This window comes from Oncorhynchus nerka, linkage group LG27 (assembly GCF_034236695.1).
Source record: "Oncorhynchus nerka isolate Pitt River linkage group LG27, Oner_Uvic_2.0, whole genome shotgun sequence".
Classification (NCBI taxonomy): domain Eukaryota; kingdom Metazoa; phylum Chordata; class Actinopteri; order Salmoniformes; family Salmonidae; genus Oncorhynchus; species Oncorhynchus nerka.
In genome coordinates this window covers 97,064,101-97,135,386 of record NC_088422.1, presented here as the reverse complement: position 1 = coordinate 97,135,386, position 71,286 = coordinate 97,064,101, and the positions used below count along the sequence as shown (strand labels likewise).

Genomic DNA, 71,286 nt, shown 5'->3' with positions numbered 1-71,286 from the left:
GTATTCTATACTATTCTACTGTATCTTAGTCTATGTATTACTCATCTCAGATGTATATACTGTATTCTATACTATTCTACTGTATCTTAGTCTATGCATTACTCATCTCATATGTATATACTGTATTCTATACTTTTCTACTGTATCTTCTACTGTATCTTAGTCTATGCATTACTCATCTCAGATGTATATACTGTATTCCATACTATTCTACTGTATCTTAGTCTATGTATTACTCATCTCAGATGTATATACTGTATTCTATACTATTCTACTGTATCTTAGTCTATGCATTACTCATCTCAGATGTATATACTTTCTCTGTATATATCGATGATGTTGCTCTTGCTGCTGGCGATTCCCTGATCCACCTCTACGCAGACGACACCATTCTATATACAGTGCCATGCGAAAGTATTCGGCCCCCTTGAACTTTGCGACCTTTTGCCACATTTCAGGCTTCAAACATAAAGATATAAAACTGTATTTTTTTGTGAAGAATCAACAACAAGTGGGACACAATCATGAAGTGGAACGACATTTATTGGATATTTCAAACATTTTTAACAAATCAAAAACTGAAAAATGGGGCGTGCAAAATTATTCAGCCCCTTTACTTTCAGTGCAGCAAACTCTCTCCAGAAGTTCAGTGAGGATCTCTGAATGATCCAATGTTGACCTAAATGACTAATGATGATAAATACAATCCACCTGTGTGTAATTAAGTCTCCGTATAAATGCACCTGCACTGTGATAGTCTCAGAGGTCCGTTAAAAGCGCAGAGAGCATCATGAAGAACAAGGAACACACCAGGCAGGTCCGAGATACTGTTGTGAAGAAGTTTAAAGCCGGATTTGGATACAAAAAGATTTCCCAAGCTTTAAACATCCCAAGGAGCACTGTGCAAGTGATAATATTGAAATGGAAGGAGTATCAGACCACTGCAAATCTACCAAGACCTGGCTGTCCCTCTAAACTTTCAGCTCATACAAGGAGAAGACTGATCAGAGATGCAGCCAAGAGGCCCATGATCACTCTGGATGAACTGCAGAGATCTACAGCTGAGGTGGGAGACTCTGTCCATAGGACAACAATCAGTCGTATATTGCACAAATCTGGCCTTTATGGAAGAGTGGCAAGAATAAAGCCATTTCTTAAAGATATCCATAAAAAGTGTTGTTTAAAGTTTGCCACAAGCCACCTGGGAGACACACCAAACATGTGGAAGAAGGTGCTCTGGTCAGATGAAACCAAAATTGAACTTTTTGGCAACAATGCAAAACGTTATGTTTGGCGTAAAAGCAACACAGCTCATCACCCTGAACACACCATCCCCACTGTCAAACATGGTGGTGGCAGCATCATGGTTTGGGCCTGCTTTTCTTCAGCAGGGACAGGGAAGATGGTTCAAATTGATGGGAAGATGGATGGAGCCAAATACAGGACCATTCTGGAAGAACCTGATGGAGTCTGCAAAAGACCTGAGACTGGGACGGAGATTTGTCTTCCAACAAGACAATGATCCAAAACATAAAGCAAAATCTACAATGGAATGGTTCAAAAATAAACATATCCAGGTGTTAGAATGGCCAAGTCAAAGTCCAGACCTGAATCCAATCGAGAATATGTGGAAAGAACTGAAAACTGCTGTTCACAAATGCTCTCCATCCAACCTCACTGAGCTCGAGCTGTTTTGCAAGGAGGAATGGGAAAAAAATTCAGTCTCTCGATGTGCAAAACTGATAGAGACATACCCCAAGCGACTTACAGCTGTAATCGCAGCAAAAGGTGGCGCTACAAAGTATTAACTTAAGGGGGCTGAATAATTTTGCACGCCCAATTTTTCAGTTTTTGATTTGTTAAAAAAGTTTGAAATATCCAATAAATGTCGTTCCACTTCATGATTGTGTCCCACTTGTTGTTGATTCTTCACAAAAAAATAAATTTTATATCTTTATGTTTGAAGCCTGAAATGTGGCAAAAGGTCGCAAAGTTCAAGGGGGCCGAATACTTTCGCAAGGCACTGTACTTCCGGCCCGTCCTTGGACACTGTGCTATCTAACCTCCAAACGAGCTTCAATGCCATACAACACTCCTTCCGTGGCCTCCAACTGCTCTTAAACGCTAGTAAAACCAAATGCATGCTTTTCAACTGTTCGCTGCCTGCACCCGCACGCCTGACCAGCATCACCACCCTGGATGGTTCCGACCTTGAATATGTGGACATCTATAAGTACCTAGGTGTCTGGCTAGACTGTAAACTCTCCTTCCAGACTCATATCAAACATCTCCAATCGAAAATCAAATCAAGAGTCGGCTTTCTATTCCGCAACAAAGCCTCCTTCACTCACGCCGCCAAACTTACCCTAGTAAAACTGACTATCCTACCGATCCTCGACTTCGGCGATGTCATCTACAAAATTGCTTCCAACACTCTACTCAGCAAACTGGATGCAGTTTATCACAGTGCCATCCGTTTTGTCACTAAAGCACCTTATACCACCCACCACTGCGACTTGTATGCTCTAGTCGGCTGGCCCTCGCTACATATTCGTCGCCAGACCCACTGGCTCCAAGGTCATCTACAAGTCCATGCTAGGTAAAGCTCCGCCTTATCTCAGTTCACTGGTCACGATGGCAACACCCATCCGTAGCACGCGCTCCAGCAGGTGTATCTCACTGATCATCCCTAAAGCCAACACCTCATTTGGCCGCCTTTCGTTCCAGTTCTCTGCTGCCTGTGACTGGAACGAATTGCAAAAATCGCTGAAGTTGGAGACTTTTATCTCCCTCACCAACTTCAAACATCTGCTATCTGAGCAGCTAACCGATCGCTGCAGCTGTACATAGTCTATTGGTAAATAGCCCACCCATTTTTACCTACCTCATCCCCATACTGTTTTTATTTATTTACTTTTCTGCTCTTTTGCACACCAATATCTCTACCTGTACATGACCATCTGATCATTTATCACTCCAGTGTTAATCTGCAAAATTGTAATTATTCGCCTACCTCCTCATGCCTTTTGCACACAATGTATATAGACTCCCCTTTTTTTTCTACTGTGTTATTGACTTGTTAATTGTTTACTCCATGTGTAACTCTGTGTTGTCTGTTCACACTGCTATGCTTTATCTTGGCCAGGTCGCAGTTGCAAATGAGAACTTGTTCTCAACTAGCCTACCTGGTTAAATAAAGGTGAAATAAAAAAATATAAAAAAATACTGTATTCTATACTATTCTACTGTATCTTAGTCTATGTATTACTCATCTCATATGTATATACTGTATTCCATACTATTCTACTGTATCTTAGTCTATGTATTACTCTTCTCATATGTATATACTGTATTCTATACTATTCTACTGTATCTTAGTCTATGTATTACTCATCTCATATGTATATACTGTATTCTATACTATTCTACTGTATCTTAGTCTATGTATTACTCATCTCATATGTATATACTGTATTCTATACTATTCTACTGTATCTTAGTCTATGTATTACTCATCTCATATGTATATACTGTATTCTATACTATTCTACTGTATCTTAGTCTATGTATTACTCACCTCAGATGTATATACTGTATTCTATACTATTCTACTGTATCTTAGTCTATGTATTACTCATCTCATATGTATATACTGTATTCTATACTATTCTACTGTATCTTAGTCTATGTATTACTCACCTCAGATGTATATACTGTATTCCATACTATTCTACTGTATCTTAGTCTATGTATTACTCATCTCAGATGTATATACTGTATTCTATACTATTCTACTGTATCTTAGTCTATGTATTACTCACCTCAGATGTATATACTGTATTCCATACTATTCTACTGTATCTTAGTCTATGTATTACTCACCTCAGATGTATATACTGTATTCCATACTATTCTACTGTATCTTAGTCTATGTATTACTCATCTCATATGTATATACTGTATTCCATACTATTCTACTGTATCTTAGTCCGTCCCTCTCCGACATCGCTCGTCCATATGTATATAGTCTTCATTCATTCCTACTTAGATTTGTGTGTATTGGGTATTTGTTGTGTAATTTGTCTGATATTACTTGTTAGATATTACTGCGCTGTCGGAGCTAGAAGCACAAGCATTTCGCTACACCCGCAATAAACTCTGCTAATCACAAGCACGTGACCAATAACATTTGATAATTGGTTGATTTGATATCAAAAGCCTAGCCTGGGCCCTAGCCTGGGTTCTAATCTGGGTTCTAGTCTGGGTTCTAGCCTGGGTTCTAGCGTGAGTTCCAGTCTGGGTTCTAGCCTGGGTTCTAGCGCGAGTTCCAGTCTGGGTTCTAGCGTGGGTTCTAGCGTGGGTTCTAGCCTGGGTTCTAGCGTGAGTTCCAGTCTGGGTTCTAGCCTGGGTTCTAGCCTGAGTTCCAGTCTGGGTTCTAGCCTGGGTTCTAGCCTGGGTTCTAGCGTGAGTTCCAGTCTGGGTTCTAGCGTGGGTTCTAGTCTGGGTTCTAGCCTGGGTTCTAGCCTGTGTGCCAGACTGATCCTCCATCTAAAAAACATTACATTGCTTGTTTGGCAAAACAGGGAAAAAGTGAATGTCTCTGTAGCAGAAACAGACCAGCACTGCGGATAATCAATAGCCTGAGGGTTAGAGAGAGAGAGAGAGGAAGCACACATTGTATCTGTAGCCTCTACTTAGGAGCTGAGTGAGGCTAACAGCTTTGTTCTCTACACATGAACATATTCTACTCTGCCTGCTGTGGATAACTGGCCATGGGTCTGTGTGCCAAATGTCTCCCTGTGCCCTAAATAGTGTCCTTTGGGCCTTGGTAGTGCAGTACAAAGACAATAGGTTGCCATTTGGGACCATGAAACTGCATTGGGTTTATGTAACAGAGCAGAGCTGGCTGTGCTGGAGGCTTGTGGGTAATTGCGACGTCCCTGGCTGCCGTGCCAGAGAGAACACTGTGTGGGTGATTGTTGTCACGACGACTTGCCTGCTGTTGCTGGATATAAAATAGCCATGGTGCTCCTCCCACACCATGAGGAGGGAGGAGCACCAGATATTGTTAGCCTGTTTCTCTCTGCCTCTCCTTTTTAATGATGTCATGCTCTGCTGTACTTTCATCAGTTATGTCAGCAATGTTGCCACAGCAGGTAGTAGGAAGACAGACAATTAGATTCAACAGCAATCAATTAATAGTTGATGTATATTATTGATCAGAAAACCCATCAAATACAAGAAAATAACAACGTTGGTTTTGAGTTAGAGATTAGATTTATATGATGTCATATACAGTATAGAACCTGGACAAACCAACAGAGGCCTTGGAGGCCTTAGATTACTATGTCGTCATATATAGAACCTGGACAAACCAACAGAGGCCTTGGAGGCCTTAGATTACTATGATGTCATATATAGAACCTGGACAAACCAACAGAGGCCTTGGAGGCCTTAGATTACTATGATGTCATATATAGAACCTGGACAAACCAACAGAGGCCTTGGAGGCCTTAGATTACTATGATGTCATATATAGAACCTGGACAAACCAACAGAGGCCTTGGAGGCCTTAGATTACTACGATGTCATATATAGAACCTGGACAAACCAACAGAGGCCTTGGAGACCTTAGATTACTATGATGTCATATATAGAATCTGGCCAAAACAACAGACGCCATATATAGAACCTGGACAAACCAACAGAGGCCTTAGATTACTATGATGTCATATATAGAACCCCTGGACAAACCAACAGAGGCCTTAGAACCTTACTATGATGTCATATATAGAACCTTAGATTACGGACAAACCAACAGAGGCCTTAGATTACTATGATGTCATATATAGAACCCGGACAAACCAAAACAACAGAGGCCTTAGATTACTATGATGTCATAAAGGTCATTCTATGATGTATCAGAGGCCTTAGAAGTCTTCTCAACAAGCCATGAAGCTACATGAATGATTCCAATGGGAGGTGAGTTCACTTCAGGTCAGAACTAACTTAATAAACTGTTTAAACTAAATAGCGTTGACTATCCAGACAGACAAGGTGTTAGCCTATTCACCTTTTCATCAAAATGCCTGGGAATAAGAAGTGTGTTTTTGTTAGTGTTTCCAGTACACAGCAGTTTGAAGATGTTCAGCGTGATCATGATAAAACATGACTGAGACACAAGAGACCGTGCTTGATGTCAGTGTTGATGGGTTGCTAAGACATTGTCTTCTAGCTGAGTTCTCTCTCTCACACACACACACACACACACACACACACACACACACACACACACACACACCTGTCTGAATTGAGAGTAGTTCAGAACACTGTCTCAGACTCCCAGCAGTGGGAGAAAGAGACACAGAGCAGAGAGGCACAGTTAAGTCAGTTGAGATGAGTCCCAGGTCCTTGTTTGTTTGTTTGTTTATTTGTCTGTTAGACAGACAGACAGACAGACAGACAGACAGACGGACGGACGGACGGACGGACGGACGGACGGACATCCGTCCGTCCGAGGGTCACTTTGTTCTGTCTGAGGCTATTAGGGTCAGTCTGTCTGTCTGTCTGTCTGAGGGTGAGTCGGAGTCATGCATGTGTGAGTGTGAGTCTGTGTGAGTGGACAGTGTTGACTGCACCATGGTTAGACAATTCCTCAAGACTAAGATTGAGACCCAAATGGCACCCTATTCCTTATTTAGTGCACTAATTATGATCAGAGATCACTGGTCAAAAGTAGTGCACTAAATAGGGAATAGGGTGCTATTTGGGACTTAAACTAAGAGAATGAAGAAACCATTGTCCAAGACCATCCATTTTCGCCTCAGCCTGTCTGGTTCTGCTGTCTCTGGCATGACGACACCTTAAGGAGCACAACCAGACAGACAGACAGACAGACAGACATCTACTCAATCTCCCAAAACTGAAAGTGAAAAGAGGCAAAAGACTGACATTTAAAGGAGCACCTTGACACCTGCCTGCTACAGCACTGACCTTTCACCTCTTTCTGTCTGTCTCTTCTCATTGGTCACCAGTGCAGCCAATCCCAGCGGTGTTCAGGGTCAGGTGATGCCCATGGAGGAGTTGGGGTGTAGCTCAGGATGGGGGGTGAGGGTGAAGGGGGAGCAGGGGAAGAGAGAGGACAGGCGGCTGGCAGGGGTGTGTGGTCTGGCTAACAGTGGTAACTCCTGCTACATGAACGCTGTGCTGCAGTGTCTCTTCTCCACTGTGCCGTTGGTGGAACACCTTCTCAGCTCACACAAACGCTCCCAGCTGGCCAAGTAAGACCCTGTCTGTCTGTCTGTCTGCCTGTCTGTCTGTCTGTCTGCCTGTCTGTCTGTCTGTCTGTCTGTCCTGTCTGTATTAGATTTTGTACAGTACTGTTTAGCCAGATACTCCAAGCACTTTACATTAATTGGGGGAAACTTAAATCCTCCAATGCCTCTCTCCTTCCTTCCTCCCCTCCTCCTCCCCTCCTCCTCCTCCTCCTCCCTCCTCCCTCCCCTCCTCCTCCTCCTTCCTCTCCTCCTCCATCCCATGCCACTCTTCTCCCTCCTTCCTCTCCTCCTTCCTTTCCCTCCCTCTCCTCCTTCCTCTCCTCCTCCCTCTCCTCCTTCCTCTCCTCCTTCCTCTCCTCCAATGCCTCTCCTCCTTCCTCTCCTCCTCACTCTCCTCCAATGCCTCTCCTCCTTCCTCTCCTCCTCCCTCTCCCCCTACCTCTCCTCCTTCCTCTCCTCCTCCCTCTCCTCCTTCCTCTCCTCCTTCCTCTCCTCCAATGCCTCTCCTCCAATGCCTCTCCTCCAATGCCTCTCCTCCTCCTCTCCTCCTCCTCCTCCCTCCTCCTCCTCCCCCTCTCCTCCTCCTTCCTCTCCTCCTCCCTCCCATGCCACTCTTCTCTCTCTCCCCCTTCCTCCTTCCTTTCCTCCTCCCTCCCATGCCACTCTTCTCCCTCCTCCTCTCCCTCTCCTTCCTCTCCTCTCCTCCTTCCTCTCCCTCTCCCTCCTCCCCCTCCCTCTCCCTCCTCCCCCTCCTCTTCTCCCTCTCCTTTCCTCCTTCCTCTCCCCTCCCTCCTCCTCCTCCTCCTCTAGGTGTAACAGTCCTGTAGTGGGGGTGTTTGTGCACCTCTTCCAGGAGGTGTGGCAGGGTCAGGGGGGTACCAGCTTCACCTCTCCAGGGGAGATGAGGGCCTTGGTCTCCTCCCTGCACCCCCAGTTCAACAACCAATCACAGCAGGACGCCCAGGAGCTACTCCTCCTCCTGCTCAACGCCCTGCATGATGACCTCAAGAATGTACACACACACACACACACACAATCCTGCCACCACACGACTGACCTCCGTCCACACGACTCCTTCCACACACTCCGTCCACAACTCCTCCACACGACTCCGTCCACCGACTCCGTCCACACGACTCCTTCCACACGACTCCTTCCACACGACTCCTTCCACACGACTCCTTCCACACGACTCCTTCCACACGACTCCGTCCACTCCTTCCACAAGACTCCTTCCACACGACTCCGTCCACACGACTCCTTCCACACGACTCCGTCCACACGACTCCGTCCACACGACTCCTTCCACACGACTCCGTCCACACGACTCCGTCCACACGACTCCGTCCACACGACTCCTTCCACACGACTCCGTCCACACGACTCCTTCCACACGACTCCGTCCACACGACTCCGTCCACTCCTTCCACACGACTCCTTCCACACGACTCCTTCCGTCCACACGACTCCTTCCACACGACTCCGTCCACACGACTCCTTCCACACGACTCCTTCCACACGACTCCTTCCACACGACTCCGTCCACACGACTCCTTCCACACGACTCCTTCCACACGGTCAAAGGCTCTGCATCATTGTCTTTCTTGATTCCCCGCTCCTCAAAACCCATTGGATAGTGGATAAGTGTCAGGGGATAAGTGTCAGGGGATAAGTGTCAGGGGATAAGTGTCTAGGGCATAGGTGTCTAGTGGATACGTGTCTAGGGGATAAGTGTCAGGGGATAAGTGTCTAGGGAATGAGTGTCTAGGGGATAGGTGTCTAGGGGATAAGTGTCTAGTGGATAAGGGATACGTGTCTAGGGGATAAGTGTCAGGGGATAAGTGTCTAGGGGATAAGTGTCTAGGGGATAAGTGTCAGGGGATAAGTGTCTAGGGAATGAGTGTCTAGGGGATAAGTGTCTAGTGGATAGGGGATCATTGTCTTTCTTGATTCCCCGCTCCTCAAAACCCATTGGATAGTGGATAAGTGTCAGGGGATAAGTGTCTAGGGCATAGGTGTCTAGTGGATACGTGTCTAGGGGATAAGTGTCAGGGGATAAGTGTCTAGGGAATGAGTGTCTAGGGGATAGGTGTCTAGGGGATAAGTGTCTAGTGGATAAGGGATACGTGTCTAGGGGATAAGTGTCAGGGGATAAGTGTCTAGGGGATAAGTGTCTAGGGGATAAGTGTCAGGGGATAAGTGTCTAGGGAATGAGTGTCTAGGGGATAGGTGTCTAGGGGATAAGTGTCTAGGGGATAAGTGTCTAGGGGATAAGGGAGAAGTGTCTAGGGGAGACGTGTCTAGGAGATAGGAGATAAGTGCCTAGGGGATGAGGGCTAGGGGCTGATTTGGTATTCAGAAAGTGTGTGTGTGTGTGTATATACAGTACCAGTCAAAAGTTTGGACACACCTACTAATTCAAAGGTTTTTCTTTATTTTTTACTATTTTCTACATTGTAGAATAATAGTGAAGACATCAAAACTATAAAATAACACATACGGAATCACGTAGTAACCAAAAAAGTGTTTATATTTTATATTTGAGCTTCTTCAAAGTAGCCACCCTTTGCCTTGATGACAGTTTTGCACACTCTTGGCATTCTCTCAACCAGCTTCACCTAGAATGCTTTTCCAGCAGTCTTTAAGGAGTTCCCACATATGCTGAGCACTTGTTGACTGCTTTTCTTTCACTCTGTGGTCCAACTCATCCCAAATCATCTCAATTGGGTTGAGGTCAGGTGATTGTGGAGGCCAGGTCATCTGATGCAGCACTCTATCACTCTCCTTCTTGGTCAAATAGCCCTTACACAGCCTGGAGGTGTGTTGAAAAACAAATGATCCCACTAAGTCCCACTAAGCACAAACCAGATGGGATGGCGTATCGCTGCAGAATCCTGTGGTAGCCATGACATCCTGTAACTCATATAGCCTCTCCCAGTCCTCCTTGTGTGGGTTTCCCTGGCAACAACATTTTAATAAATATAACCTCCCCCTGGCAACAACATTTTAATAAATATAACCTCCCCCTGGCAACAACATTTTAATAAATATAACCTCCCCCTGGCAACAACATTTAAATAAATCTAACCTCTCCCTGACAGCAGGAACCATCTTATCAGTAAATAAAAACTCAGAAGTGAGTTTGACCGAAACTTGACCAGTCGTCATGAGAGCCAGTTTCATCAGAGCGCTTGATGGTTTTTGCGATTGCACTTGAGGAAACTTTAAAAGTTCTTGAAATGTTGACTGACCTTCATGTCTCAAATTAACGCTGGACTGTCGTTTCTCTTTGCTTACTGTTCTTGCCTTAATATGGACTTGGGTCTTTTACCAAATAGGGCTATCTTCTGTATACCACCCCTACATTGTCACAACACAACTGACTGGCTCAAATGCATTAAGGAGGAAAGAAATTCCACAAATGAACTTTTAACAAGACACACCTGTTAATTGAAATGCATTCCAGGTGACTACCTTATGAAGCTGGTTGAGAGAATACCATGAGTGTTTAAAGCTGTCATCACGGCAAAGGGTGGCTACTTTGTAGAATCTCAAATATAAAATATATTTTGATTTGTTTAACACTTTTTTTGGTTACTACATGATTCCATATGTGTTATTTCATAGTTTTGATGTCTTCACTATTATTCTACAATGTGTGTGTGTGTGTGATTCCGTTGCTGCAGAAGGGGGAGAGACAACAGACACGTTCTTCCCAGCGGTTGTGTCTGGGCAGGAAGTCGCTCAGCTCGGCGCCAGCGGCGGGGGATTCTACGGTGGTGACACGTCTCTTCGAGGGACAACTCAGCTACCAGATGCTGTGTCTGCGCTGTGACGGACACTCCCACAGCAACCAAGTCTTCACCATCCTGTCTCTGCCTATACCACTGGACTCATACAAGTGTTCCCTACAGGTACAACCAACCACAATCAGACTAACACATACAGACTCTGCCTAACCACTGGACTCATACAAGTGACTATACCCTACAGACTACAACCAACCACAATCAGACTAACACATACAGACATACAGACTAACCACATACAGACTAAACACATACAGACTAAACACATACAGACTAACCACATACAGACTAACCACATACAGACTAAACACATACAGACTAACCACATACAGACTAAACACATACAGACTAACCACATACAGACTAACCACATACAGACTAACCACATACAGACTAACCACATACAGACTAATCACATACAGACTAACCACATACAGACTAAACACATACAGACTAATCACATACAGACTAAACACATACAGACTAATCACATACAGACATACAGACTAACCACATACAGACTAATCACATACAGACTAAACACATACAGACTAATCACATACAGACATACAGACTAACCACATACAGACTAACACATCAGACTAACCACATACAGACTAATCCACATACAGACATACAGACTAACACATACAGACTAACCACATACAGACTAATCACATACAGACTAAACACATACAGACTAACACATACAGACTAATCACATCCTGTCTCTGCCTATACCACTGGACTCATACAGACTAACAGGTACAGACTAACCACATACAGACTAACCACATACAGACTAACCACATACAGACTAATCACATACAGACTAACCACATACAGACTAACCACATACAGACTAACCACATACAGACTAATCACATACAGACTAATCACATACAGACATACAGACTAAACACATACAGACTAAACACATACAGACATACAGACTAACCACATACAGACTAACCACATACAGACTAAACACATACAGACTAACCACATACAGACTAAACACAATCAGACTAACCACATACAGACTAACCACATACAGACTAAACACATACAGACTAACCACATACAGACTAACCACATACAGACTAAACACATACAGACTAAACACATACAGACTAAACACATACAGACTAACCACATACAGACTAACCACATACAGACTAACCACATACAGACTAATCACATACAGACTAATCACATACAGACTAACCACATACAGACTAATCACATACAGACTAAACACATACAGACTAATCACATACAGACTAACCACATACAGACTAAACACATACAGACTAATCACATACAGACATAAACCACATACAGACTAACCACATACAGACTAATCACATACAGACATACAGACTAATCACATACAGACTAACCACATACAGACTAATCACATACAGACATACAGACTAACCACATACAGACTAATCACATACAGACTAAACACATACAGACTAATCACATACAGACATACAGACTAACCACATACAGACTTATCACATACAGACTAACCACATACAGACTAATCACATACAGACTAACCACATACAGACTAACACATACAGACTAATCACATCCTGTCTCTGCCTATACCACTGGACTCATACAAGTGCTCCCTACAGGTACAACCAACCACATACAGACTAACCACATACAGACTAATCACATACAGACATACAGACTAACCACATACAGACTAACCACATACAGACTAATCACATACAGACTAAACACATACAGACTAATCACATACAGACTAACACATACAGACTAATCACATCCTGTCTCTGCCTATACCACTGGACTCATACAAGTGCTCCCTACAGGTACAACCAACCACATACAGACCAACCACATACAGACTAACCACATACAGACTAAACACATAAGACTAACCACATACAGACTAACACATACAGACTAATCACATACAGACTAATCATACAGACTAACACATACAGACTAACCACATACAGACTAACCACATACAGACTAACCACATACAGACTAATCACATACAGACTAATCACATACAGACTAATCACATACAGACATAAGACAAACACATACAGACTAAACACATACAGACATACAGACTAACCACATACAGACTAACCACAACAGACTAACCACATACAGACTAACCACATACAGACTAAACACATACAGACTAACCACATACAGACTAACCACATACAGACTAACCACATACAGACTAACCACATACAGACTAACCACATACAGACTAACCACATACAGACTAAACACATACAGACTAACCACATACAGACTAAACACATACAGACAACCACATACAGACTAAACACATACAGACTAAACACATACAGACTAATCACATACAGACTAAACACATACAGACTAACCACATACAGACTAATCACATACAGACTAACCACATACAGACTAAACACATACAGACATACAGACTAAACACATACAGACTAAACACATACAGACTAATCACATACAGACTAAACACATACAGACTAACCACATACAGACTAACCACATACAGACTAACCACATACAGACTAAACACATACAGACATACAGACTAACCACATACAGACTTAACACATACAGACTAATCACATACAGACTAACCACATACAGACTAACCACATACAGACTAAACACATACAGACATACAGACTAAACACATACAGACTAATCACATACAGACTAAACACATACAGACTAACCACATACAGACTAACCACATACAGACTAACCACATACAGACTAAACACATACAGACTAACCACATACAGACTAATCACAATCAGACTAACCACATACAGACTAAACACCTACAGACTAATCACATACAGACTAATCACATACAGACTAACCACATACAGACTAACCACATACAGACTAAACACATACAGACTAATCACATACAGACATACAGACTAACCACATACAGACTAACCACATACAGACTAACCACATACAGACTAATCACATACAGACTAATCACATACAGACTAACCACATACAGACTAAACACCTACAGACTAATCACAATCAGACTAAACACATACAGACTAATCACATACAGACTAACCACATACAGACTAAACACCTACAGACTAATCACAATCAGACTAAACACATACAGACTAATCACATACAGACTAACCACATACAGACTAACCACATACAGACTAATCACATACAGACTAATCACAGACTAACCACATACAGACTAAACACCTACAGACTAATCACAACAGACTAAACACATACAGACTAATCACATACAGACTAAACACATACAGACATACAGACTAACCACATACAGACTAAACACCTACAGACTAATCACAATCAGACTAAACACATACAGACTAATCACATACAGACTAACCACATACAGACTAATCACATACAGACTAACACATACAGACTAAACACCTACAGACTAATCACAATCAGACTAAACACATACAGACTAATCACATACAGACTAAACACATACAGACATAAGACTAACCACATACAGACTAAACACCTACAGACTAATCACAATCAGACTAAACACATACAGACTAATCACATACAGACTAACCACATACAGACTAATCACATACAGACTAACCACATACAGACTAAACACATACAGACTAACCACATACAGACTAACCACATACAGACTAAACACATACAGACTAACCACATACAGACTAAACACATACAGACAACCACATACAGACTAAACACATACAGACTAAACACATACAGACTAACCACATACAGACTAAACACATACAGACTAACCACATACAGACTTAACACATACAGACTAACCACATACAGACTAAACACAATCAGACTAACACATACAGACTAAACACAATCAGACTAACCACATACAGACTAACCACATACAGACTAACCACATACAGACTAACCACATACAGACTAACCACATACAGACTAAACACATACAGACTAACCACATACAGACTAAACACATACAGACTAACCACATACAGACTAACCACATACAGACTAAACACATACAGACTAACCACATACAGACTAATCACATACAGACTAATCACATACAGACATACAGACTAACCACATACAGACTAACCACATACAGACTAAACACATACAGACTAATCACATACAGACATACAGACTAACCACATACAGACTAAACACATACAGACTAATCACATACAGACATACAGACTAACCACATACAGACTAATCACAATCAGACTAAACACATACAGACTAATCACATACAGACTAAACACATACAGACTAATCACATACAGACTAACCACATACAGACTAACCACATACAGACTAAGACTAATCACATACAGACATACAGACTAACCACATACAGACTAACCACATACAGACTAATCACATACAGACTAACCACATACAGACTAAACACCTACAGACTAATCACAATCAGACTAAACACATACAGACTAATCACATACAGACTAAACACATACAGACATAAGACCACATACAGACTAAACACCTACAGACTAATCACAATCAGACTAAACACATACAGACTAATCACATACAGACTAACCACATACAGACTAATCACATACAGACTAACCACATACAGACTAAACACATACAGACTAACCACATACAGACTAACCACATACAGACTAACCACATACAGACTAACCACATACAGACTAAACACCTACAGACTAATCACAATCAGACTAAACACATACAGACTAATCACATACAGACTAATACAGACTAAACACATACAGACTAATCACATACAGACTAACCACATACAGACTAAACACATACAGACTAACACATACAGACAACCACATACAGACTAACCACATACAGACTAATCACATACAGACTAAACACATACAGACTAACCACATACAGACTAACCACATACAGACTAACCACATACAGACTAAACACATACAGACATACAGACTAACCACATACAGACTTAACACATACAGACTAATCACATACAGACTAACCACATACAGACTAACCACATACAGACTAAACACATACAGACATACAGACTAAACACATACAGACTAAACACATACAGACTAATCACATACAGACTAAACACATACAGACTAACACATACAGACTAACCACATACAGACTAACCACATACAGACTAATCACATACAGACTAACCACATACAGACTAAACACATACAGACTAATCACATACAGACTAAACACATACAGACTAATCACAGACTAACCACATACAGACTAACCACATACAGACTAAACACATACAGACATAAGACTAACCACATACAGACTAACACATACAGACTAATCACATACAGACTAATCACATACAGACTAACCACATACAGACTAAACACATACAGACTAACCACATACAGACTAATCACAACAGACTAACCACATACAGACTAAACACCTACAGACTAATCACATACAGACTAAACACATACAGACTAATCACATACAGACTAACCACATACAGACTAAACACATACAGACTAAACACATACAGACTAATCACATACAGACTAACCACATACAGACTAACCACATACAGACTAATCACATACAGACTAATCACATACAGACTAACCACATACAGACTAAACACCTACAGACTAATCACAATCAGACTAAACACATACAGACTAATCACATACAGACTAACCACATACAGACTAAACAGACTAAACACATACAGACTAATCACATACAGACTAACAGACTAAACACATACAGACTAATCACAATCAGACTAAACACATACAGACTAATCACATACAGACTAAACACATACAGACATACAGACTAACCACATACAGACTAAACACCTACAGACTAATCACAATCAGACTAAACACATACAGACTAACACATACAGACTAACCACATACAGACTAACCACATACAGACTAATCACATACAGACTAATCACATACAGACTAACCACATACAGACTAAACACCTACAGACTAATCACAATCAGACTAAACACATACAGACTAATCACATACAGACTAAACACATACAGACATACAGACTAACCACATACAGACTAAACACCTACAGACTAATCACAATCAGACTAAACACATACAGACTAATCACATACAGACTAACCACATACAGACTAATCACATACAGACTAACCACATACAGACTAAACACATACAGACTAACCACATACAGACTAACCACATACAGACTAAACACATACAGACTAACCACATACAGACTAAACACATACAGACTAACCACATACAGACTAAACACATACAGACTAAACACATACAGACTAACCACATACAGACTAAACACATACAGACTAACCACATACAGACTTAACACATACAGACTAACCACATACAGACTAAACACAATCAGACTAACACATACAGACTAAACACAATCAGACTAACCACATACAGACTAACCACATACAGACTAACCACATACAGACTAACCACATACAGACTAACCACATACAGACTAACCACATACAGACTAAACACATACAGACTAACCACATACAGACTAACCACATACAGACTAAACACATACAGACTAACCACATACAGACTAATCACATACAGACTAATCACATACAGACATACAGACTAACCACATACAGACTAACCACATACAGACTAAACACATACAGACTAATCACATACAGACATACAGACAACCACATACAGACTAAACACATACAGACTAATCACACAGACATACAGACTAACCACATACAGACTAATCACAATCAGACTAAACACATACAGACTAATCACATACAGACTAAACACATACAGACTAATCACATACAGACTAACCACATACAGACTAACCACATACAGACTAAACACATAGACTAATCACATACAGACATACAGACTAACCACATACAGACTAATCACATACAGACTAACCACATACAGACTAAACACCTACAGACTAATCACAATCAGACTAAACACATACAGACTAATCACATACAGACTAAACACATACAGACATACAGACTAACCACATACAGACTAAACACCTACAGACTAATCACAATCAGACTAAACACATACAGACTAATCACATACAGACTAACCACATACAGACTAATCACATACAGACTAACCACATACAGACTAAACACATACAGACTAACCACATACAGACTAACCACATACAGACTAACCACATACAGACTAACCACATACAGACTAAACACCTACAGACTAATCACAATCAGACTAAACACATACAGACTAATCACATACAGACTAATCACAATCAGACTAAACACATACAGACTAATCACATACAGACTAACCACATACAGACTAAACACATACAGACTAACCACATACAGACTAACCACATACAGACTAACCACATACAGACTAATCACATACAGACTAAACACATACAGACTAACCACATACAGACTAACCACATACAGACTAACCACATACAGACTAAACACATACAGACATACAGACTAACCACATACAGACTTAACACATACAGACTAATCACATACAGACTAACCACATACAGACTAACCACATACAGACTAAACACATACAGACATACAGACTAAACACATACAGACTAATCACATACAGACTAAACACATACAGACTAACCACATACAGACTAACCACATACAGACTAACCACATACAGACTAACCACATACAGACTAACCACATCACACCTAATCAGACTAACCACATACAGACTAAACACATACAGACATACAGACTAAACACATACAGACTAAACACATACAGACTAATCACATACAGACTAAACACATACAGACTAAACACATACAGACTAACCACATACAGACTAACAGACTAAACACATACAGACATACAGACTAAAGACATACAGACTAATCACATACAGACTAATCACATACAGACTAACCACATACAGACTAACCACATACAGACTAACCACATACAGACTAAAAACACATACAGACTAACCACATACAGACTAACCACATACAGACTAACCACATACAGACTAACCACATACAGACTAAACACCTACAGACTAATCACATCAGACTAAACACATACAGACTAATCACATACAGACTAATCACAATCAGACTAAACACATACAGACTAATCACATACAGACTAACCACATACAGACTAAACACATACAGACTAACCACATACAGACTAACCACATACAGACTAACCACATACAGACTAAACACATACAGACATACAGACTAACCACATACAGACTTAACACATACAGACTAATCACATACAGACTAACCACATACAGACTAACCACATACAGACTAAACACATACAGACATACAGACTAAACACATACAGACTAAACACATACAGACTAATCACATACAGACTAAACACATACAGACTAACCACATACAGACTAACCACATACAGACTAACCACATACAGACTAATCACATACAGACTAACCACATACAGACTAAACACATACAGACTAATCACATACAGACTAAACACATACAGACTAACCACATACAGACTAACCACATACAGACTAAGACTTAACACATACAGACTAATCACAGACTAACCACATACAGACTAACCACATACAGACTAAACACATACAGACTAACCACATACAGACTAATCACAATCAGACTAACCACATACAGACTAAACACCTACAGACTAATCACATACAGACTAAACACATACAGACTAATCACATACAGACTAACCACATACAGACTAACCACATACAGACTAAACACATACAGACTAATCACATACAGACATACAGACTAACCACATACAGACTAACCACATACAGACTAATCACATACAGACTAATCACATACAGACTAACCACATACAGACTAAACACCTACAGACTAATCACAATCAGACTAAACACATACAGACTAATCACATACAGACTAACCACATACAGACTAAACACCTACAGACTAATCACAATCAGACTAAACACATACAGACTAATCACATACAGACTAACCACATACAGACTAACCACATACAGACTAATCACATACAGACTAATCACATACAGACTAACCACATACAGACTAAACACCTACAGACTAATCACAATCAGACTAAACACATACAGACTAATCACATACAGACTAAACACATACAGACATACAGACTAACCACATACAGACTAAACACCTACAGACTAATCACAATCAGACTAAACACATACAGACTAATCACATACAGACTAACCACATACAGACTAACCACATACAGACTAACCACATACAGACTAATCACATACAGACTAATCACATACAGACTAACCACATACAGACTAAACACCTACAGACTAATCACAATCAGACTAAACACATACAGACTAATCACATACAGACTAAACACATACAGACATACAGACTAACCACATACAGACTAAACACCTACAGACTAATCACAATCAGACTAAACACATACAGACTAATCACATACAGACTAACCACATACAGACTAATCACATACAGACTAACCACATACAGACTAAACACATACAGACTAACCACATACAGACTAACCACATACAGACTAAACACATACAGACTAACCACATACAGACTAAACACATACAGACTAACCACATACAGACTAAACACATACAGACTAAACACATACAGACTAACCACATACAGACTAAACACATACAGACTAACCACATACAGACTTAACACATACAGACTAACCACATACAGACTAAACACAATCAGACTAACACATACAGACTAAACACAATCAGACTAACCACATACAGACTAACCACATACAGACTAACCACATACAGACTAACCACATACAGACTAACCACATACAGACTAACCACATACAGACTAACCACATACAGACTAAACACATACAGACTAACCACATACAGACTAACCACATACAGACTAAACACATACAGACTAACCACATACAGACTAATCACATACAGACTAATCACATACAGACATAAGACAACCATACAGACTAACCACATACAGACTAAACACATACAGACTAATCACATACAGACATACAGACTAACCACAACAGACTAAACACATACAGACTAATCACATACAGACATACAGACTAACCACATACAGACTAATCACAATCAGACTAAACACATACAGACTAATCACATACAGACTAAACACATACAGACTAATCACATACAGACTAACCACATACAGACTAACCACATACAGACTAAACACATAGACTAATCACATACAGACTAAGACAACCATACAGACTAATCACATACAGACTAACCACATACAGACTAAACACCTACAGACTAATCACAATACAGACTAAACACATACAGACTAATCACATACAGACTAAACACATACAGACATACAGACTAACCACATACAGACTAAACACCTACAGACTAATCACAATCAGACTAAACACATACAGACTAATCACATACAGACTAACCACATACAGACTAATCACATACAGACTAACCACACAGACTAAACACATACAGACTAACCACATACAGACTAACCACATACAGACTAACCACATACAGACTAACTACAGACTAAACACCCTGCATACAATCAGACTAAACACATACAGACTAATCACATACAGACTAATCACAATCAGACTAAACACATACAGACTAATCACATACAGACTAACCACATACAGACTAAACACATACAGACTAACCACATATACAGACTAACCACATACAGACTAATCACATACAGACTAAACACATACAGACTAACCACATACAGACTAACCACATACAGACTAACCACATACAGACTAAACACATACAGACATACAGACTAACCACATACAGACTTAACACATACAGACTAATCACATACAGACTAACCACATACAGACTAACCACATACAGACTAAACACATACAGACATACAGACTAAACACATACAGACTAAACACATACAGACTAATCACATACAGACTAAACACATACAGACTAACCATACAGACTAACCACATACAGACTAAACACATACAGACTAACCACATACAGACTAACCACATACAGACTAACACACAGACATACAGACTAAACACATACAGACTAAACACATACAGACTAATCACATACAGACTAAACACATACAGACTAACAGACTAACCACATACAGACTAACCACATACAGACTAAACACATACAGACATACAGACTAACCACATACAGACTTAACACATACAGACTAATCACATACAGACTAACCACATACAGACTAACCACAAACAGACTAAACACATACAGACATACAGACTAAACACATACAGACTAAACACATACAGACTAACACATACAGACTAAACACATACAACCACATACAGACTAACCACATACAGACTAACCACATACAGACTAAACACATACAGACTAACCACATACAGACTAATCACAATACAGACTAACCACATACAGACTAAACACATACAGACTAATCACATACAGACTAAACACATACAGACTAATCACATACAGACTAACCACATACAGACTAACCACATACAGACTAAACAGACTAATCACATACAGACATACAGACTAACCACATACAGACTAACCACAGACTAACCACATACAGACTAACCACATACAGACTAAACACATACAGACTAATCACATACAGACATACAGACTAACCACATACAGACTAATACAGACTAACCACATACAGACTAATCACATACAGACTAATCACATACAGACTAACAGACTAAACACCTACAGACTAATCACAATCAGACTAAACACATACAGACTAATCACATACAGACTAAACACATACAGACATACAGACTAACCACATACAGACTAAACACCTACAGACTAATCACAATCAGACTAAACACATACAGACTAATCACATACAGACTAACCACATACAGACTAACCACATACAGACTAATCACATACAGACTAATCACATACAGACTAACCACATACAGACTAAACACCTCAGACTAATCACAATCAGACTAAACACATACAGACTAATCACATACAGACTAAACACATACAGACATACAGACTAACCACATACAGACTAAACACCTACAGACTAATCACAATCAGACTAAACACATACAGACTAACCACATACAGACTAACCACATACAGACTAACCACATACAGACTAATCACATACAGACTAATCACATACAGACTAACCACATACAGACTAAACACCTAGACTAATCACAATCAGACTAAACACATACAGACTAATCACATACAGACTAAACACATACAGACATACAGACTAACCACATACAGACTAAACACCTACAGACTAATCACAATCAGACTAAACACATACAGACTAATCACATACAGACTAACCACATACAGACTAATCACATACAGACTAACCACATACAGACTAAACACATACAGACTAACCACATACAGACTAACCACATACAGACTAAACACATACAGACTAACCACATACAGACTAAACACATACAGACTAACCACATACAGACTAAACACATACAGACTAAACACATACAGACTAACCACATACAGACTAAACACATACAGACTAACCACATACAGACTTAACACATACAGACTAACCACATACAGACTAAACACAATCAGACTAACACATACAGACTAAACACAATCAGACTAACACATACAGACTAACCACATACAGACTAACCACATACAGACTAACCACATACAGACTAACCACATACAGACTAACCACATACAGACTAAACACATACAGACTAACCACATACAGACTAAACACATACAGACTAACCACATACAGACTAACCACATACAGACTAAACACATACAGACTAACCACATACAGACTAATCACATACAGACTAATCACATACAGACATACAGACTAACCACATACAGACTAACCACATACAGACTAAACACATACAGACTAATCACATACAGACATACAGACTAACCACATACAGACTAAACACATACAGACTAATCACATACAGACATACAGACTAACCACATACAGACTAATCACAATCAGACTAAACACATACAGACTAATCACATACAGACTAAACACATACAGACTAATCACATACAGACTAACCACATACAGACTAACCACATACAGACTAAACACATAGACTAATCACATACAGACATACAGACTAACCACATACAGACTAACCACATACAGACTAATCACATACAGACTAACCACATACAGACTAAACACCTACAGACTAATCACAATCAGACTAAACACATACAGACTAATCACAACAGACTAAACACATACAGACATACAGACTAACATACAGACTAAACACCTACAGACTAATCACATACAGACTAAACACATACAGACTAACCACATACAGACTAACCACATACAGACTAATACATACAGACTAACCACATACAGACTAAACACATACAGACTAATACAGACAACCACATACAGACTAACCACATACAGACTAACCACATACAGACTAAACACCTACACAATCACAATCAGACTAAACACATACAGACTAATCACATACAGACTAATCACATCAGACTAAACACATACAGACTAATCACATACAGACTAACCACATACAGACTAAACACATACAGACTAACCACATACAGACTAACCACATACAGACTAACCACATACAGACTAACCACAGACTAATCACATACAGACTAACCACATACAGACTAAACACATACAGACTAACCACATACAGACTAACCACATACAGACTAACCACATACAGACTAATCACATACAGACTAAACACATACAGACTAACCACATACAGACTAAACCACATACAGACTAACCACATACAGACTAAACACATACAGACATACAGACAGACAGACTTAACACATACAGACTAATCACATACAGACTAACCACATACAGACTAACCACATACAGACTAAACACATACAGACATACAGACTAAACACATACAGACTAAACACATACAGACTAATCACATACAGACTAAACACATACAGACTAACCACATACAGACTAACCACATACAGACTAACCACATACAGACTAAACACATACAGACTAACCACATACAGACTAATCACAGACTAACCACATACAGACTAAACACCTACAGACTAATCACATACAGACTAAACACATACAGACTAATCACATACAGACTAACCACATACAGACTAACCACATACAGACTAAACACATACAGACTAATCACATACAGACATACAGACTAACCACATACAGACTAACCACATACAGACTAACCACATACAGACTAATCACATACAGACTAATCACATACAGACTAACCACATACAGACTAAACACCTACAGACTAATCACAATCAGACTAAACACATACAGACTAATCACATACAGACTAAACACATACAGACATACAGACTAACCACATACAGACTAAACACCTACAGACTAATCACAATCAGACTAAACACATACAGACTAATCACATACAGACTAACCACATACAGACTAACCACATACAGACTAATCACATACAGACTAATCACATACAGACTAACCACATACAGACTAAACACCTACAGACTAATCACAATCAGACTAAACACATACAGACTAATCACATACAGACTAAACACATACAGACTAAACACATACAGACTAAACACCTACAGACTAATCACAATCAGACTAAACACAATCAGACTAATCACATACAGACTAACCACATACAGACTAACCACATACAGACTAACCACATACAGACTAATCACATACAGACTAATCACATACAGACTAACCACATACAGACTAAACACCTACAGACTAATCACAATCAGACTAAACACATACAGACTAATCACATACAGACTAAACACATACAGACATACAGACTAACCACATACAGACTAAACACCTACAGACTAATCACAATCAGACTAAACACATACAGACTAATCACATACAGACTAACCACATACAGACTAATCACATACAGACTAACCACATACAGACTAAACACATACAGACTAACCACATACAGACTAACCACATACAGACTAAACACATACAGACTAACCACATACAGACTAAACACATACAGACTAACCACATACAGACTAAACACATAGACTAACCACATACAGACTAAACACATACAGACTAACCACATACAGACTAAACACATACAGACTAACCACATACAGACTTAACACATACAGACTAACCACATACAGACTAAACACAATCAGACTAACACATACAGACTAAACACAATCAGACTAACCACATACAGACTAACCACATACAGACTAACCACATACAGACTAACCACATACAGACTAACCACATACAGACTAAACACATACAGACTAACCACATACAGACTAAACACATACAGACTAACCACATACAGACTAACCACATACAGACTAAACACATACAGACTAACCACATACAGACTAATCACATACAGACTAATCACATACAGACATACAGACTAACCACATACAGACTAACCACATACAGACTAAACACATACAGACTAATCACATACAGACATACAGACTAACCACATACAGACTAAACACATACAGACTAATCACATACAGACATACAGACTAACCACATACAGACTAATCACAATCAGACTAAACACATACAGACTAATCACATACAGACTAAACACATACAGACTAATCACATACAGACTAACCACATACAGACTAACCACATACAGACTAAACACATAGACTAATCACATACAGACATACAGACTAACCACATACAGACTAACCACATACAGACTAATCACATACAGACTAATCACATACAGACTAACCACATACAGACTAAACACCTACAGACTAATCACAATCAGACTAAACACATACAGACTAATCACATACAGACTAAACACATACAGACATACAGACTAACCACATACAGACTAAACACCTACAGACTAATCACAATCAGACTAAACACATACAGACTAATCACATACAGACTAACCACATACAGACTAACACATACAGACTAATCACATCCTGTCTCTGCCTATACCACTGGACTCATACAAGTGCTCCCTACAGGTACAACCAACCACATACAGACCAACCACATACAGACTAACCACATACAGACTAAACACATACAGACTAACCACATACAGACTAACACATACAGACTAATCACATACAGACTAACCACATACAGACTAACCACATACAGACTAACCACATACAGACTAATCACATACAGACTAATCACATACAGACTAATCACATACAGACATACAGACTAAACACATACAGACTAAACACATACAGACATACAGACTAACCACATACAGACTAACCACATACAGACTAACCACATAGACTAATCACATACAGACTAACCACATACAGACTAACCACATACAGACTAACCACATACAGACTAACCACATACAGACTAACCACATACAGACTAACCACATACAGACTTAACACATACAGACTAACCACATACAGACTAAACACATACAGACATACAGACTAAACACATACAGACTAAACACATACAGACTAATCACATACAGACTAACCACATACAGACTAACCACATACAGACTAACCACATACAGACTAACCACATACAGACTAACCACATACAGACTAACCACATACAGACTAACCACATACAGACATACAGACTAAACACATACAGACTAAACACATACAGACTAATCACATACAGACTAAACACATACAGACTAACCACATACAGACTAATCACATACAGACTAACCACATACAGACTAAACACATACAGACATACAGACTAAACACATACAGACTAAACACATACAGACTAATCACATACAGATAAACACACTAACCACATACAGACTAACCACATACAGACTAAACACATACAGACATACAGACTAACCACATACAGACTACAGACTAATCACATACAGACTAACCACATACAGACTAACCACATACAGACTAAACACATACAGACATACAGACTAAACACATACAGACTAAACACATACAGACTAATCACATACAGACTAAACACATACAGACTAACCACATACAGACTAACCACATACAGACTAACCACATACAGACTAAACACATACAGACTAACCACATACAGACTAATCACAATCAGACTAACCACATACAGACTAAACACCTACAGACTAATCACATACAGACTAAACACATACAGACTAATCACATACAGACTAACCACATACAGACTAACCACATACAGACTAAACACATACAGACTAATCACATACAGACATACAGACTAACCACATACAGACTAACCACATACAGACTAACCACATACAGACTAATCACATACAGACTAATCACATACAGACTAACCACATACAGACTAAACACCTACAGACTAATCACAATCAGACTAAACACATACAGACTAATCACATACAGACTAACCACATACAGACTAATCACATACAGACAATCACATACAGACTAACCACATACAGACTAAACACCTACAGACTAATCACAATCAGACTAAACACATACAGACTAATCACATACAGACTAAACACATACAGACATACAGACTAACCACATACAGACTAAACACCTACAGACTAATCACAATCAGACTAAACAGACTAATCACATACAGACTAACACATACAGACTAACCACATACAGACTAACCACATACAGACTAATCACATACAGACTAATCACATACAGACTAACCACATACAGACTAAACACCTACAGACTAATCACAATCAGACTAAACACATACAGACTAATCACATACAGACTAAACACATACAGACATACAGACAACCACATACAGACTAAACACCTACAGACTAATCACAATCAGACTAAACACATACAGACTAATCACATACAGACTAACCAGACTAATCACATACAGACTAACCACATACAGACTAAACACATACAGACTAACCACATACAGACTAACCACATACAGACTAAACACATACAGACTAACCACATACAGACTAAACACATACAGACTAACCACATACAGACTAAACACATACAGACTAAACACATACAGACTAACCACATACAGACTAAACACATACAGACTAACCACATACAGACTTAACACATACAGACTAACCACATACAGACTAAACACAATCAGACTAACACATACAGACTAAACACAATACAGACTAACCACATACAGACTAACCACATACAGACTAACCACATACAGACTAACCACATACAGACTAACCACATACAGACTAACCACATACAGACTAAACACATACAGACTAACCACATACAGACTAAACACATACAGACTAACCACATACAGACTAACCACATACAGACTAAACACATACAGACTAACCACATACAGACTAAACACATACAGACATACAGACTAACCACATACAGACTAACCACATACAGACTAAACACACATACAGACTAATCACATATACAGACTAACCACATACAGACTAAACACATACAGACTAATCACATACAGACATACAGACTAACCACATACAGACTCACAATCAGACTAAACACATACAGACTAAACACATACAGACTAAACACATACAGACTAATCACATACAGACTAACCACATACAGACTAAGACTAATCACATACAGACATAAGACCCACATACAGACTAATCACATACAGACTAATCACATACAGACTAACCACATACAGACTAAACACCTACAGACTAATCACAATCAGACTAAACACATACAGACTAATCACATACAGACTAAACACATACAGACATACAGACTAACCACATACAGACTAAACACCTACAGACTAATCACAATCAGACTAAACACATACAGACTAATCACATACAGACTAACCACATACAGACTAATCACATACAGACTAACCACATACAGACTAAACACATACAGACAACCACATACAGACTAACCACATACAGACTAACCACATACAGACTAACCACATACAGACTAAACACCTACAGACTAATCACAATCAGACTAAACACATACAGACTAATCACATACAGACTAATCACAATCAGACTAAACACATACAGACTAATCACATACAGACTAACCACATACAGACTAAACACATACAGACTAACCACATACAGACTAACCACATACAGACTAAACACATACAGACTAATCACATACAGACTAAACACATACAGACTAACCACATACAGACTAACCACATACAGACTAACCACATACAGACTTAACACATACAGACTAATCACATACAGACTAACCACATACAGACTAACCACATACAGACTAACCACATACAGACTAACCACATACAGACTAACCACATACAGACTTAACACATACAGACTAACCACATACAGACTAACCACATACAGACTAACCACATACAGACTAAACACATACAGACTAACCACATACAGACTAATCACAATCAGACTAACAGACTAAACACCTACAGACTAATCACATACAGACTAAACACATACAGACTAATCACATACAGACTAACCACATACAGACTAACCACATACAGACTAAACACATACAGACTAATCACATACAGACATAAGACTAACCACATACAGACTAACCAGACTAACCACATACAGACTAATCACATACAGACTAATCACATACAGACTAACCACATACAGACTAAACACCTACAGACTAATCACAATCAGACTAAACACATACAGACTAATCACATACAGACTAACCACATACAGACTAATCACATACAGACTAATCACATACAGACTAACCACATACAGACTAAACACCTACAGACTAATCACAATCAGACTAAACACATACAGACTAATCACATACAGACTAAACACATACAGACATACAGACTAACCACATACAGACTAAACACCTACAGACTAATCACAATCAGACTAAACACATACAGACTAATCACATACAGACTAACCACATACAGACTAACCACATACAGACTAACCACATACAGACTAATCACATACAGACTAATCACATACAGACTAACCACATACAGACTAAACACCTACAGACTAATCACAATCAGACTAAACACATACAGACTAATCACATACAGACTAAACACATACAGACATACAGACTAACCACATACAGACTAAACACCTACAGACTAATCACAATCAGACTAAACACATACAGACTAATCACATACAGACTAACCACATACAGACTAATCACATACAGACTAACCACATACAGACTAAACACATACAGACTAACCACATACAGACTAACCACATACAGACTAAACACATACAGACTAACCACATACAGACTAAACACATACAGACTAACCACATACAGACTAAACACATACAGACTAAACACATACAGACTAACCACATACAGACTAAACACATACAGACTAACCACATACAGACTTAACACATACAGACTAACCACATACAGACTAAACACAATCAGACTAACACATACAGACTAAACACAATCAGACTAACCACATACAGACTAACCACATACAGACTAACCACATACAGACTAACCACATACAGACTAACCACATACAGACTAACCACATACAGACTAAACACATACAGACTAACCACATACAGACTAAACACATACAGACTAACCACATACAGACTAACCACATACAGACTAAACACCTACAGACTAACCACATACAGACTAAACACATACAGACATACAGACTAACCACATACAGACTAACCACATACAGACTAAACACATACAGACTAATCACATACAGACATACAGACTAACCACATACAGACTAAACACATACAGACTAATCACATACAGACATACAGACTAACCACATACAGACTAATCACAATCAGACTAAACACATACAGACTAAACACATACAGACTAAACACATACAGACTAATCACATACAGACTAACCACATACAGACTAAACACATAGACTAATCACATACAGACATACAGACTAACCACATACAGACTAATCACATACAGACTAATCACATACAGACTAACCACATACAGACTAAACACCTACAGACTAATCACAATCAGACTAAACACATACAGACTAATCACATACAGACTAAACACATACAGACATACAGACTAACCACATACAGACTAAACACCTACAGACTAATCACAATCAGACTAAACACATACAGACTAATCACATACAGACTAACCACATACAGACTAATCACATACAGACTAACCACATACAGACTAAACACATACAGACTAACCACATACAGACTAACCACATACAGACTAACCACATACAGACTAACCACATACAGACTAAACACCTACAGACTAATCACAATCAGACTAAACACATACAGACTAATCACATACAGACTAATCACAATCAGACTAAACACATACAGACTAATCACATACAGACTAACCACATACAGACTAAACACATACAGACTAACCACATACAGACTAACCACATACAGACTAACCACATACAGACTAATCACATACAGACTAAACACATACAGACTAACCACATAAGACTAACCACATACAGACTAAGACTTAACACATACAGACTAATCACATACAGACTAACCACATACAGACTAACCACATACAGACTAAACACATACAGACATACAGACTAAACACATACAGACTAAACACATACAGACTAATCACATACAGACTAAACACATACAGACTAACCACATACAGACTAACCACATACAGACTAACCACATACAGACTAAACACATACAGACTAACCACATACAGACTAATCACAATCAGACTAACCACATACAGACTAAACACCTACAGACTAATCACATACAGACTAAACACATACAGACTAATCACATACAGACTAACCACATACAGACTAACCACATACAGACTAAACACATACAGACTAATCACATACAGACATACAGACTAACCACATACAGACTAACCACATACAGACTAACCACAGACTAATCACATACAGACTAATCACATACAGACTAACCACATACAGACTAAACACCTACAGACTAATCACAATCAGACTAAACACATACAGACTAATCACATACAGACTAAACACATACAGACATACAGACTAACCACATACAGACTAAACACCTCAGACTAATCACAATCAGACTAAACACATACAGACTAATCACATACAGACTAACCACATACAGACTAACCACATACAGACTAATCACATACAGACTAATCACATACAGACTAACCACATACAGACTAAACACCTACAGACTAATCACAATCAGACTAAACACATACAGACTAATCACATACAGACTAAACACATACAGACATACAGACTAACCACATACAGACTAAACACCTACAGACTAATCACAATCAGACTAAACACATACAGACTAACCACATACAGACTAACCACATACAGACTAACCACATACAGACTAATCACATACAGACTAATCACATACAGACTAACCACATACAGACTAAACACCTACAGACTAATCACAATCAGACTAAACACATACAGACTAATCACATACAGACTAAACACATACAGACATACAGACTAACCACATACAGACTAAACACCTACAGACTAATCACAATCAGACTAAACACATACAGACTAATCACATACAGACTAACCACATACAGACTAATCACATACAGACTAACCACATACAGACTAAACACATACAGACTAACCACATACAGACTAACCACATACAGACTAAACACATACAGACTAACCACATACAGACTAACCACATACAGACTAAACACATACAGACTAAACACATACAGACTAACCACATACAGACTAAACACATACAGACTAACCACATACAGACTTAACACATACAGACTAACCACATACAGACTAAACACAATCAGACTAACACATACAGACTAAACACAATCAGACTAACCACATACAGACTAAACACATACAGACAACCACATACAGACTAAACACATACAGACTAACCACATACAGACTAACCACATACAGACTAACACATACAGACTAACCACATACAGACTAAACACAATCAGACTAACACATACAGACTAAACACAATCAGACTAACCACATACAGACTAACCACATACAGACTAACCACATACAGACTAACCACATACAGACTAACCACATACAGACTAACCACATACAGACTAAACACATACAGACTAACCACATACAGACTAAACACATACAGACTAACCACATACAGACTAACCACATACAGACTAAACACATACAGACTAACCACATACAGACTAAACACATACAGACTAACCACATACAGACTTAACACATACAGACTAACCACATACAGACTAAACACAATCAGACTAACACATACAGACTAAACACAATCAGACTAACCACATACAGACTAAACACATACAGACTAACCACATACAGACTAAACACATACAGACTAACCACATACAGACTAATCACATACAGACTAATCACATACAGACATACAGACTAACCACATACAGACTAACCACATACAGACTAAACACATACAGACTAATCACAGACAGACATACAGACTAACCACATACAGACTAAACACATACAGACTAATCACATACAGACATACAGACTAACACATACAGACTAATCACAATCAGACTAAACACATACAGACTAATCACATACAGACTAAACACATACAGACTAATCACAGACTAACCACATACAGACTAACCACATACAGACTAAACACATAGACTAATCACATACAGACATACAGACTAACCACATACAGACTAACCACATACAGACTAATCACATACAGACTAATCACATACAGACTAAACACCTACAGACTAATCACAATCAGACTAATCACATACAGACTAAACACATACAGACATACAGACTAACCACATACAGACTAACCACATACAGACTAAACACATACAGACTAATCACATACAGACATAAGACTAACACATACAGACTAAACACATACAGACTAATCACATACAGACATACAGACTAACCACATACAGACTAATCACAATCAGACTAAACACATACAGACTAATCACATACAGACTAAACACATACAGACTAATCACATACAGACTAACCACATACAGACTAACCACATACAGACTAAACAGACTAATCACATACAGACATACAGACTAACCACATACAGACTAACCACATACAGACTAATCACATACAGACTAATCACATACAGACTAAACACCTACAGACTAATCACAATCAGACTAAACACATACAGACTAATCACATACAGACTAAACACATACAGACATACAGACTAACCACATACAGACTAAACACCTACAGACTAATCACAATCAGACTAAACACATACAGACTAATCACATACAGACTAACCACATACAGACTAATCACATACAGACTAACCACATACAGACTAAACACATACAGACTAACCACATACAGACTAACCACATACAGACTAAACACATACAGACTAACCACATACAGACTAAACACATACAGACTAAACACATACAGACTAACCACATACAGACTAATCACATACAGACTAAACACAATCAGACTAACCACATAAACACACAGACTAGCCAGCAACCACATCTCTCTCTCCTGTAGGACTGCCTGTCACACAGACTAGCCAGCGACCACATCTCTCTCTCCTGTAGGACTGCCTGTCACACAGACTAGCCAGGATCCACATCTCTCTCTCCTGTAGGACTGCCTGTCACACAGACTAGCCAGCGACCACATCTCTCTCTCCTGTAGGACTGCCTGTCATACAGACTAGCCAGCAACCACATCTCTCTCTCCTGTAGGACTGCCTGTCATACAGACTAGCCAGGATCCACATCTCTCTCCTGTCACACAGACTAGCCAGCGACCACATCTCTCTCTCCTGTAGGACTGCCTGTCACACAGACTAGCCAGCGACCACATCTCTCTCTCCTGTAGGACTGCCTGTCATACAGACTAGCCAGCGACCACATCTCTCTCTCCTGTAGGACTGCCTGTCATACAGACTAGCCAGGATCCACATCTCTCTCTCCTGTAGGACTGCCTGTCACACAGACTAGCCAGCGACCACATCTCTCTCTCCTGTAGGACTGCCTGTCACACAGACTAGCCAGCGACCACATCTCTCTCCTCCCTGTCAGGACTGCCAGTCACACAGACTAGCTGCAGTCACACAGACTACCACATCTCTCTCTCCTGTAGGACTGCCTGTCACACAGACTAGCCAGCGACCACATCTCTCTCTCCTGTAGGACTGCCTGTCATACAGACTAGCCAGCGACCACATCTCTCTCTCCTGTAGGACTGCCTGTCACACAGACTAGCCAGGAACCACATCTCTCTCTCCTGTAGGACTGCCTGTCACACAGACTAGCCAGAAACCATCTCTCTCTCCTGTAGGACTGCCTGTCACACAGACTAGCCAGAAACCACATCTCTCTCCTGTCACACAGACTAGCCAGCGACCACATCTCTCTCTCCTGTAGGACTGCCTGTCACACAGACTAGCCAGAAACCACATCTCTCTCCTGTCACACAGACTAGCCAGCGACCACATCTCTCTCTCCTGTAGGACTGCCTGTCACACAGACTAGCCAGCGACCACATCTCTCTCTCCTGTAGGACTGCCTGTCATACAGACTAGCCAGCGACCACATCTCTCTCTCCTGTAGGACTGCCTGTCATACAGACTAGCCAGCGACCACATCTCTCTCTCCTGTAGGACTGCCTGTCATACAGACTAGCCAGAAACTACATCTCTCTCTCCTGTAGGACTGCCTGTCACACAGACTAGCCAGAAACCATCTCTCTCTCCTGTAGGACTGCCTGTCACACAGACTAGCCAGAAACCACATCTCTCTCCTGTCACACAGACTAGCCAGCGACCACATCTCTCTCTCCTGTAGGACTGCCTGTCACACAGACTAGCCAGAAACCACATCTCTCTCCTGTCACACAGACTAGCCAGCGACCACATCTCTCTCCTGTAGGACTGCCTGTCACACAGACTAGCCACCACATCTCTCTCTCCCTGCTGCCTGTCATACAGACTAGCCAGCCACCACATCTCTCTCCTGTAGGACTGCCTGTCATACAGACTAGCCAGCGACCACATCTCTCTCTCCTGTAGGACTGCCTGTCATACAGACTAGCCAGAAACTACATCTCTCTCTCCTGTAGGACTGCCTGTCACACAGACTAGCCAGAAACCACATCTCTCTCCTGTCACACAGACTAGCCAGCGACCACATCTCCCTCCTGTAGGACTGCCTGTCACACAGACTAGCCAGCGACCACATCTCTCTCTCCTGTAGGACTGCCTGTCACACAGACTAGCCAGAAACCACATCTCTCTCCTGTCACACAGACTAGCCAGGAACCACATCTCTCTCTCCTGTAGGACTGCCTGTCATACAGACTAGCCAGCGACCACATCTCTCTCTCCTGTAGGACTGCCTGTCACACAGACTAGCCAGCGACTACATCTCTCTCTCCTGTAGGACTGCCTGTCACACAGACTAGCCAGAAACTACATCTCTCTCTCCTGTAGGACTGCCTGTCGCTGTTCTTCCAGCAGAGTACGTTGACGTGTGGAGATCAGAAGTTGTGTCCAGAGTGTGGAGTGAAGAGAGACACAGCTGTCCTCACCAGCATGGCCAAACCACCTGAGATACTGGTGCTGCACCTCAAACGGTGGGTAGCTGACAACCCATCTCTCCCCACTAGATGGCCACTGTTGGTGCACAGACTTAACACAGACAAACATATTGGTGCTAATGGAAAGGACGTCATGCTGCTGGCTTAGCAGTTGTACAACTGAATGCATTCAACTGAAATGTGTCTTCTGTATTTAACCCAACACCTCTGAATCAGAGAGGTGCGGGGCGCTGCTATAATTGATATCCACGGAGCCCGAGGAACAGTGGGTTAACTGCCTTGTTCAGGGGCAGAAAGACAGAATTTCACCTTGTCAGCTCAGGGATTTGATCCAGCAATCTTACGGTTACTGGCCCAACTCTGTAACCACTAAGCTACCTGCCGCCCCTATAGTACAGTTTCCTCCTTATTCGGCTCATACCGGAGGCTCCAACCCAAGCGTTTTTCCTTTGCTATCAGCACACGTGACCTTCTGGAGCGTCTAACCATTCTGCGCCATGTGAAAAGCTTTCTTATCGCTGGTGGGGACACTTCAGTCTGAGGAGCAGGTTTCACACATCCTCATGTTTTAATCACATTAACATGTAACCCCTAACTAGAGGTCCATGTAACCCCTAACTAGAGGTCCATGTAACCCCTAACTAGAGGTCCCTGTAACCCCTAACTAGAGGTCCATGTAACCCCTAACTAGAGGTCCATGTAACCCCTAACTAGAGGTCCCTGTAACCCCTAACTAGAGGTCCCTGTAACCCCAACTAGAGGTCCATGTAACCCCAACTAGAGGTCCATGTAACCCCTAACTAGAGGTCCATGTAACCCCTAACTAGAGATCCATGTAACCCCTAACTAGAGGTCCATGTAACCCCTAACTAGAGATCCCTGTAACCCCTAACTAGAGGTCCATGTAACCCCTAACTAGAGGTCCCTGTAACCCCTAACTAGAGGTCACTGTAACCCCTAACTAGAGGTCACTGTAACCCCTAACTAGAGGTCCATGTAACCCCTAACTAGAGGTCCATGTAACCCCTAACTAGAGGTCCCTGTAACCCCTAACTAGAGGTCCCTGTAACCCCTAACTAGAGGTCACTGTAACCCCTAACTAGAGGTCCATGTAACCCCTAACTAGAGGTCCCTGTAACCCCTAACTAGAGGTCCCTGTAACCCCTAACTAGAGGTCCCTGTAACCCCTAACTAGAGGTCCCTGTAACCCCTAACTAGAGGTCCCTGTAACCCCTAACTAGAGGTCCCTGTAACCCCTAACTAGAGGTCCCTGTAACCCCTAACTAGAGGTCCCTGTAACCCCTAACTAGAGGTACCTGTAACCCCTAACTAGAGGTACCTGTAACCCCTAACTAGAGGTCCCTGTAACCCTAACTAGAGGTCCCTGTAACCCCTAACTAGAGGTCCCTGTAACCCCTAACTAGAGGTCCATGTAACCCCTAACTAGAGGTCCCTGTAACCCTAACTAGAGGTCCATGTAACCCCTAACTAGAGGTCCCTGTAACCCCTAACTAGAGGTCCATGTAACCCTAACTAGAGGTTCATGTAACCCCTAACTAGAGGTCCCTGTAACCCCTAACTAGAGGTCCCTGTAACCCCTAACTAGAGGTCCATGTAACCCCTAACTAGAGGTCCATGTAACCCCTAACTAGAGGTCCCTGTAACCCCTAACTAGAGGTCCCTGTAACCCTAACTAGAGGTCCATGTAACCCCTAACTAGAGGTCCCTGTAACCCCTAACTAGAGGTCCCTGTAACCCCTAACTAGAGGTCCATGTAACCCTAACTAGAGGTTCATGTAACCCCTAACTAGAGGTCCCTGTAACCCCTAACTAGAGGTCAATGGCAGTAATAATGTAACACCTCATTATAAATCAGCTTTACCTCTGCTGCAGCTGCTGTCATGCATCTCAATGAGACAAACCTGTAGAAATAACAGAACCTGTGTGACATTCCAGTTTTGGTTGCCACGGGAGTGAGAAGAGGAAGTTGAGGACCAATGTGTTGTTCTCATTGGACAGTTTAGACCTAACCCCCTTCCTGTCCAGACCCTCAGCCAATCACACCAGCTACTCTCTCTACGCAGTGGTGGTGAGTTTCTGCACACACACACACACACACACCACTGAGGGGAGGACAGCTCATTATAATGGCTGGAGCAGATGGAACGGCTTCAAACTCATGGAAACGTGTATTTGATTCCATTCCACCAATTTCACTCCAGCCATTACCACAAGCCTGTCCTCCCCAATCACGGAGCCACCAGCTTCCTGTGATACACTCACCCATACAGAAAGACACGCATGCACCTACACCCACCCATGTGAACGCATATACATGATGCTCCTGTCTGGAAAAACACACAGCCAACCATGAACACATGACTCCGCCGGTGTGTCTCCCCCCCGTCCAGAACCACGCAGGAGACCTGGACATGGGTCACTACACGGCCCTGTGCCACAGTACCCTGTCCAGCAGCTGGCACCACTTCGACGACACGGCCGTGAGCGAGGTAGTGGACTTCTTGGTGCAGTCTCCTAACGCCTACATCCTGCTGTACAGCCGTCAACCCTTCCACAGGCCCAACATACCCCAGATCTGACCCACCATACCCCAGATCTGACCCACCACAGGCCCAACATACCCCAGATCTGACCCACCATACCCCAGATCTGATCCACACACAGGCCCAACATACCCCAGATCTGACCCACCACAGACCCACCATAAACCAGATCTGACCCACCACAGGCCCAACATACCCCAGATCTGACCCACCACAGGCCGAACATACCCCAGATCTGACCCACCATACCCCAGATCTGACCCACCACAGGCCCAACATACCCCAGATCTGACCCACCACAGGCCCAACATACCCCAGATCTGACCCACCACAGACCCACCATACCCCAGATCTGACCCACCACAGGCCCACCATACCCCAGATCTGACCCACCACAGGCCCAACATACCCCAGATCTGACCCACCACAGGCCCACCATACCCCAGATCTGACCCACCACAGGCCCAACATACCCCAGATCTGACCCACCACAGGCCCAACATACCCCAGATCTGACCCACCACAGACCCAACATACCCCAGATCTGACCCACCACAGACCCACCATACCCCAGATCTGACCCACCACAGGCCCACCATACCCCAGATCTGACCCACCACAGGCCCAACATACCCCAGATCTGACCCACCATACCCCAGATCTGACCCACCACAGACCAAAAACATACCCAGTCCCAGGATCCAACTAGGACCCGTGCTCTCCTAGCCACTACTCATTCCACAACTTACCACGGCTCTAGGCCCAGAATATCCTCTAACCCATCATGCCCTATATCTGGGACATCACAGGCCCAAAACATACCGTGGCCCTGATCAAGACCCAGACTGGTAGAGCCCACAGCTGGCCCACAAAGTGCCAAACCAGCCCCTAGTCTAGCCCATACCCTGTTCATGTTTGCAGATCTGAGGGAATTGGCTCTGATGGCTCCATTTTACTGTCCAACGAGCTTAGTGACCTTCCTCCCACCCAATTAGGTGGGCTTGGGGTGAAGGGCTTGGGGGTGGGTCCTGAACCTGACCACAGACCAACCTACAGAAGGAGCTGGGTGAACCATCAGAAAACCCCTCTGGGTGTACCCACACAGAGACAAATTCGGCTCTGGGTGTTTTTTTGTAACTTCAATAAAACATGAATGAACGCAAGGTAACATTGAATGAAATGTGAATGAAAGCAGGTTACCATGGATACCCAGAGACACCAAGTGGAACTGTTCCCAGACAGACCCAACGTTGACAGAACGTCCTGATAGAAATGTATCACGGGAACAGAAGTGATCCATCTTTCAGACAGGATAGGGAATCGTGCAGATCTATTCATTCTATTTCTACATGCAACAGTCACAGAGCTTTCCCATCCCTAAACTACTACTAGGAAGATAGTACCGTGATCCTCTGTAGGTCAGTTGATAAGAGCATGGTGCCTGCAACGGCTAGGACAGTGGGTTCAAATCCCATGACCCATACTTAAAAATGTGTATGCACGCATGACTGTTAGTCACTTAGGATAAAATTGTCTGCTTAATTAATGGCAAACGTATATTGCTGGGATCCAGACGTCACCAATATAATAGATCTAGTGCCATCTAGTGGCAGAGAGGTATAATGACATGCAACACCAGCTTGTCTGCATTATTTGGAAGAATTTAATAAATAGCTACATTTTTATATGTTTGAGGTTAATACAAGTGTTATTAGAAACTTCATAGCAATGAAGGAAAATGAGAAAATCAATCAACATACAACACAAGAAAATAAGAAATACATTCAAATGATTTTGCCAAGCTTACCCTAGTAAAACTGACTATCCTAGACCAACCTGGGATGTCATCTACAAAATGGCTTCCAACACTCTACTCAGCAAACTGATGCAGTCTATCACAGTGCCATCCGTTTTGTCACTAAAGCACCTTATACCACCCACCACTGAACTTGTGATGCTCTAGTCGCCAGACCCACTGGCTCCAGGTCATCTACAAGTCTATGCTAGGTAAAGCTCCGCCTTATCTCAGTTCACTGGTCACGATGGCAACACCCATCCGTAGCACGCGCTCCAGCAGGTGTATCTCACTGATCATCCCTAAAGCCAACACCTCATTTGGCCGCCTTTCGTTCCAGTACTCTGCTGCCTGTAACTGGAACAACTGCAAAAGTCGCTGAAGTTGGAGACTTTCCCTCCCTCACCAACTTCAAACATCAGCTATCTGAGCAGCTAACCGATCCTCTGCAGCTGTACATAGTCTATTGCCTAAATAGCCCACCCATTTTCACCTACCTCATCCCCATACTGTTTTTATTTATTTACTTTTCTGCTCTTTTGCACAAAATATCTCTACCTGTACATGACCATCTGATCATTTATCACTCCAGTGTTAATCTGCAAAATTGTAATTATTCGCCTACCTCCTCATGCCTTTTGCACACAGTATATAGACTGCCCCAGCTTTTCTACTGTGTTTTGACTTGTTAATTGTTTACTCCATGTGTAACTCTGTGTTGTCTGTTCACACTGCTATGCTTTATCTTGGCCAGGTCGCAGTTGCAAATGAGAACTTGTTCTCAACTAGTCTACCTGGTTAAATAAAGGTGAAATAAATAAAAATGTCAGGAAATGCTTTTCAGAGAGACGTTTTAAGTGATTTCTATTTTTGTCATTTTTAAGATGTCTATTAATCTCCCCCTAGAGGGCTACTGGGCCAGAAATTCATTAACTGTCTCAGAGGGCTGATCTAAGATCAGTTTTTCCTTTTGGATAATAATGAATACGATTATATGGAGAGGGGTGACCTGATCCAGGATCAGTACTCCTACTACAAGACAGGCCCTGAAGTGTGATTTGTGCTTCCTCCAGACAATCTGAGGACGTTGATGTTGCTCCTAACCGCTGCCCTAGGTTCAGATCTATCTATGTTTCCTTTATGGAAACAGTTAGGATTTGGGATAAAGTTACCTGATCCTAGATCTGTGGTAAGAAGAAACTCCTACCTACCTTGAGTGATCTATCTTTAGAATGCATCCCAAATGGCACCCTAGGGTTCCAATAGACACCCAAAGGGTTCCGTTCAAAAGTAGTGCACTATGTAGGGAATAGGGTGCCAAGGCCCTGGTCAAAAGTAGTGCACTATGTATAGGGAATAGGGTGCCAAGGCCCTGGTCAAAAGTAGTGCACTATGTATAGGGAATAGGGTGCCAAGGCCCTGGTCAAAAGTAGTGCACTATGTAGGGAATAGGGTGCCATTTGGGTTTTAACCTTAGAAATCATTTGGCTCCAATGTTCACGTGATGTTGTAACATAATCTTGGGACTGTTGTGATGTTGTAACATAATCTTGGGACTGTTGTGATGTTGTAACATAATCTTGGGACTGTTGTGATGTTGTAACATAATCTTGGGACTGTTGTGATATTGTAACATAATCTTGGGACTGTTGTGATGTTGTAACATAATCTTGGGACTGTTGTGATGTTGTAACATAATCTTGGGACTGTTGTGATGTTGTAACATCATCTTGGGACTGTTGTGATATTGTAACATCATCTTGGGACTGTTGTGATATTGTAACATCATCTTGGGACCAGAGAGCCCAACACATTGAGAAAAACAGTCTAACTCAGCTCGAGACATGTTTTTAAAATGTCAGAAACATAGGCGTTCATACATCCCCACTTGTAAATAAGTAGTTATTCCAGGACCACGTTGAATAAAGGACAACAGAAGATCAACAAATCACAAATAATCAGCTGCCGTTGTCAAGACAACCAGATTGTATTTTTTCCATTTTTTAAACCTTTATTTAACTGATACGGCTTAACCTGTACATGTATTGATTATAGATCTCCTTAACATTGGTATTGAAGGTAAAGTCATGTATTGATTATAGATCTTAACATTGGTATTGAAGGTAAAGTCATGTATTGATTATAGATCTTAACATTGGTATTGATTATTGATTATAGATCTCATTGGTATTGAAGGTAAAGTCATGGATCTTAACATTGGTATTGAAGGTAAAGTCATGTATTGATTATAGATCTTAACATTGGTATTGAAGGTAAAGTCATGTATTGATTATAGATCTTAACATTGGTATTGAAGGTTAAGTCATGTATTGATTATAGATCTTAACATTGGTATTGAAGGTAAAGTCATGTATTGATTATAGATCTTAACATTGGTATTGAAGGTAAAGTCATGTATTGATTATAGATCTTAACATTGGTATTGAAGGTAAAGTCATGTATTTGAGATGAAAACACGTTTTTTAATAGCAAGGGAGTGCAGTAGACTGGTGGACGCTGAAGAGGTTATTTTCAAGGGTAGTAAAATTACACTGATAGATTACATTATTGATTAGGCCTAATGATTTATGTCTCAGTATCAGGCTCAACCATTTTTAATCGGTCACAAAAGGCTACTTGTGCACCCCATTCCCTTAATAGTGCACTACCCTAAGGGCCTTGGTCAAAAGTAGGGCACTATATAGGGAATAGGGTGCCATTTGCTACAAATCAAAAAAGTCAAGTTGGTCGATTTGAATAAATGAATGTGTTTTATACAAACACCAATGCAAGTGCATTGTGCTGTTGGTTTTCATAGAATGTGTCCAGCATAAAGCAAGCAAGAACTCCCTAAACAACGCAGAGAGTTCATCTGAAGACCGAACTCCCTAAACAACGCAGAGAGTTCATCTGAAGACCGAACTCCCTAAACAACGCAGAGAGTTCATCTGAAGACCGAACTCCCTAAACAACGCAGAGAGTTCATCTGAAGACCGAACTCCCTAAACAACGCAGAGAGTTCATCTGAAGACCGAACTCCCTAAACAACGCAGAGAGTTCATCTGAAGACCGGGGGCTAAAGAGCAGTACACTGTGAAGGGAAGTGTTTTTAACGAAACCTCTCCTCTTAGGGCACCAAAAACATCTCAACACCTCACCAGGAGAAGGCCCGAGTCTCAAATGATTCCCTATTCCCTAAAAAAAGCACACTTAAAAAAAAAAAAAACCCAGGGCCCTGTCAAAAGGTGTGCTCTTTATAGGGGATAAGGTGCTATTTTGGGATACAGTCTAAGTATGTAGTTTATATATATACTCCTTTATCAAATAGTTAGTCATCAATCATGCCAGCTGCTTCTCTCAAAAAGGAGAAAATAAAAGGATCATTGGTGAGTTTAAATAGAAGAGGAGAATCCCCCTCGGCACCATGTTCATGTACAATGTGTTTAGTGTTTCATGTGTAACATCAGTAGAAAGCTGTTCATATTAATGTATGTATAGATAAGTCACTCTACCTAACTAAACGTCCATATACAATGCATTCGGAAAGTACTCAGACCCCTTTCCTTATTCCACACTGTCACAGTACAGCCTTATTCTAAAAATGGATTGAAATTAAAACAGCAATCTACACACAATACTGTTAAGGGATTTTTTTTTTTATCAATAATGACTAAATGATGTATACATTACAATCAGAACTATGACTAACCAGAATACTATTATGTTACTGTATGAATCTTATTATAATATACTGAATGTAGTGTGTGTAATTATATTCAAGAATTAGAACAAAGACTGTCTGTTCCTTGGTAGAAATGGATGAAGTTATCGTCAGACTGGCTAGAATGCTTATCTCCACAGGGAGAGGAGAGACCTTGGGCTGGTAGTAGATGCTTATCTCCACAGGGAGAGGAGAGACCTTGGGCTGGTAGTAGATGCTTATCTCCACAGGGAGAGGGAGAGACCTTGGGCTGGTAGTAGATGCTTATCTCCACAGGGAGAGGAGAGACCTTGGGCTGGTAGTAGATGCTTATCTCCACAGGGAGAGGAGAGACCTTGGGCTGGTATTAGATTATCTAACAGGTGGTGGACGATGTGGGAAGGCTTGTGAACTATACTGCCGTTGTATCGGAGTGGAGGAAGGACAGTTTAAAACCTATGACGTCATGTTTTAGTTTATAACCTGTTGTAAATTGTACCATGATCAGTACTCTCGAGAATAAACACTATTGATTGATTTTGAGACTGGCCTCTGTCCATTTTGTGCAATAAGTATCTTTCAAATTTGAGTGTTTAATTTGACTTGGTTAATAAACATATAGGAATCTAAGGTTTTTAGACATTTTGGCAAATTTATTACAAATAAAAAAAACAGAAATACTTTATTTAGGGGACCAAGAACCCGATGGTCACAGAGCTCTGGAGATCCTCTGTGGAAATGGGAGAACCTTCCAGAAGGACAACCATCTCTGTAGCACACCACCAATCAGGCCTTTATGGTAGGGTGGCCAGACAGAAGCCACTCCTCAGTAAAAGACATGACAGTCTTCTTGGAGTTTGTCAACAGACACTTAAAGACTCTAAAGACCATGAGAAACAAGATTATCTGGTTTGATGAAACCACGATTGAAGTCTTTGGCCTGAATGCCAAGCGTCACGTCTGGACGAAACCTGGCACCATCCTGGTGGTGGCAGCATCATGCTGTGGGGATGTTTTTCAGCGGCAGGGACTGGGAGACTAGTCAGGATCAATGCAAACATGAACGTGGCAAAGTACAGAGAGATCCTTAATGAAAACCTGTTCCAGAGCACTCAGGACCTCAGACTGGGGGCAAAGGTTCACCTTCCAAGAGGACAACGACCCTAAGTACACAGCGAAGACAACGCAGTAGTGGACAAGTCTCTGAATGTCCTTGAGTGGCCCAGCCAGAGCCTGGACTTGAACCTGATTGAACATCTCTGGAGAGACCTGAAAATAACTGTGCAGCAACGCTCCCCACCCAACCTGACAGAACCTGAGAGGAGAAGAATGGGAGAAACTCCCCAAATACAGGTGTGCCAAGCTTGTAGCGTCATACCCAAGAAGACTCGAGGCTGTAATCGCTGCCAAAGGTGTTTCAACTAATTACTGAGTAAAGGGTCTGAATACTTATGTAAATACTTATTTATTTTGAATAAATGAGCAAACATTTATAAAAACCTGTTTTTGCTTTGTCATTATGGGGTTAGATTAATGAGGAGAAAAAACAATTCAATACATTTGCCGTAACGCAATAAAATGTGGAAAAAGTCAAGGGGTCTGAAAACTTTTCGAAGGCCGTGTACGTCACACTAAACGTCCCTGACGTCAGTCTCCCTAACTAAACGTCAGTCTTCCTAACTAAACTTCCCTATACGTCTTCCTAACTAAACTTCCCTATACGTCTTCCTAACTAAACGTCCCTATACTCTTCACTAGAAGATTCACAGTACATGGAAGCTTAAATAAGGTCTGTGTATCAGGTCTGTGCATAAGGTCTGTGTATAAGGTCTGTGTATCAGGTCTGTGTATAAGGTCTGTGTATAAGGTCTGTGTATCTAGTCTGTGTATAAGGTCTGTGTATAAGGTCTGTGCATCAGGTCTGTGTATCAGGTCTGTGTATCAGGTCTGTGTATAAGGTCTGTGTATACTAGGTCTGTGTATAAGGTCTGTGCATAAGGTCTGTGCATCAGGTCTGTGTATCAGGTCTGTGTATAAGGTCTGTGTATAAGGTCTGTGTATACTAAGTCTGTCCACGCCACACAGACTCAACTGAAACCCAGAACTAGCAGAATGACAACGTTGCTGTGTTAAGAACAGGGTTTTAAGTTGAGGTGATTAGAACAGGGAACCCTCTCCCCGCTCTCTGGTTTAGTATGAATAGTCACTAACCCACCCTTCTACCACACACTACAGTGTGTCCCTGTCTTTCCACCCACCCAGTCACTAACCCACCCTTCCACCACACACTACAGTGTGTCCCTGTCTTTCCACACACCCAGTCATTAACCCACCCTTCTACCACACACTACAGTGTGTCCCTGTCTTTCCACACACCCAGTCACTAACCCACCCTTCTACCACACACTACATGGTGTCCCTGTCTTTCCACCCACCCAGTCACTAACCCACCCTTCCACCACACACTACAGTGTGTCCCTGTCTTTCCACCCACCCAGTCACTAACCCACCCTTCTACCACACACTACAGTGTGTCCCTGTCTTTCCACACATCCACATTTCAACCTGTTAGTTCAGTCTACCAAAACCACCAAACCTAGCCAGTTCAGTTATCCAAAACCACCAAACCTAGCCAAACCAAAACCACCAAACCTAGCCAGTTCAGTTATCCAACACCTACAAACCTTGCATGGCCATACTTGTGAACTTCTGCTTAGACCATGATTTTCCTCCTTAAAAATAAATCACTTTGACAATGTATGAATAACAAACATGTTATAATATAATCCTCCTACGTTTGTAATTGAAAAGTACATGGATGTGTGTTAAATGGATAAGAAACAGAACTTCATCATATATGCGAAAACTGTCATTTCTTTATGATGCCACTTGCCTAGTCAAGGAAGCGTCATGCAAAAACATATATTGGGGAAACTCCACTCAGACCAATCAGTTGGAAGCAAATTTACCTCATGAACAAATGTGATTGGATGGTGGCTTCGCCAGTTATCTGATAGGTTGATTTGTTTATTCGGATATAATCATCTACTTAGCTGGCCTTCCTCAGCGTGGTGGCTAATTAGCGTTGTGGCTAAATTTGGCCAGGTTGGCCTGAGAGAAACAGATAGCAGCCATTTTAGACTAACGGTTTAAACCATGCTCTAAGCAAAAGTTCACAAGTATGGCCCCTGGCAGTTCAGTTCAGTTAACAAAAACATCGCCAGTTCAGTTCCTTTCTCCCACCAGCAGAGGAAGCTGAGTCAAAGCAGCTTGCATGTTAGCTAGCCTTTATGTAGCCTTTATGTAGCCTCATAGCTCCTGGCAGTGTTGGAGCTCTGCCCTCACAGAGAGGAGAAGAAGAAGATGTACGCTGCGGAGGACTTGACGGTGGAGGTGGAGATTTCGGAGACCTCGTGGTCGTCAAACTTGTACCAGCGCTGTTTCATGGCGTTCTTACAGTAGGCTGTGTAGTGACCCCCATCCAGACCGCCATAATGGTTCTGTTACAGAGGGGAAGGACACAGGGTTAGCGTCCTGTTTACACACACACACACACAGCTTTGCACAGTCTTAGCATTCTCTCAACCAGCTTCATGAGGTAGTCACCTGAAATTCATTTCAATTAACAGGTGTGCCTTGTTAAAAGTTAATTTGTGGAATTTCTTTCCTTCTTAATGCGTTTGAGCCAAACAGTTGTGTTGTGACAAGTTAGGGGTGGTATACAGAAGGTAGCTCTAATTGGTAAAAGACCAAGTCCATATTATGGCAAGAACAGCTCAAATAAGCAAAGAGAAACAACAGTCCATCATTACTTTAAGACATGAAGGTCAGTCGATACGGCACATTTCAAGAACTTTGACAGTTTCTTCAAGTGCAGTCGCAAAAACCCTCAAACGCTATGATGAAACTGGCTCTCATGAGGACGGCCACAGGAAAGGAAGAACCAGAGTTCCTTAGAGTTACCAGCCTCAGATTACAGCCCAAATAAATGCTCCACAGAGTTCAAGTAACAGACATCTCAACATCAACTGTTCAGAGGAGACTGCGTGAATCAAGCCTTCATGGCTTTGCCGCAAAGAAACCACTACTAAAGGACACCAATAAGAGACTTGCTTGGGCCAATAAACACGAGCAATGGACATTAGACCTGTGGATATCTGTCCTTTGGTCTGATGGGTAGAAATGTGAGATTTTTGGTTCCAACCGCCATGTCTTTGTGATACGCAGAGTAGGTGAACGGATGATCTCAACATGTGTGGTTCCCACCGTGAAGCATGGAGGAGATGGTGTGATGGTGCTTTGCTGGTGACACCGAGTGATTTATTTAGAATTCAAGGCACACTTAACCAGCATGTCAACCACGTCATTCTGCAGTGATACGCCATCCCATCTGATTTGCGCTTAGTGGGACTATCTTTTGATGTTCAACAGGACAATGATCCAACACACCTCCAGGCTGTGTAAGGGCTATTTGACCAAGAAGGAGAGTGATGGTGCTGCTTCAGATGACCTGGCCTCCACAATCACCTGACCTCAACCCAATTGAGATGGTTTGGGATGAGTTGGATCGCAGAGTGAAGGAAAAGCAGCCAACAACTGCTCAGCATATGTGGGAACTCCTTCGAGACTGTTGGAAAATCATTCCTTATGAAGCTGGTTGAGAGAATGTAAAGAGTGTGCAAAACTGTCATCAAGGCAAAGGGTGGCTACTTTGAAGAATCTCAAATGTATTTTGATTTGTTTAACACTTTTTTGGTTACTACATGATTCCATATGTGTTATTTCATAGTTTTGATGTCTTCACTATTATTCTACAATGTAGAAAATAGTAAAAAATAAAGAAAAACCCTTGAATGAGTAGATGTGTCCAAACTTTTGACTGGTACTGTATATACACAGACATACACAAATACATACAAAACATTGAGATAATACATCTGATAACTCCTTCAGACCTGGTGAAGTACAACTCCTTCAGATCTGGTGAAGTACAACTCCTTCAGACCTGGTGAAGTACAACTCCTTCAGACCTGGTGAAGTACAACTCCTTCAGACCTGGTGAAGTACAACTCCTTCAGACCTGGTGAAGTACAACTCCTTCAGATCTGGTGAAGTACAACTCCTTCAGACCTGGTGAAGTACAACTCCTTCAGACCTGGTGAAGTACAACTCCTTCAGACCTGGTGAAGTACAACTCCTTCAGACCTGGTGAAGTACAACTCCTTCAGACCTGGTGAAGTACAACTCCTTCAGACCTGGTGAACCTGGTGAAGTACAACTCCTTCAGACCTGGTGAAGTACAACTCCTTCAGACCTGGTGAAGGACAACTCCTTCAGACCTGGTGAAGGACAACTCCTTCAGACCTGGTGAAGGACAACTCCTTCAGACCTGGTGAAGGACAACTCCTTCAGACCTGGTGAAGTACAACTCCTTCAGACCTGGTGAAGTACAACTCCTTCAGACCTGGTGAAGTACAACTCCTTCAGACCTGGTGAAGTACAACTCCTTCAGACCTGGTGAAGTACAACTCCTTCAGACCTGGTGAAGGACAACTCCTTCAGACCTGGTGAAGGACAACTCCTTCAGACCTGGTGAAGTACAACTCCTTCAGACCTGGTGAAGTACAACTCCTTCAGACCTGGTGAAGTACAACTCCTTCAGACCTGGTGAAGGACAACTCCTTCAGACCTGGTGAAGGACAACTCCTTCAGACCTGGTGAAGGACAACTCCTTCAGACCTGGTGATTCATCACTCCAGAGAACGCGTTTCCACTGTTCCAGAGTCCATTGGCGGCGAGCTTTACACCCCTCCAGCCGACGCTTGGCATTACCCACTGTGACCTTAGGCTTGCGTGCAGCTGCTCGGCCATGGAAACCCATTTCATGAAGCTCCTGACGAACAGTTATTGTGCTGACGTTGCTTCCAGAGGCAGTTTGGAACTTGGTAGTGAGTGTTGCAACCGAGGACAGACGATTTTTACTCGATTCAACACTTGGTGGTCCCATTCTGTGAGCTTGTGACCTACCACTTCGCGGCTGAGCCGTTGTTGCTCCTAGACGTTTCCACTTCACAATAACAGCACTTACAGTTGGATCGGGACAGCTCTATTAAGGCAGTGATTTGACGAACTGACATGTTGGAAAGGTGGCATCCTATGACGGTGCCACGTTGAAAGTCACTGACCTCTTCAGGATGGCCAGTCTACCGCCAGTGTTTGTCTATGGAGATTGCGTGGCTGTATACTCAATTTTATACACCCGTCAGCAACGAGTGTGGCTGAAATAGCACAATCCACCAATTTGAAGGGGTGTTCACGTACTTTAGTACACATAGCGCATGTAATTTACCCAAAAGGCTTTAATCCAAAGCGACAGTAGTTGGGGGGCCATACATTTTGGTATGAGTGGCCACTGGGGGAATGGAACCCCCTGTCGTTACAAGACCCCATGCTCTACCAACCGAGCCACACGGGACCAGAAGACGGCACAGTAAAGTATTTGACCCAGTGTCTCCAGGCAGGTGCTAACAGTACTCACAGACACTCCAAACAGGTTGTATCTCTTGAGGCCGAGTCTGGGTCCGATGACATACTGACTGAGGTCCAGATTCTCCAGAGGGAAGTCTACTGTGGTCTGCAGCTTCTGCTTCCAACGGCCCTCGTACGAGAACCTACAACAGACGGCAGTACTGGGGTTAATACACGTTGTTATCGGTGTGTGTGTGTATGTGTGTATGTGTGTGTGTGTGTCTTGGTCATCATGTGTCATTTCAAAATGCACACGGTGTCGTCAGTCGGTACCGTTTAAGGTGAACCAGTATGATGGGCGGAACCTTCCAGATCTCCACTGTTATCGGTGTGTGTGTGTGTGTGTCTTGGTCATGTGTGTGGTCAGTAGGTACCGTTTAAGGTGAACCAGTATGATGGGCGGAACCTTCCAGATCTCCACTGTTATCGGTGTGTGTGTGTGTGTGTGTCTTGGTCATGTGTGTGGTCAGTCTCCAGTTGATGGGCGGAACCTTCCAGATCTCCAGTTTCTTGACGGAGTCTCTGAGAGCTTTACAGTGTCGACAGAACACCTTGTTCTGGTCGGTCATCTTCTCCTCCTTAGAAAACAACTTCAGACAGTCCTGGAACACACAGTAGGACATGGTTAGATTAGACGGCTTTCAGGACAGTAGGACATGGTTAGATTAGACAGTCCTGGAACACACAGTAGGACATGGTTAGATTAGACAGTCCTGGAACACACAGTAGGACATTGTTAGATTAGACAGCTCCTGGAACACACAGGACATGGTTAGATTAGACAGCTTCAGGACAGTAGGACATGGTTAGATTAGACAGTCCTGGAACACACAGTAGGACATGGTTAGATTAGACAGTCCTGGAACACACAGTAAGACATGGTTAGATTAGACAGCTTCAGGACAGTAGGACATGGTTAGATTAGACAGTCCTGGAACACACAGTAGGACATGGTTAGATTAGACAGTCCTGGAACACACAGTAGGACATGGTTAGATTAGACAGCTTCAGGACAGTAGGACATGGTTAGATTAGACAGTCCTGGAACACACAGTTAGGACATGGTTAGATTAGACAGTCCTGGAACACACAGTAGGACATGGTTAGATTAGACAGTCCTGGAACACACAGTAGGACATGGTTAGATTAGACAGTCCTGGAACACACAGTAGGACATGGTTAGATTAGACAGTCCTGGAACACACAGTAGGACATGGTTAGATTAGACAGCTTCAGGACAGTAGGACATGGTTAGATTAGACAGTCCTGGAACACACAGTAGGACATGGTTAGATTAGACAGTCCTGGAACACACAGTAGGACATGGTTAGATTAGACAGTCCTGGAACACACAGTGGTTAGATTAGACAGTCCTGGAACACACAGTAGGACATGGTTAGATTAGACAGCTTCAGGACAGTAGGACATGGTTAGATTAGACAGTCCTGGAACACACAGTAGGACATGGTTAGATTAGACAGTCCTGGAACACACAGTAGGACATGGTTAGATTAGATTTAGATTGGAACACACAGTGGGAGGACAGTAGGACATGGTTAGATTAGACCCTGGAACACACAGTAGGACATGGTTAGATTAGACAGTCCTGGAACACACAGTAGGACATGGTTAGATTAGACAGTCCTGGAACACACAGTAGGACATGGTTAGATTAGACAGTCCTGGAACACACAGTAGGACATGGTTAGATTAGACAGCTTCTGGAACAGTAGGACATGGTTAGATTAGACAGTCCTGGAACACACAGTAGGACATGGTTAGACAGCTTCATTAGACAGTCCTGGAACACACATGTTAGGACATGGAACACACAGTTGGTTAGATTAGACAGCTTCAGGACAGTAGGACATGGTTAGATTAGACAGTCCTGGAACACAGTAGGACATGGTTAGATTAGACAGTCCTGGAACACACAGTAGGACATGGTTAGATTAGACAGTAGGACAGTAGGACATGGTTAGATTAGACAGTCCTGGAACACACAGTAGGACATGGTTAGATTAGACAGTCCTGGAACACACAGTAGGACATGGTTAGATTAGACAGTCCATGGAACACAGGACAGTAGGACATGGTTAGATTAGACAGTCCTGGAACACACAGTAGGACATGGTTAGATTAGACAGCTTCAGGACAGTAGGACATGGTTAGATTAGACAGTCCTGGAACACACAGTAGGACATGGTTAGATTAGACAGTCCTGGAACACACAGTAGGACATGGTTAGATTAGACAGCTGGTTGGTTAGATTAGACAGTCCTGGAACACACAGTAGGACATGGTTAGATTAGACAGTCCTGGAACACACAGTAGGACATGGTTACAGTCCTGGACACACAGTAGGACATGGTTAGATTAGACAGTCCTGGAACACACAGTAGGACATGGTTAGATTCAGGACATGGAACACACAGTTGGTTAGATTAGACAGTCCTGGAACACACAGTAGGACATGGTTAGATTAGACAGTTGGTTAGATTAGACAGTCCTGGAACACAGTAGGACATGGTTAGATTAGACAGTCCTGGAACAGGACAGTAGGACATGGTTAGATTAGACAGTCCATGGAACACACAGTGGAACACACAGTAGGACATGGTTAGATTAGACAGTCCTGGAACACAGTAGGACATGGTTAGACATGGTTAGATTAGACAGTCCTGGAACACACAGTAGGACATGGTTAGATTAGACAGCTTCAGGACAGTAGGACATGGTTAGATTAGACAGTCCTGGAACACACAGTAGGACATGGTTAGATTAGACAGTCCTGGAACACACAGTAGGACATGGTTAGATTAGACAGCTTCAGGACAGTAGGACATGGTTAGATTAGACAGTCCTGGAACACACAGTAGGACATGGTTAGATTAGACAGTCCTGGAACACACAGTAGGGTTACATGGAACACACAGTTAGATTTAGATTAGACAGTCCTGGAACACACAGTAGGACATGGTTAGATTAGACAGTCCTGGAACACACAGTAGGACATGGTTAGATTAGACAGCTTCAGGACAGTAGGGACATGGTTAGATTAGACAGTCCTGGAACACACAGTAGTGACATGGTTAGACATGGTTAGATTAGACAGCTTCAGGACAGTAGGACATGGTTAGATTAGACAGTCCTGGAACACACAGTAGGACATGGTTAGATTAGACAGTCCTGGAACACACAGTAGGACATGGTTGGTTAGATTAGACAGTCCTGGAACACACAGTTAGATTAGACAGCTTCAGGACAGTAGATTAGACAGTCCTGGAACACACAGTAGGACATGGTTAGATTAGACAGTCCTGGAACACACAGTAGGACATGGTTAGATTAGACAGCTTCAGGACAGTAGGACATGGTTAGATTAGACAGTCAGCTGGACAGTAGGACATGGTTAGATTATTAGACAGCAGGACAGTAGGACATGGTTAGATTAGACAGTCAGAACACACAGTGGACATGGTTAGATTAGACAGCTTCAGGACAGTAGGACATGGTTAGATTAGACAGTCCTGGAACACACAGTAGGACATGGTTAGGACAGTAGGACATGGTTAGATTAGACAGCTTCAGGACAGTAGGACATGGTTAGATTAGACAGTCCTCAGAACAGCAGGACATGGTTAGATTAGACAGCTTCAGGACAGTAGGACATGGTTAGATTAGACGGCAGGACAGTTTCAGTCCTGGAACAGTAGGACATGGTTAGATTAGACAGCTTCAGGACAGTAGGACATGGTTAGATTAGACAGCTTAGGACATGGTTAACTGGAGACAGCTTCAGGACAGTAGGACATGGTTAGATTAGACAGCTTCAGGACAGTAGGACATGGTTAGATTAGACAGTCCTGGAACACACAGTAGGACATGGTTAGGACATGGTTAGGACATGGTTAGATTAGACAGTCCTGGAACACACAGTAGGACATGGTTAGATTAGACAGTCCTGGAACACACAGTAGGACATGGTTAGATTAGACAGTCCTGGAACACACAGTGGGACATGGTTAGATTAGACAGTCCTGGAACACACAGTAGGACATGGTTAGATTAGACAGTCCTGGAACACACAGTGGGACATGGTTAGATTAGACAGCTTCAGGACAGTAGGACATGGTTAGATTAGACAGTCCTGGAACACACAGTAGGACATGGTTAGATTAGACAGCTTCAGGACAGTAGGACATGGTTAGATTAGACAGTCCTGGAACACACAGTAGGACATGGTTAGATTAGACAGTCCTGGAACACACAGTAGGACATGGTTAGATTAGACAGCTTCAGGACAGTAGGACATGGTTAGATTAGACAGTCCTGGAACACACAGTAGGACATGGTTAGATTAGACAGTCCTGGAACACACAGTGGGACATGGTTAGATTAGACAGTCTTCAGGACAGTAGGACATGGTTAGATTAGACAGTCCTGGAACACACAGTAGGACATGGTTAGATTAGACAGCTTCAGGACAGTAGGACATGGTTAGATTAGACAGTCCTGGAACACACAGTAGGACATGGTTAGATTAGACAGTCCTGGAACACACAGTAGGACATGGTTAGATTAGACAGCTTCAGGACAGTAGGACATGGTTAGATTAGACAGTCCTGGAACACACAGTGGTTAGGACAGTCCTGGAACACACAGTAGGACATGGTTAGATTAGACAGTTGGAACACACAGTAGGACATGGTTAGATTAGACAGTCCTGGAACACACATGGTTAGATTAGACAGTCCTGGAGGACATGGTTAGATTAGACAGTCCTGGAACACACAGTAGGACATGGTTAGATTAGACAGTCCTGGAACACACAGTAGGACATGGTTAGATTAGACAGTCCTGGAACAGTAGGACATGGTTAGATTAGACAGTCCTGGAACACACAGTGGGACATGGTTAGATTAGACAGTCCTGGAACACACAGTAGGACATGGTTAGATTAGACAGTCCTGGAACACACAGTAGGACATGGTTAGATTAGACAGTCCTGGAACACACAGTGGGACATGGTTAGATTAGACAGTCCTGGAACACACAGTAGGACATTGTTAGATTAGACAGTCCTGGAACACACAGTAGGACATGGTTAGATTAGACAGTCCTGGAACACACAGTAGGACATGGTTAGATTAGACAGCTTCAGGACAGTAGGACATGGTTAGATTAGACAGTCCTGGAACAGTAGGACATGGTTAGATTAGACAGTCCTGGAACACACAGTAGGACATGGTTAGATTAGACAGTCCTGGAACACACAGTAGGACATGGTTAGATTAGACAGCTGGACAGTAGGACATGGTTAGATTAGACAGTCCTGGAACACACAGTAGGACATGGTTAGATTAGACAGTCCTGGAACACACAGTAGGACATGGTTAGATTAGACAGCTTCAGGACAGTAGGACATGGTTAGATTAGACAGTCCTGGAACACACAGTAGGACATGGTTAGATTAGACAGCTTCAGGACAGTAGGACATGGTTAGATTAGACAGTCCTGGAACACACAGTAGGACATGGTTAGATTAGACAGTCCTGGAACACACAGTAGGACATGGTTAGATTAGACAGTCCTGGAACACACAGTAGGACATGGTTAGATTAGACAGTCCTGGAACACACAGTAGGACATGGTTAGATTAGACAGCTTCAGGACAGTAGGACATGGTTAGATTAGACAGTCCTGGAACACACAGTGGACATGGTTAGATTAGACAGTCCTGGAACACACAGTAGGACATGGTTAGATTAGACAGTCCTGGAACACACAGTAGGACATGGTTAGATTAGACAGTCCTGGAACACACAGTAGGACATGGTTAGATTAGACAGTCCTGGAACACACAGTAGGACATGGTTAGATTAGACAGTCCTGGAACACACAGTAGGACATGGTTAGAGCTTCAGACAGTCCTGGAACACACAGTAGGACATGGTTAGATTAGACAGCTTCAGGACAGTAGGACATGGTTAGATTAGACAGTCCTGGAACACAGTAGGACATGGTTAGATTAGACAGTCCTGGAACACACAGTAAGACATGGTTAGATTAGACAGCTTCAGGACAGTAGGACATGGTTAGATTAGACAGTCCTGGAAACAGTAGGACATGGTTAGATTAGACAGTCCTGGAACACACAGTAGACATGGTTAGATTAGACAGTCCTGGAACACACAGTAGGACATGGTTAGATTAGACAGTCCTGGAACACACAGTAGGACATGGTTAGATTAGACAGTCCTGGAACAGACAGTAGGACATGGTTAGATTAGACAGTCCTGGAACACAGTAGGACATGGTTAGATTAGACAGCTTCAGGACAGTAGGACATGGTTAGATTAGACAGTCCTGGAACACACAGTAGGACATGGTTAGATTAGACAGTCCTGGAACACACAGTAAGACATGGTTAGATTAGACAGTCCTGGAACACACAGTAGGACATGGTTAGACAGTCCTGGAACACACAGTAGGACATGGTTAGATTAGACAGCTTAGGACAGTAGGACATGGTTAGATTAGACAGTTCAGGACAGTAGGACATGGTTAGATTATTAGACAGCTTCAGGACAGTAGGACATGGTTAGATTAGACAGCTTCAGAACAGTCCATGGTTAGATTAGACAGCTTCAGGACAGTAGGACATGGTTAGATTAGACAGGACAGTAGGACATGGTTAGATTAGACAGCTTCAGGACAGTAGGACATGGTTAGATTAGACAGTCTTCAGAACAGCAGGACATGGTTAGATTAGACAGTCAGGACAGTAGGACATGGTTAGATTAGACAGGACAGTAGGACATGGTTAGATTAGACAGCTTCAGGACAGTAGGACATGGTTAGATTAGACAGCTGAACAGAGGACATGGTTAGATTAGACAGCTTCAGGACAGTAGGACATGGTTAGATTAAACAGCTTCAGGACAGCAGGACATGGTTAGATAGAACAGGACATGGTTAGATTAGACAGGACAGTAGGACATGGTTAGATTAGACAGTCATGGAACACACAGTAGGACATGGTTAGATTAGACAGTCCTGGAACACACAGTAGGACATGGTTAGATTAGACAGTCCTGGAACACACAGTGGGGACATGGTTAGATTAGACAGTCCTGGAACACACAGTAGGACATGGTTAGATTAGACAGTCCTGGAACACACAGGGGACATGGTTAGATTAGACAGCTTCAGGACAGTAGGACATGGTTAGATTAGACAGTCCTGGAACACACAGTAGGACATGGTTAGATTAGACAGCTTCAGGACAGTAGGACATGGTTAGATTAGACAGTCCTGGAACAGTAGGACATGGTTAGATTAGACCTGGAACACACAGTAGGACATGGTTAGATTAGACAGTTCCAGTAGGACATGGTTAGATTAGACAGTCCTGGAACAGTAGGACATGGTTAGATTAGACAGTCCTGGAACACAGGACAGTAGGACATGGTTAGATTAGACAGTCCTGGAACACACAGTAGGACATAGACAGTCCTGACATGGACAGTCCTGGAACACAGTAGGACATGGTTAGAGAGGACATTAGACAGTCCTGGAACACACAGTAGGACATGGTTAGATTAGACAGTCCTGGAACACAGTCCTGGACATGGACATGGTTAGATTAGACAGTGGTTAGATTAGACAGTCCTGAACACACAGTAGGACATGGTTAGATTAGACAGTCCTGGAACACACAGTTAGGACATGGGTTAGATTAGACAGCTTCAGGACAGTAGGACATGGTTAGATTAGACAGTCCTGGAACATGGTTAGATTAGACAGTCCTGGAACACACAGTAGGACATGGTTAGATTAGACAGTAGGACATGGTTAGATTAGGAAACAGTACATGGTTAGATTAGACAGTCCTTAGACAGTAGGACATGGTTGGAACACACAGTAGACATAGACAGCCTAGACAGTAGGACATGGTTAGATTAGACAGCTTCAGAACAGCAGGACATTAGATTAGACAGCTTCAGGACAGTAGGACATGGTTAGATTAGACAGCTTTCAGGACAGTAGGACATGGTTAGATTAGACAGTCAGGACAGGAACATGGTTAGATTAGACAGCTTCAGAACAGTGGTTAGATTACAGCTTCAGGACAGTAGGACATGGTTAGATTAGACAGTCCTGGAGACAGTCCTGGAACAGCTTCACAGTAGGACATGGTTAGATTAGACAGTCCTGGAACACACAGTAGGACATGGTTAGATTAGACAGTCCTGGAACACACAGTAGGACATGGTTAGATTAGACAGTCCTGGAACACACAGGGGACATGGTTAGATTAGACAGTCCTGGAACACACAGTAGGACATGGTTAGATTAGACAGTCCTGGAACACACAGTGGGACATGGTTAGATTAGACAGCTTCAGGACAGTAGGACATGGTTAGATTAGACAGTCCTGGAACACACAGTAGGACATGGTTAGATTAGACAGCTTCAGGACAGTAGGACATGGTTAGATTAGACAGTCCTGGAACACACAGTAGGACATGGTTAGATTAGACAGTCCTGGAACACACAGTAGGACATGGTTAGATTAGACAGCTTCAGGACAGTAGGACATGGTTAGATTAGACAGTCCTGGAACACACAGTAGGACATGGTTAGATTAGACAGTCCTGGAACACACAGTGGGACATGGTTAGATTAGACAGCTTCAGGACAGTAGGACATGGTTAGATTAGACAGTCCTGGAACACAGTAGGACATGGTTAGATTAGACAGCTTCAGGACAGTAGGACATGGTTAGATTAGACAGTCCTGGAACACACAGTAGGACATGGTTAGATTAGACAGTCCTGGAACACACAGTAGGACATGGTTAGATTAGACAGCTTCAGGACAGTAGGACATGGTTAGATTAGACAGTCCTGGAACACACAGTGGGACATGGTTAGATTAGACAGTCCTGGAACACACAGTAGGACATGGTTAGATTAGACAGTCCTGGAACACACAGTAGGACATGGTTAGATTAGACAGTCCTGGAACACACAGTAGGACATGGTTAGATTAGACAGTCCTGGAACACACAGTAGGACATGGTTAGATTAGACAGTCCTGGAACACACAGTAGGACATGGTTAGATTAGACAGTTCAGGACAGTAGGACATGGTTAGATTAGACAGTCCTGGAACACACAGTGGGACATGGTTAGATTAGACAGTCCTGGAACACACAGTAGGACATGGTTAGATTAGACAGTCCTGGAACACACAGTAGGACATGGTTAGATTAGACAGTCCTGGAACACACAGTGGGACATGGTTAGATTAGACAGTCCTGGAACACACAGTAGGACATTGTTAGATTAGACAGTCCTGGAACACACAGTAGGACATGGTTAGATTAGACAGTCCTGGAACACACAGTAGGACATGGTTAGATTAGACAGCTTCAGGACAGTAGGACATGGTTAGATTAGACAGTCCTGGAACACACAGTAGGACATGGTTAGATTAGACAGTCCTGGAACAGTCCATGGTTAGATTAGACAGCTTCAGGACAGTAGGACATGGTTAGATTAGACAGTCCTGGAACACACAGTAGGACATGGTTAGATTAGACAGTCCTGGAACAGTAGGACATGGTTAGATTAGACAGTCCTGGAACACACAGTAGGACATGGTTAGATTAGACAGTCCTGGAACACACAGTAGGACATGGTTAGATTAGACAGTCCTGGAACACACAGTAGGACATGGTTACATGGTTGGTTAGATTAGACAGCTTCAGGACAGTAGGACATGGTTAGATTAGACAGTCCTGGAACACACAGTAGGACATGGTTAGATTAGACAGTCCTGGAACACACAGTAAGACATGGTTAGATTAGACAGTCCTGGAACACACAGTAGGACATGGTTAGATTAGACAGTCCTGGAACACACAGTAGGACATGGTTAGATTAGACGGCTTTCAGGACAGTAGGACATGGTTAGATTAGACAGCTTCAGGACAGTAGGACATGGTTAGATTAGACAGCTTCAGAACAGTTGGACATGGTTAGATTAGACAGCTTCAGGACAGTAGGACATGGTTAGATTAGACGGCTTTCAGGACAGTAGGACATGGTTAGATTAGACAGCTTCAGGACAGTAGGACATGGTTAGATTAGACAGCTTCAGAACAGCAGGACATGGTTAGATTAGACAGCTTCAGGACAGTAGGACATGGTTAGATTAGACGGCTTTCAGGACAGTAGGACATGGTTAGATTAGACAGCTTCAGGACAGTAGGACATGGTTAGATTAGACAGCTTCAGAACAGCAGGACATGGTTAGATTAGACAGCTTCAGGACAGTAGGACATGGTTAGATTAAACAGCTTCAGGACAGCAGGACATGGTTAGATTAGACAGCTTCAGACAGTCCTGGAACACAGTAGACAGTAGACTGTAGACCAGCCTAACAGAGGAGAGGGTACAGTAGGACAGTAGACAGTAGACTGTAGACCAGCCTAACAGAGGAGAGGGTACAGTAGGACAGTAGACAGTAGACAGTAGACCAGCCTAACAGAGGAGAGGGTACAGTAGACAGTAGACTGTAGACCAGCCTAACAGAGGAGAGGGTACAGGTTGACAGTAGACTGTAGACCAGCCTAACAGAGGAGAGGGTACAGGTTGACAGTAGACAGTAGACTGTAGACCATCCTAACAGAGGAGAGGGTACAGTAGACAGTAGACCAGCCTAACAGAGGAGAGGGTACAGTAGACAGTAGACCAGCCTAACAGAGGAGAGGGTACAGTAGACAGTAGACCAGCCTAAGAGAGGAGAGGGTACAGTAGACAGTAGACAGTAGACCAGCCTAAGAGAGGAGAGGGCACAGTAGACAGTAGACAGTAGACCAGCCTAACAGAGGAGAGGGTACAGTAGACAGTAGACAGTAGACCAGCCTAACAGAGGACAGGGTACAGGTAGACAGAAGACAGTAGACCAGCCTAACAGAGGAGAGGGTACAGGTTGACAGTAGACAGTAGACTGTAGACCAGCCTAACAGAGGAGAGGGTACAGGTTGACCGTAGACTGTAGACCAGCCTAACAGAGGAGAGGGTACAGGTTGACAGTAGACTGTAGACCAGCCTAACAGAGGAGAGGGTACAGGTTGACAGTAGACCAGCCTAACAGAGGAGAGGGTACAGTAGGACAGTAGACAGTAGACAGTAGACCAGCCTAACAGAGGAGAGTGTACAGTAGACAGTAGACAGTAGACTGTAGACCAGCCTAACAGAGGAGAGGGTACAGTAGACAGTAGACTGTAGACCAGCCTAACAGAGGAGAGGGTACAGGTTGACAGTAGACCAGCCTAACAGAGGAGAGGGTACAGTAGGACAGTAGACCAGCCTAACAGAGGAGAGGGTACAGTAGGACAGTAGACAGTAGACCAGCCTAACAGAGGAGAGGGTACAGTAGACAGTAGACTGTAGACTAGCCTAACAGAGGAGAGGGTACAGTAGACAGTAGACTGTAGACTAGCCTAACAGAGGAGAGGGTACAGGTTGACAGTAGACAGTAGACTGTAGACCAGCCTAACAGAGGAGAGGGTACAGTAGACAGTAGACTAGCCTAACAGAGGAGAGGGTACAGGTTGACAGTAGACAGTAGACTGTAGACCAGCCTAACAGAGGAGAGGGTACAGGTTGACAGTAGACAGTAGACCAGCCTAACAGAGGAGAGGGTACAGGTTGACAGTAGACAGTAGACTGTAGACCAGCCTAACAGAGGAGAGGGTACAGTAGACTGTAGACCAGCCTAACAGAGGAGAGGGTACAGGTTGACAGTAGACAGTAGACCAGCCTAACAGAGGAGAGGGTACAGGTTGACAGTAGACAGTAGACCAGCCTAACAGAGGAGAGGGTACAGGTTGACAGTAGACAGTAGACCAGCCTAACAGAGGAGAGGGTACAGTAGACTGTAGACCAGCCTAACAGAGGAGAGGGTACAGGTTGACAGTAGACAGTAGACCAGCCTAACAGAGGAGAGGGTACAGGTTGACAGTAGACCAGCCTAACAGAGGAGAGGGTACAGGTTGACAGTAGACAGTAGACTGTAGACAGTAGACTGTAGACCAGCCTAACAGAGGAGAGGGTACAGGTTGACAGTAGACAGTAGACTGTAGACAGTAGACTGTAGACCAGCCTAACAGAGGAGAGGGTACAGGTTGACAGTAGACAGTAGACTGTAGACAGTAGACTGTAGACCAGCCTAACAGAGGAGAGGGTACAGTTTGACAGCCTGGTTTCAGCCTGCTTTCCTTTCCCCCTGAAAACCAGGTGTGGGGACTCTGCTCAGGTGTTTCCGACCTGCTACATTAGGTTCCAACTAAACATGAACAGGGTTCCATGAGCCATTGGCAGTTTCACTGTACCGGCCGTGTGTACTTGGACTTGCATGGCTTAGCCTCTGAGACAAGCATATGCTACTGGCAGGATCAACCAGGTAGCCACTCACAACATAGAGGTTGTACCTGGACACACTAAGCAAAGAACAATTTCATCCTAAAAATTAGACAGAAATCTTACAATGAGGGACGGACATTTCATGGTATTAGACGAATCACGTTAAATGATGTTCAGAAATGACTGTGAAAGCTGCAGAATAACCAGGGCTTTACCCTGATGGGGAAATGAACTGGGTTCTAATGTTCCTACAGTCAGAAAGATGCACAGAGGGACATGTCAAAACGCTGTGGCACTTCAGCTCCTTTTTATTCACATAAAAATATACATATTATTATTCTAATATCTTTTATTTTAATTGTATTTTTTATTATTATTATTATTTATTGTTATTATTATTATATATTTTAACTCTTTTTTTTTAAGCCTGTCACATCTGTGAATGTGGAATGTGTTTTGTTGGTTGATTGAAAAACAAGAAAACTTAATAAAACTTTAAATTGAAAAAACAACAACATTTATTTATTTATTGAATTTTCCATATGGGCCCTTAATTTAATATAACATTCTTAGAAAATGATATATTTCTGACCAATTTCTACTTAAAATATCAGAAAAGGGTATTGATTTGGAAGAGCCGTATGTGTATACACAGGTGTTGTCTTACCTGCAGGGAACACTTGTTGGTGGAGGCCAGCGGCAGGGTCAGGTACATAAAGGTCTCGAAGGTGCGGGACTTCCTGTGGCAGGTGAGACACTGAACTGTGCTCTTAAACTGACCCTGGAACAGCGCTACGATGACAGACTCGTTGAGCAGCTTGTGTTTGGTCCAGGCCTGGTCAGCAGCCCGCTGGTCGTCCAGATCGTCATTCTCCTCCTCTATGTAACCCTTACGGTTAGCAGCCTTCAGAGAGAGACAGAGGACAATACAACATGGACAGATCATACAACATGGACAGACAGAGGACAGGTCAATACAATATGGACAGACCGAGGACAGGTCAATACAATATGGACAGACACCATCCCCACTCCTCTCACACCATCTCCTCTCCTCTCTCACCATCTCCTCTCCTCTCTCACCATCTCCTCCCCTCTCACACCATCTCCTCTCCTCTCTCCCCACACCATCTCCTCTCCTCTCTCCCCACACCATCTCCTCTCCTCTCTCCCCACACCATCTCCTCTCCCCCACACCATCTCCTCTCCTCTCTCCCCACACCATCTCCTCTCCTCTCTCCCCACACCATCTCCTCTCCTCTCTCCCCACACCATCTCCTCTCTCCCCCACACCATCTCCTCTCTCACCATCTCCTCTCCTCTCCCCATCTCCTCTCCTCTCTCCCCCACACCATCTCCTCTCCTCTCCCCCCACACCATCTCCTCTCCTCTCTCCCCACCCATCTCCTCTCCTCTCTCCCCACACCATCTCCTCTCCTCTCTCCCCACACCATCTCCTCTCCTCTCTCCCCACACCATCTCCTCTCCTCTCTCCCCACCATCTCCTCTCCTCTCTCCCCACACCATCTCCTCTCCTCTCCCACACCATCTCCTCTCCTCTCTCCCCACACCATCTCCTCTCCTCTCTCCCCACCATCTCCTCTCCTCTCTCCCCACACCATCTCCTCTCCTCTCTCCCCTCCCCACACCATCTCCTCTCCTCTCTCCCCACACCATCTCCTCTCCTCTCTCCACCACCCATCTCCTCTCCTCTCTCCCACACCATCTCCTCTCCTCTCACCCATCTCCTCTCCTCTCTCACCACACCATCTCCTCTCCTCTCTCCCCCCACCATCTCCTCTCCTCTCTCCCCACACCATCTCCTCTCCTCTCTCCCCACACCATCTCCTCTCCTCTCTCCCCACACCATCTCCTCTCCTCTCTCCCCACCATCTCCTCTCCTCTCTCCCCCACCCCCCACCTCCTCTCCCACACCATCTCCTCTCCTCTCTCCCCACACCATCTCCTCTCTCCTCCACACCATCTCCTCTCCTCTCTCCCCACACCATCTCCTCTCCTCTCCCCACACCATCTCCTCTCCTCTCTCTCCCACCATCTCCTCTCCTCTCTCCCCACACCATCTCATCTCCTCTCCTCTCCCCCCACACCATCTCCTCTCCTCTCTCCCACACCATCTCCTCTCTCTCTCCCCCCACACCATCTCCTCTCCTCTCTCCCCACACCATCTCCTCTCCTCTCTCCCCACACCATCTCCTCTCCTCTCTCCCCACACCATCTCCTCTCCTCTCTCCCCACACCATCTCCTCTCCTCTCTCCCATCTCCATCTCCTCTCCTCTCCATCTCCTCTCACCATCTCCTCTCCTCTCCTCTCTCCCCACACCATCTCCTCTCCTCTCTCCCCACACCATCTCCTCTCTCTCTCCCCACACCATCTCCTCTCCTCTCTCCCCACACCATCTCCTCTCCTCTCCCCCACCATCTCCTCTCCTCTCTCTCCCCCACCCATCTCCTCTCCTCTCTCCCACACCATCTCCTCTCCTCTCTCCCCACACCATCTCCTCTCCTCTCTCCCCACACCATCTCCTCTCCTCTCTCCCACACCATCTCCTCTCCTCTCTCCCCACACCATCTCCTCTCCTCTCTCCCCACACCATCTCCTCTCCTCTCCCCACACCATCTCCTCTCCTCTCTCCCCACACCATCTCCTCTCCTCTCTCCCCACACCATCTCCTCTCCTCTCTCCCCACACCATCTCCTCTCCTCTCTCTCCCACTCTCTCCCCACACCATCTCCTCTCCTCTCTCCCCACACCATCTCCTCTCCTCTCTCCCCACACCATCTCCTCTCCTCTCTCCCCACACCATCTCCTCTCCTCTCTCACCACACCATCTCCTCTCCTCTCTCCCCACACCATCTCCTCTCTCTCTCCCCCATCTCCTCCCATCTCACCATCTCCTCTCCTCCCACACCATCTCCTCTCCTCTCTCCCACACCATCTCCTCTCCTCTCTCCCCACACCATCTCCTCTCTCTCTCCACCATCTCCTCTCCTCTCTCCCATCTCTCTCTCCTCACACCATCTCCTCTCTCTCTCCCCACACCATCTCCTCTCCTCTCACACATCTCATCTCCTCCTCTCCCCACACCATCTCCTCTCCTCTCTCTCCCCACACCATCTCCTCTCCTCTCTCCCCACCATCTCCTCTCTCTCTCTCCCCACACCATCTCCTCTCCTCTCACCCATCTCCTCTCCTCTCCCACACCATCTCCCTCACACCATCTCCTCTCCTCTCTCCCCACACCATCTCCTCTCTCACCATCTCCTCTCCTCTCCCCCACCATCTCCTCTCCTCTCTCCCACCCATCTCCTCTCCTCTCCACCCATCTCCTCTCTCTCTCACCATCACCATCTCCTCTCCTCTCTCACACCATCTCCTCTCCTCTCCCCACACCATCTCCTCTCCTCTCTCCCCACACCATCTCCTCTCCTCCCCACACCATCTCCTCTCCTCTCTCCCCACACCATCTCCTCTCTCTCTCCCCATCTCCTCTCCTCTCCCCCCACACCATCTCCTCTCCTCTCTCCCCACCATCTCCTCTCCTCTCTCCCCCACCATCTCCTCTCCTCTCTCCCCACACCATCTCCTCTCTCTCTCCCCACCCATCTCCTCTCCTCTCTCACCATCTCCATCTCCTCTCTCCCCACACCATCTCCTCTCCTCTCTCCCCACACCATCTCCTCTCCTCTCTCTCCCCCCACACCATCTCCTCTCTCTCTCCCACCATCTCCTCTCTCTCTCTCCCCCCTCTCACCATCTCCTCTCCTCTCTCCCCCACACCATCTCCTCTCCTCTCTCCCCACACCATCTCCTCTCCTCTCTCCCCACACCATCTCCTCTCCTCTCTCCCACCATCTCCTCTCCTCTCTCCCCACACCATCTCCTCTCCTCTCCCCACCATCTCCTCTCCTCTCTCCCCACACCATCTCCTCTCCTCTCCTCTCCCCACACCATCTCCTCTCCTCTCTCCCACACCATCTCCTCTCTCTCTCTCCCCACACCTCCTCTCCTCTCCTCTCTCCCATCTCCATCTCCTCTCCTCCCCCCACACCATCTCCTCTCCTCTCTCCCCACACCATCTCCTCTCTCTCCCACACCATCTCCTCTCCTCTCTCCCACACCATCTCCTCTCCTCTCTCCCACCATCTCCTCTCCTCTCTCCCCACACCATCTCCTCTCCTCTCTCCCCACACCATCTCCTCTCTCTCTCCCCCACCATCTCCTCTCCTCTCTCCCCACACCATCTCCTCTCCTCTCTCCCCACATCTCCTCTCCTCTCCTCTCCTCTCCTCTCCCCACACCATCTCCTCTCCTCTCTCCCACCATCTCCTCTCCTCCCCACCATCTCCTCTCCCCCACCATCTCCTCCCCTCACCCATCTCCATCTCCTCTCTCCCCACACCATCTCCTCTCCTCTCCCCCACACCATCTCCTCTCCTCTCTCCCCACACCATCTCCTCTCCTCTCTCCCCACACCATCTCCTCTCCTCTCTCCCCACCATCTCCTCTCCTCTCCCCACACCATCTCCTCTCCTCTCTCCCCACACCATCTCCTCTCCTCTCCCCCATCTCCATCTCCTCTCTCTCCTCTCACACCATCTCCTCCTCTCTCCCCACACCATCTCCTCTCTCTCTCCCCACACCATCTCCTCTCCTCTCTCCCCACACCATCTCCTCTCCTCTCTCCCACCATCTCCTCTCCTCTCTCCCACCATCTCCTCTCCTCTCTCCCCACACCATCTCCTCTCCTCTCTCCCCACACCATCTCCTCTCCTCTCCTCTCTCCCCACACCATCTCCTCTCCTCTCCCCCACACCATCTCCTCTCCTCTCTCCCCACACCATCTCCTCTCCTCTCTCCCCACACCATCTCCTCTCCTCCCACACCATCTCCTCTCCTCTCCCCACACCATCTCCTCTCCTCTCTCCCCACACCATCTCCTCTCCTCTCTCCCACACCATCTCCTCTCCTCTCTCCCCACACCATCTCCTCTCCTCTCTCCCACACACTCATCTCCTCTCTCCTCTCCCTCACCCCACACCATCTCCTCTCTCTCCCCCACACCATCTCCTCTCCTCTCCCCTCCCTCCCACCATCTCCTCTCCTCTCTCCCCACACCATCTCCTCTCCTCTCTCCCCACACCATCTCCTCTCCTCTCCCCCACACCACCATCTCCTCTCCCCACCATCTCTCCCCCCACACCATCTCCTCTCCTCTCTCCCCCCACACCATCTCCTCTCTCTCCCCCACACCATCTCCTCTCCTCTCCTCCACACCATCTCCTCTCCTCTCTCCCCACACCATCTCCTCTCCTCTCTCCCCACACCATCTCCTCTCCTCTCTCCCCACCATCTCCTCTCCTCTCTCCCCACACCATCTCCTCTCCTCTCCCCACACCATCTCCTCTCCTCTCCCTCCCTCTCTCACCATCTCCTCTCCTCTCACACCATCTCCTCTCCTCTCACACCATCTCCTCTCCTCTCTCCCCACACCATCTCCTCTCTCTCCCCCCACACCATCTCCTCTCCTCTCTCCCCACACCATCTCCTCTCCTCTCACACCATCTCCTCTCCTCTCTCCCCACACCATCTCCTCTCCTCTCTCCCCACACCATCTCCTCTCCTCTCTCCCCACACCATCTCCTCTCCTCTCTCCCCACACCATCTCCTCTCCCACACCATCTCCTCTCCTCTCTCCCCACACCATCTCCTCTCCTCTCTCCCACCATCTCCTCTCCTCCTCCCCACACCATCTCCTCTCCTCTCTCCCCACACCATCTCCTCTCCTCCTCCCCACACCATCTCCTCTCCTCTCTCTCCACCATCTCCTCTCCTCTCTCCCCACACCATCTCCTCTCCTCTCTCTCCCCACCATCTCCTCTCCTCTCTCCCCACACCATCTCCTCTCCTCTCTCCCACACCATCTCCTCTCTCTCTCCCCACACCATCTCCTCTCCTCTCTCCCCTCCCATCTCCTCTCCTCTCTCCCCCCACATCTCCTCTCCTCTCTCCCCACACCATCTCCTCTCCTCTCTCCCACACCATCTCCTCTCCTCTCTCCCCACACCATCTCCTCTCCTCTCTCCCCACACCATCTCCTCTCTCTCTCCCCACACCATCTCCTCTCCTCTCTCCCCACACCATCTCCTCTCCTCTCTCCCACTCTCCTCCCCCCCACACCATCTCCTCTCCTCTCTCCCCACACCATCTCCTCTCCTCTCTCCATCCCTCTCCTCTCACTCCATCTCCCTCCACCATCTCCTCTCTCCCCACACCATCTCCTCTCCTCTCCCCTCACCATCTCCTCTCCTCT

General features: G+C 43.5%; 2 protein-coding genes across 2 annotated transcripts in view; one reads left to right on the top strand and one right to left on the bottom strand.

Annotated features, from left to right (window-relative positions):
- Nucleotides 1-10,909: 10,909 nt before the first annotated feature.
- On the top strand, nt 10,910-40,526 carry LOC135565135 (ubiquitin carboxyl-terminal hydrolase 50-like). Its single transcript, XM_065011194.1, has 4 exons — nt 10,910-11,191; nt 37,820-37,962; nt 39,883-40,015; nt 40,338-40,526. Exons 1-4 carry the CDS (start codon nt 10,910-10,912, stop codon nt 40,524-40,526), a joined length of 747 nt encoding a protein of 248 aa, XP_064867266.1.
- A 6,905-nt stretch (nt 40,527-47,431) lies between these two features.
- The window catches only part of usp8 (ubiquitin specific peptidase 8), a 52,957-nt gene continuing 29,102 nt past the window's right edge, over nt 47,432-71,286 (bottom strand). The window contains exons 17-22 of the mRNA XM_065012395.1: nt 65,621-65,857; nt 53,005-53,115; nt 52,888-52,919; nt 52,524-52,656; nt 48,638-49,485; nt 47,432-48,581 (exon numbers count right to left, since the gene is read on the bottom strand). Of these exons, the coding sequence (XP_064868467.1) occupies nt 49,327-49,485; nt 52,524-52,656; nt 52,888-52,919; nt 53,005-53,115; nt 65,621-65,857 (672 nt within the window). The 3' untranslated portion in view covers nt 47,432-48,581; nt 48,638-49,326. The remainder of the gene's footprint in view (nt 48,582-48,637; nt 49,486-52,523; nt 52,657-52,887; nt 52,920-53,004; nt 53,116-65,620; nt 65,858-71,286) is intronic.

What these genes read in the sequence shown, in the direction of transcription:
- LOC135565135 (XM_065011194.1), top strand. Translation starts at nt 10,910, where the DNA reads ATGTCTTCACTATTATTCTACAATGTGTGTGTGTGTGTGATTCCGTTG. An exon ending in CATACAAGTGTTCCCTACAG is followed by an intron (nt 11,192 to 37,819) that starts GTACAACCAACC and finishes TCTCTCCTGTAG; the next exon opens with GACTGCCTGTCGCTGTTCTT. An exon ending in ACTCTCTCTACGCAGTGGTG is followed by an intron (nt 40,016 to 40,337) that starts GTGAGTTTCTGC and finishes CCCCCCGTCCAG; the next exon opens with AACCACGCAGGAGACCTGGA.